The sequence below is a fragment of the Miscanthus floridulus genome, chromosome 8, assembly GCF_019320115.1.
Source record: "Miscanthus floridulus cultivar M001 chromosome 8, ASM1932011v1, whole genome shotgun sequence".
Classification (NCBI taxonomy): domain Eukaryota; kingdom Viridiplantae; phylum Streptophyta; class Magnoliopsida; order Poales; family Poaceae; genus Miscanthus; species Miscanthus floridulus.
In genome coordinates this window covers 226,205,086-226,277,174 of record NC_089587.1, presented here as the reverse complement: position 1 = coordinate 226,277,174, position 72,089 = coordinate 226,205,086, and the positions used below count along the sequence as shown (strand labels likewise).

Sequence of the window (72,089 nt, the reverse complement as noted above, 5' to 3'; positions counted from 1 at the left end):
AATTGGAAACCCATGAAACACCACTTTCATGGTATTGTGGAACGTGTCTAAGAAAACTTCATTATGGTTCGATATGGCATCATGGATAGATTTGTTCACAGCTTCCATGAAGAAACGCATGTCTTCAGCTTCATCTGCATCTATCTGCCCAAGCAACAGAACTCTCGGTAGTGGATATTTTTGAACAATTATATTATCACGTGTCTTGGTGTAGGACAACAAACACTTGTTCTAAAATTCTTTTATAGCTTTGCTAATGACATCTTTATCTCCATCAGATAGGTATTCATAAGGTACCATAAGGATGTCGCTGTTGTTGTAAGCCACCATGACGATTGTGGGGTCCCAATGAGCGTGCTAGAATGTGTGTCGGCACAAAAACATGCCGAGCACATGAGCAAGCCAGAAGGGTCTACTCGATGGAGATAGAGATCCACATGACTTCAACACAGGGATAATCGATCCTACGTATTCGTCCCGAGACATACGAGTCAATTTGACCCTACAATTGACAAGGAGAGAAAGTTTATCAGTAATTTAAGGTGGAACATGCCGGTCTATGCCCAGATAGTTCTAAGTGTGCCGCTTCGGGAGCAGCCATATGGGAAGAACGGTTAAATAGCTGATACGCACAGAAATCGGCTATTATGGACTATAAAGCTCGTGGGTAGGAATTGATTTTATGTTGATAGGTACAGTACACGTATATGTAAATAAGATCATCAGCTACGTGGATATTACCCGTATAAATCATTAAGCCAATGAATCTAACAAGAAAAGATATAATAAGCGAACAAATCGACTATCTAATACAAACGGATCTACAGACGCTCTGAATCTAATATGTTACCATCAATAGTGAGGTTCGACCGGATCGATGGCAGCTATGATGATAATAACAAACAAAAACCGAAGAATCCATAAAACCATCTACACTTCGATAGGCTTTCAGAAAGACATGCTATACGTGAAGACTCGATGAATCGACTAAAATAGCCAATTCAGGTGAAGAGAACTACAACGTGTGAATAATCGACTATTTCACATGGATAGACCTATGGACTCCTCAGACTCAACCTACTATCTCTAACAGTGGGGTTCGACCAGATCAATGTAGCCATGAAAAAGACAACAAATCAAACCTTTAAAGCACATAGATCTATTCACGCTTAACATAATCATGTAAACATGCTATAGGTGTTAATGCGCAAGCGATCGGTTATTTAGCCAATGTAGGCATAGCAAATAGTTAAGGTCACGCCTAATCAGGAACAAATCTACTAACTAGCATCCTCCAATCTACAGTGCTATCAGTGGGGATCGACCGGATCGTTATAGCCATAATAGTGAACCGTAGACCAGATTTAACTAACTAGCAAACCTCTCCAAGATCATACGTGCCTTAACCGCATACTATGCATGACCAAGATCGAAATAGAACAACCGATAAGACATAATCCGTTGCTCATTGTAAGGAGTATCGTGTTGTGACAAAGCAAATGACGGACCCAAAGGATATGAGGCCGATCTAAATCGATCTCGACCGAGCAGATTGATGTTGCTGCAAACTAATGACAATAAGAACATCAGCAAGATCAGTAACTTAATGAATCTACCAAAGATTGCCACTCTTAGGTAGAGCCGATAACTTGACCTTAATCTAGTTCGAGCAGTGGAGGTCGACCAGATCGATGCAACCGTACTTGAACTAGACAAGAGTCGATAATTAGCTTATACCAGAGTCACAGTGGAGGTTGACCGGATCGATGCAGTCGTACGAATAGAAGTATAAGCCATGACGGTACTTACAGACGCCGGAGGTCAGCCAAACCGATGTAGCCCTGCTCGCTGAAGAACTCACCGAGATCTACTCTACTCCTACTCCTAAGGGGTGGCCAGAGCCAAAAAAGTAAGTAACTTGCATTTGATTGATTGTGTGTCCTTTACAATAGCTGGGGTTAAATATTTATTCTCGGAACCTACGCATGAATCCTACTTAAGCACGACTCATTATAATCTTTGGCATAAGAGAAAATATTCCTAATTTAAGATAACTTGGACCCTAATCTTTCCCTTTTTATAGAGTCCAACATGTTTTTTCCCGATGCCAACCGTAGCTTTTATCGTTATCTGCTAGCACTATCTGTAGAGAGCCGATTCTAGTACTGCATTTGAATTAGCTGATACCGACCTTTATGCAATCGATTCCTCGATGACACGATCTTGGGGGCTTTCGAGTTCCTGCAATTCTTCTTCCCAAATTTTGGTGTAAACAGTAGTAGGTAGCTTGTAGTGATAGAGTTAGAGCGGAGCTCGCCTTAGAGTCCAGAAGAGTCTTCTAGTCTGGTATAGCTCCTTTGTAATCTTTTATTTAGCATTACTTTCTTTAGTACTTTACTTTGTTAAGTACTGTCAGTGTTTTATAAATCGGACTAGTAAACTTATACGATTGCCGCGCTGCTCTAGGAAGACAATGGTAGTGTGGTAGAACCACCCCAATTATATGGCTGACATGTGCCTGTCATTGTCTTAAAGACCTCTGACTCTGCACACGAAAGCCGGATAATTTAGGTAGTCTGTCGGGTGTCCTCGGGGAACCCCGCATCATCCATATTTTACAACTCATACAACATCAACATGGAGCTACCACAACATTACAACAATTGATATAACAATATCTTATATCAGAGTGTGGAAGGTTTACAATATTAGTTTACAAAACATGTTCAAGTCAAACTTAACTTAAGTTCCAAATTGTGAGTAGAATTGTGGAAGCGACTTAGGTAAAGCATCTAACGTAGAAGAGATGTCCAGATCATGTTGAACCCACTGACATGACCTCAACTAGCAGCACCAGTCAGAACCTACAACAGAGGTTTAACAAGCCCTGAGTACTTGAGGGTAATCAATAAGTCTTACCTGACTAAAAGAAAAGACTCCAAGGGTATGTAGGCTTTAAGGAAAGTTGGAAGCAAGAGTAACCTTTGCAGAAAAGCTTACTATGAGTGGATCCGTACTTTCAAGGTTTTAGCTTCATGTTAGTTATCAGTAGTATCTAGTTTGCACCTAATCTAGCTGAATCACTTCATTAGTCATCTCATCTCATCTTTTAACAGCTCATATCCATCAATACCATTATTTCATTGATTAACTACGATGTAGGTGCGAGGATCAAGTCTCCTGTTATCGTAGAGCAAATGACAATTCAAATCGATTAGGGCTAGCTAGGGTATCCTTACCACATGACATATGGAGGTCCTAGACCTACATATATCAACCTTCACTCAGATCCTCCAAAATGTGAATGGGTCTAGTGCTACCCGAGATCACAGTATTCCACCTCCCTACGTCGTTCGTCCATGATGGATTCACAAGATGTGTACACGCTACTCTCACCATGCTTCCACTCCCAGCACATAGTTGTCCTTTCTCATAATGGAATAGCTGAGGTATTAGGCTTACCAGAGTATGTGGCTAGTACTTACAAACATCTTGATCCAAGGGCCAACAACGATCGGTCCTTAACCGACACAGGCAGGGCACTACATCAAGACTCAAACTTGACGCAAGCAAAGAGTCCGCCCAGTCTCAGATTAAACATTATCATTATCATGGTATTCTCATGACCCATAAACAGAGCCAAGAAGAACCAAGGTAAAACCTATTTCTCGCGAATGATGAAACCATCATTCAACTTCTACCAAAGTCTGAGCATTACTAAGCATTAGAGGTATCGACCTATTCATACTAGCAGGGTATAACAAAGGATACCTGATTATCAAGGTAATCATGCAATAACGGTATTCGACCATCTTCTAATTACTTAATGCACATCTCACAAGACTTAAAGTGTAATAAAGATTTGAAAATACTAGAGAATGGTGATATGCATCAGGGCTTGCCTACGTTGTAGAGAAGGTTAGATTTCCCAGAACATCACATGGGTCAGATTTGGCACCAACACCACTGGTGGATGGACCTTCTCCAAAACTTGATCAACACGAGTCTTCTCACTCTCGTATGTACTACACGTAAGAAGTGATGCTTGCTTAATATGATGGAATGTATGCCATGATGCATGATGAAAGATGCACAAGTGCATAACAGAAGCTAAACAAAGTTAAGAAAGTTGAATACAACTTTCTTTCGTTAATGAACTAGGGTTATGGTCATAAAAGCATTTTAGTTAATTTCTATCAAGTTACTTAGTTGTCTATCATGAAAGAGATTACACTAACACGCTCCAACAAGTGATTAACATTCTTGTTAACTCCTGACCATTATAAAGAGCTTATAAAACTACACATTTAATTTAGCCATTTAATTATTGGACAGACAAGTAGATTACAATCAAATCATGAAAGCAACATTTATTATATTATACTAGTCAAGCAAGACAAGATATTTAACTAACATTACACCAAGATTAACCAAGAGGGCAAGCAAGGATCATTACTTGACCAAAACACATGCATCCACTAATTAGTTAATTGAGTAAACTATTTTATTTATTAATTAACAAGTTTATTATGAGCATAACATCAAAATGATTAAGTTGCCAAGGAACAACAAGGTGATTAGTGTTCCAAGGTCCACAATCAATATTCAAAATGCACCAAAGCCATTTTAGTATTTATAGAAACCATTTTGTTATTTTTATTAATCCATAAAAGGCATTTAAACACACTTAAATTAATTAACCAATTTATAATTATCAAAACAGTACTAAACTTTTTGTGAAGGTAGGTATTAGCATGTAAAGCATACACAAAAAGTTTCATGATGAAAACATAATTATTTTAGCCTATAAAAATCATGCAAGGTCCATTTATTTATTAATTAAAAGAAGTAATTTTTAAGCATAACAAAACTACTGATTATGGCTAATTCATATTTTTCCTAGGTAGAATACATGATAACAAGCATACACAAAACATTTCATAAATTTATTAGCTCTAAATATTTTTCTATGATTTATACAAGAAACTATACATTTAATCATTTCTGAAATTCAGAAATCATCAAAATTCTTTTGTTACCTAGCCCTTCTCTACCCACCGTTACTCATGTGCGAGGCCAGGGTCAAACCTGACCCTACCCACCCTTGACCGCGCGATGGCTGGCGGGTCAGCCTTGCATCTCGCCGGCGGCGAGCTCTCCGGCCACGCGAACCTATCTAGGGAGTCAGTTAACCGAATTAGGGTTTGGCTTGAGCTCTACGTCGGCCATGGAGGTGCGGCGTTGCTCAGCATGGCGGTGCGATGGAGCTCTGGCCGCTTGAGCCCCTAATCGGCCTAACTACTACATGAGATGGCTTCACGGAACTCACCTCAATGTGCAAGCGTGACAGTTGAAACGGAGATGGAGCAGGGATGGCTGGCGGCGGTGATGGTGTCCGCGGCGGCATGGGCTAGCGATGAGGTCATGCTCCGATGTGATCTGCATGGTAGTGATAAAACAAAAGGGCCAGTGAGCATCTCGGCAACAAAGGGAGTTCAAAACACTAAGGACGAGGGCAGGAGCTGCAGTGGAGAGGGCCGGCCACGGTGAGGTGCCCGTGGCGGCCATGGCGGCTCGTCACGACGGGAACAGTGAGCGCGGCTGGTAGCGGTGGAGAGAGGTGGCGCAAGCGGGGGCTTAGGCAAAGTGCAAGGATGAGACAATGCTGTGCGTGCGAGCAATTGGGTGAAGGGTGAGCGGGTGCGGTGAATTTCGTCGGCGAAGGGAGCTCGGTCAGTGGTGGAGCAAAGGAAGAGAAGAAGGAGATGGCGACCGGCGTGGCTTAAGACGGCGTGGGCGAGGCTTCTGGGCGAGCCAGTAGCTGCTTGACCATGACACGCAAGCAGCTGCATGTCTTGGCATGAGAGAATGGTGAGCAAGGGCATTGGGCGGTTAGCGGTGAGAAAAGGCAGCTTGCCTGCTATTGCCGGTGCACAGCAACGCCTGAATCCCAATCTTCTTCTCCTTCTTTCTCTAGATTTTGCACAGCAACAAGATCAACCCAAAGAACAAAACTTGAACATCTACAAGCCCTCTCCAACTTTGCTTAAGGAACCGATAGCAAAAACTCACTAGTTTTCAAGATCTAAGTTACCAAACATGAGCACTTTGAAACTGAAATAGACATTCAGTCTAGGGTTTTCAAATTCAATTTCTGATTAGCAAACTTTGGAAATTAATTTATGAGCAACCAAAAATCATTCATGACAACTAATTGCACATTATCAAAGCTCAACTATAGGACCAAGCAATGAAATAGAGGTTGACCAAATTTTACTTATGAAAATTCATTTATTAAATTAACCAAAACTTAAACTTTTAACTACTTTTCAGGCACTTAGTCTAAATGGCTAAGTGTGAAGGTTAGCTATTGAAGTCAATATTTGGACCACAAATTTAACATGTTTGATTTAGAAATCTCATCACTTTTTGATTTCACATGAAAGCACACACTTCACACTATAAAGTTCATTTTAACAAGATTTTATTTGTTTAAGCACATTCTCATATATAAATTCACAAAGAACCTTAATTGATATTGTTGACATTATTTCATGAAACATGTGAAACATCATAATTGCAACATAGACATGCAATAATTGAAACATAGCACATGCAACATATGAAACACCACATTTGCAACATAACAAACATCACTTATGCAACATATGAACACTAAAATTAAAACATGGAGTGCATTCTTAACAAGATGCTTGGTACTTATGCTTCATAATGCTCATGATCATGTTTTAACTGCTTCTTAACATCTGGGAAGTTACAATCATCCCCCCTTAAAGAAATCTTGTCCCAAGATTATGAAGTGACAAAAGTCAGGGTTTGAGTAATGGAAAAGGAAATGTGTCAAACACATTAACTTACAAGAAGTTCACAAAGCAACAAGGATTGGTTCGAGAATTATAACCGATATCAAAGGAAGATTGTAATTAACAAGATATTTAGGAAATTCAGGACACGAATTTCCCAAAAGAGATTTCAAGGAGAGCGAAAGCACGTTAATTATGGACTATAATGGTTCATGATCATAGACCCCGGGTTTATGATCATGCCAGCCAGGCGGAGCGGGCGAAGCTGGCTAGCAGCTTCGCGGCTGCTGCTACCGCCGCCGTGATGGCCACTGTAAACATGGAGGATATCCTCCACGATGGTGTCCAGGGGCCTTAGGTTGTACCTAGGGTCCTTTGATGAATGCAACCCTTCAGCTTATGTCCCGTGTTTCTTTTTCTTTCGCATGTCGGCTATTGATCGTGCGCATTTGAACGCCATGGTCGTGGCCTTGCTAGAGGATCGACCTACATAGTCTAGCTAGGTGCGGCTCTGTTTTTGTGACCTTAGTGTTGTAGGAGCGGTTTAGCGGCAGCACGCCTAGTGCCGTTCTCTTTTCTATAGGTCGTGATGATTTTTCGACGAGCATCGATGCGTAGTATGCCGCGGTTTAGCCCCCGCAAGTGAGCCGTGTTGTCAGGCATGTGCCGATTGACACTGGTCCCTTAGGGGCACATGCATCATTAGAGTGTCTCCTTGGCGCACACTTGTTAGGGTGTGTCATGATCTCTGGGTACAGAAAGGACTTATTGACGATTATGTACAAAATTTTCAGTGGGCTGGGAGCAGCCTTGATGCAAATACCAAGTGTCCATGCCACATGTCATGGCCTTCATTGCTCATGGTGTCTGATGCGGCAGGGCCTAGGGCTCAGGGCTTGATGAGTCTTGGAGCACACTGTGTTGCGATCCCTCTGGTGCTTTGTCGATCGTGCCATCATCGGGTCATGTCATCGCCTACCTCTCCATGCACCGCGGCTAGGGTCATAGAGTGCGGCCTTCACATGCTCCCCTATCGTGTAGGGAAGTCGAATTCGAGCTGAGCCCCCAAGAGCTGGCATGCGGCGGTCATGATGTCTTAATTCTCCCGCTCGTAGAGGTGGGTCTACTGAAGGTCGCCCCCTATGGTGATGACCCTGTAACAACCCAAAAATCCACACACCAAAAATCACAACTACAAAATTTTTTCTTAAAACCCCATGTCATGATGAGTGACATTGTAGGAGCCAACCCTAAGTGTTGCAATAGAAGTAACCCAACTGGACAATTTCATGAGCATGGCATGTCATTTGTTATCATGTTTATTTAAGTACTGACAAATGAAACATAGCATACATTGTCAACTCAAATAAGTGATTTGAAATTTTCATTTGTTTTATGTAATGTCTAACAACACCTTTAAAGAAATACACCATAAAGTAATTAATACTCAATCAAAGAATAAATGCTTAAAGAGAAAACTAATTCTATTTTTGTATAACAAAACTCCACCTAATTTTTGTTATAGAAAATAGCTAAATAAATTCCTAATACACACATATAAAAGAATGTTGTGGGCCTCACACCTAAAAACTCCAATGAATAAGGTGCACCAAATTGGAATTCAAATTTCAAAACCAAATTTGAATTCAAAACAAAGAAGAAGAAAAACAAAGTGGAAAAAGAAAAAGAAAGAAAGAAGCCTCACAGCAGCCCGGCCTGCTCAGCTTCGCGGCCCAGCCAGCCCAACCGTGCCCACCATTCCTCCCAGCGCGCGCGTGGCCCACGAGCTAGCCTAGCATGCCACGCACGCCCGCACGCCCTCCGCTTCGCCTGCTGTCGCTGCCTGCCGGGCCCGGCATGTTAGCCCTCCTGTTCATCTTCTCCACGCCATGCTCAACCGCCCGCGTGACTAAGGGCCGACAACGGTGGCAGGGGCGGGCCAGGGGGTCACGCCCGGGGCATGGCCTTGCTCCCCCATGCGCCGTGGTCACGCAACCCTGCGCCACCATTGGATGCGCCCAACACCTCTCGACCGCACGATGCCAGTCGCCATTGGAGGCATGGTGCTCGGCTATAAAGCCACGCCCGACACCTTAGCCTCTCCCTCAACCACAGCCGCCGCTTGGTGGCCCAGCAGCCGCACCGCATCGAGAGTAGAGGGCCGAGAAGGAGATCGTGAGAGGAGGATCAGAGCCCCCGCGTGCTGCCGAAGTCGCCGGAGCCGAGGGCGACACCGTCGTCGTCATCACGGTCGTGGGTCAGCACTGCATGGCTTCTGGAGCTACATGGCCACAACTCATCGCTGCACCGCCATCCCCTCTTCCACAACACCTACGGTGAGCCCCCGGTTCTTCCCCTGCTCACCGCCGGACCTTGCTACTCTGGCCATGGCGCTCCATACCGTGAGCGCGTAGGCCAAGGCCATCTCCAGTCTCTAGGCACACAAGCACAGCACACTCACATGCACGTCGCGACCACCTCCGAGCACTAGACCACCTGCCCGAGCACCAGACCACCGGCCAGAGCACTAGACCACCGTGGCCAGTACAGCTGGGAGCGCCTTGCGCCTCCCTGACTCGCCCGCCCTATTCGCTGGAGCCACGGGAAACTCATAAGCTCCGCCAAACATGCTCTTGTCCACCACCATAGCCTGACCACGCCACACCGACGAGCGCCGCCATGCCAAGCCGCCGACCACCGTGGCCGACGCTCTGAAAAGCCCTGTCCACCACCTAGATCCCACCCCCGTGTACGCCGAGGCTCGGCAGAGCTCTTCCCCTCCTCAATTGGGCACCAGCGCCTACGGCAAGGCTCGCCGACGAGGCACACCGCCGGTGGGAGCACGGCCATGGAAGAAACAGAGGAGGAGGGGCGAGTTGAGTAGCGCAGCCCTGCACTCGGTGCACATGAGCCGAGCCGAGGGAAAAGACGGTGGACTCGGTCCACCATGGACCCTGCCTTAGGTCCATGGACCGTGAACGTGGGTCCACCGTGAGCCAAGCTCACGCCCACAGCCTAGAAACGAAGCCCAGTAAAGGCCCAAGGTTGTGACGTGGCAGCACCACAGCATGCCACATGGCGGGCCAAGCCCGGCCCGAATCCAGCCCTATCCAGGCCCAGTTTGAACCCGGCCCGTATTGACCATTGACCGGTCAACATTGACCGTTGACCCAGCCCCACATGTCAGTGACACGGACACTCTAGACCCACATGTCAGATGCTGATGTCATGCTGACGTCACACGGGACCCACACGTCAGAAGCCAACACAGCGGGGGTGATGTCATGCTGACGTCACGATGACATCAGCTGCTGACATCAGCAGCCCTGGCCCCACACATCAGTGACCCTGACCGTTGACCGTAGATCGTTAACCATTGACTCGCCATTGACTAATGTTGACTTTGACCGGACCCACATGTCAGCGACCCAAGGGCCCTAGACCCACCTGTCGGAACTGGTGACGTTGATGACGTCATGCTGACGTCAGCTGGACCCCACCTGCCAGCTCAGAACCGAGACGCTGACATCATGCTGACGTCAGCATGCCACGTGGACCAGTCACAACATGACACGTGTCAGCCTAGGATTAATTCAGCCTTTTCCCATTTTTAGAAATGATTTAAACTTCGGAAAAATCATAACTAATTCATATGACCTCAGAAAAATACGAAACAAGGACCAAAATTCATCTAAAATCGAGCTCTACGCAATGAACCCATGTTTGAGTGCATTTGGCTCTTTTGAATTTTCATTGCTTCTTTGTGCTATTCTATAGACGTCGCTAACGCGACTATAATACGATCGTTGCAGACTCAGAGGAGAACCAGACAGATGAGGATCGTGAGTACCGTTAGGGGAACGGAGATGACTACACTAAAGGTGCCACATCCCACCCAATTTCGTAGCACCTATTACGCATTGCCAATATAGAACTGCTATTGCTTACTTTATAGTTGTAATCACACTGTGATAGGACTTGCATGGTAGTATGCTTTCTTGATGGCCTTTACCTTGACGCAACCTTACCCCTGCATACCCTGCTATTAGGCTAGACACACGCTTACTGCTATATATTTCATTACTTATACTTCTACTACGCTTATACTACATGCGTGGTGGAAACTGGTGTTATCTGGACTATGGGGAGAGTGCTGTGTGTGTGACTTGGGTGTGTGGAGGGTGAGGGTTGTGTCGACCAAGTTGGAGTATACGACGAGCCTGGGGCAAGTCTTGCCATGGGGTGCTACCTAGGCACCCCTAGAAATGGATACCTATGGTGGGTAAATGGTATATGAGGTGGTCCTAGGTGTGAACCTGTGATGGGAGGAGCCCGGGATGGAGGTGCTGTGGTGGCATGGTAAACAGAAACCCTAATGGAGACATTCTAGCTTGGTCATCCCTAAGGACTTACTAGTACTCAGATTCGCCAGGAAGCCTTACGTACCACTCGCCCTATATGGTACGGGACGGCCGGACTACTTGGTAGGATATTGCCACTACTGCTAGGTTGATAGCGGACAGTGTAAGGAGGTATGGGGCGTGGAGGATTTCCCCCACACCCTTCCAAGACTTCATGGAGACCTTGTGGACCCGGCTCATGACTCACTATTTCAGCCACCCCAGACTAGACTTGGGGTGTACTAGGGCTAAATGGTAGAGTTGCATTATCCTAGGCTAGCAAGCGGCCGGAATCAGCCCAGTTGACGACGGTCAGCGAGGAAGGCGGATCTTGTGGTTATGTAAAACCTCTGCAGAGTGTATGGTTGATCGATCGATACATGTGCCGACTTGTCGGCTATGGACCTTTCCTATGTTTCACTTAAACTAGATAGTGAGATGAGTCCATCTCTTCTTCCCCCATGAGAGTGTCAGTCGTAGCCAGGGGCTACGGGCCTTGAGACAGTGCCAAGAGGGAGTTGTCCTATCGACTCAGTGATGGTATGGTTATAGTATGGTGATGGTGTGGTGATGGGGGGTATATCGATCCTAGGATCGAAACCTGGCTCAGAAAAGGGAAAGGGGTGGATGGAGTGTGGGAATGGTGTTAAAACTTGACCAACTATTATTATATACTTGATATGCTACTGCATAGGAAGCCCCAGCCTTATAGGTTCCTTTGATTATGTCCAACTTGCATCCAATTTCCACAAAGCAATGCTCATAGGGTTGGGAGTGGCCAGTACGAATCGTACTGATAAATTTTGGCACATAGGTTCTGCTGAGGAGTATAGCTCCGAGGAGTTTGACGGATGAGGGGTTCGTGCCTACGCTCAAGTTTGGCGATCTTATCTTCAAGCTGTTCTGAATGAATGCTACTTTTGATTCTGCCAATGCGGCGATGTAATAATTTATGTATTTCCGCACTATTTGCACTCTGATATTATTGTTGTATGGATGTGATATTCGACTGGAATTTGGGTAATATGATCTACAATGATCTTATTACACTTCAACGCTATGGATTTCCCTTTGCGGAAATCAGGGTCGCTTCAGACCCCATGAGGGCCGGCATCTTGAGCTTCTGATAGGTGTAGTTGGGGACAGTCATGAACTTGGCATAGCATGGACGGCCTAGGATGGCGTGGTAGGCGCTAGGAAAGTCTGTTATCTCAAAGGTGAGCATCTCCGTGTGGAAGTTGGCTCGACCCCCAAACGTTACGGGTAAGTCGACTTGACCGAGAGGGATGGCTTGGAGCCCAGGTATGACTCTATGGAACAAAGCACCGGATGGTCGTATAGTTGACCATGAGAGCCCCGTGGTGTCATAGGTCTCAGCGTAGAGAAGGTTGAGGCCACTCCAGCCATCCAAGAGGGAAGATAGGTGGGTCTTGCTAATAATCGGGTCGACAATGAGGGGGAAGCGTCCTGATTGTGGAATGTGGTCGGGGTGATCCTTTCTATCGAAGGTGATCGCGATTTCTAACCATTTTAGGAAAGCCAGGGCGACTTCGCCCAGGGCGGCCGCGTTGACCTCCCTAGCTGTGAGCTTCTACCGATGCCTAGACTCGTATGCCATTGGTTCACTGAAGATCATGAGGCACCCTCTCATGCTAGGATACGCATCCCCCTTCTCTTCATTGTCAGCGGGTCTAGACGGCGTGCCCGTGTTAGTCATCTTGTAGTCGCCGCTGAAGTAGCGGTTGATGTGGCCGCACTTTTCGTGTGTGTGCTTGACTAGATAGCCATGATTGCGACACGGCATCTTGACTATCTTGTCGAAGCTAACATGGCTGAGCTTGCTAGTTTTATGCTTATGAACCCTATCGATGGCTTCGATGAACTTGCTATCGCAGTGCCTCCAACTATCCTTCTTGTCTTTTATTCACCGATTGCGGTCCTTAGCCTCATCTTTGGGTTTAGCTTGCACCTTGCCCTTGTGCTTGCAAAAGATTGCATGGACGGCCTCCTCACCAGAGGCATGACTTATGGTGAGGTTGAGCAACTCCTGCGTCGTTCATGGTTTGTAGTGCCTGAGCTCGTGGACAAGTGCTTTGTTGGTAGTGCCAGAGATGAACGCTCCGATCATGTCCACATCCATGATGTTGGGAAGCTCGTTGCACTGCTTGGAAAAGCAGCAGATGTACTCACGTAGATTTTCTCCCGACTTCTGCTTATAGGCCTTGAGATCCCAGGAATTCCTAGGGTGCACATACATGCCCTAAAAGTTTCCCACGAAGATGCGCTTGATGTCTGTCCATGAATGGATGTTGTTCATGGGGAGATGCTCGAGCCATGCTCGGGCACTTTCTGCAAGTTAGAGCAGCAAGTACTGTATGATGAAGAGGTCGTCGTTTGCCCCGCCTACTCGACAGGCGAGACAAAAGTCCTCTAGCCACACGGCGGAGTTGGTGTCCCCGGAATACTTGACAATGTTCAATGGTGTGTGGAAGCATGCCGGGAATGGCGTTTACTGGATTCTTTTTGCGAATGCCTATAGCCCACAGGCATCCAGGCTTGGGCTGCGTCGAGCGCCCCACACCCTAGGGTGTTGGCCATGGTTATCTAGGACACTATCACCATAGTGTAGCTTGTCTTTGCCCGCCTAGTTGGGCCCAGGGTGCCTAGCGCCTTGAGTTGGGCAAGCATTGTGATTTCTGATGTGATGGCTGCACGCTAGGGAGGGTTCCCGCCCGTGTGTTGTGTCGCTATCATCTAGTCAGAGCGTGTTTGGCGTGTGGTGCCCCTTTGGGCGCTGTGTGCTGATGAGATGTGCACAAAGCTGGCTATAGGGTGCTGCCTCTCTGTGGAGCTTTGGGCCTGCTGCTCCATCGTGGTTTCTAGCAGCTCCTACAGCTCCTGATGGATGCCTTTTCCCTCATCGGTAGAGGGTTAAGGGGCCATCCGCATGACCATGGTAGCTGCTATGATGTTCTGGCTAGCACGAGGGAAGACTAGTGTCTCCCTTCTACCCTATTGGATCTGGTCGTGAACATGGCGCACTCGTGCCCATGCCCCCTCAGCGTTGAGGTGTTGAGGGATAGGGCACATGTAGTCACTGTGTGCATCGGCCAGACCAGCTTCTCATGCCCTGGCTCACTCTAGGAGCTCCTAGTTGTACTCAGCCTATTCCCCGAGGGTGCGTGATATCAAGTAGGCATCATCCTCCATGTCCTCCGTCGGTGCTGCCCCATCCTCCGAGAGGTGTAGCATGTTGCATTCCCTCGGCGGAGGACAGCTTCCCTCGAAATTGGACTCGAAGTTCGTGTTCTCAGGGGTTGCCAACAAGAGGTCATAGAGGGACTTTGGGTCCTGCTCCATCATCCCCATGAACCTAGGGGAATCCGGCATCGTTGTGCGGCCATTACAGATGGCCAGCTCTCACTCGAAGAGAGCGATTACATCCCTCATCATGAAGGGCAGTGGAGTTTTTGTGTTCTAGAATTTGGCTTCTGGCGGCAAGGGCCCACCTTCGGAGAGTTGGGCAAAAGTGTTTGCCAACATGTAAAACACGCGTCGGTTTAACTCTGGCTCAGGGGTCACCCCAAGAGATGCATTGATCCTACATGCTAGCGCACCAAAGTTGATGATCGCACCTCCGGCTTGCCCCGGCCCATGATCAGGCATCGAGATGTGTGACGGAGCTACATTCTCTTTACTTAGCCATAGCTGACCCAGGTGGTCGACTATGAAGTCTAGGTCCCCAAAGCACAGAGCTTGACTAGGGATAAGACCATTAATGGGAGCTGGCCCATCAATATCGGTGAACTCAAGGCTTCCGAATCAGATGTGGCCATTGGGGGCCACGCTAAGAGCAAGGCCAATGTGAGTGCAAGGAGCCATCGCTTCCTTCTCAATAATCGAGAGTGCATGACTATCCCATACCTGGCGCACCAACTATCGATGTTTCGGAAACTAGACTAGTAAACTTATACGATTGCCGTGCTGCTCTAGGAAGACAATGGTAGCATCCAATAGACCCGAGGATTTATACTGATTTAGGCTAGAGCCCTACGTCTAGTCCTAGAGAAGATCGAGTGCGTGTTCCCCACTTGAATGCTCTAAAGTTCTTACAATGGGGGTGCAAGAATGGTGAAAGAGTTGGTAGAACCTATGTTAGACGAGGGGCAACCCGAAGAGAAGCTCCAGGAGCCCTACTGCTATGAATGGAATGGTAGAGGATGAAGAATGAGAATGTGTCCCGAGGTGGGAGCCCTGGCTGCCCTTATATAGAGTTCAGGGCCAGGGCTTGTTACAAAGAAGAGGTTCACCTAACCGAAGGGTCAAGAGCCTAAGGGAGGTCGTAGCTAACTTGGCTTGCAAGGTACATCATCTTCTAATGCTCTCCTAGGTGTGGCTATCATCATGGTCTTGTGGCCACATCATGGTAGGATCTAACATGGTGCTACTGTGCTGGTCGTGGCAGCACTATAGCCATGGTGATAGTTCATCAACTGTCCTACGCGATGTGGCATCCATCATGGTCTTCGTCATTGTCTCTAGGTTCCCCAAGGCATCGTACTCATAGTAGGAAGCCACCCTAGGTCATTGTTCACCTAGTCACTTCACGAGGCTGAGGGCCACGACCCTAATCATGGGGGTCGGGGCTTTCAACCAGCCTGGTTGGCTTCTGCACTAAGACCCTTGTCATGGCTCCCATTCCACCGCGGGTAGGACTGTATACCTACCTAGTTGGGCCATATCCGGTTGGCGGTCATCGTACCCATCGGTACCACCTCGAGATGGTGTTGTCTTGTCCGTGTAGTGTGGCACAGGGTTGGCGTCTGACCAGACTGAGGTGACCGCTATCACATTGATCTTTGCGGGGTCAGCGTGGCATGCTTGCCTTCATCAGAACGAGCACATCACATGGGGCTCGACCTCTCCCCGTCTCTCCTAGTGGTCATAACAGAGAAGAGGTCACATATTTGAGCATTTACGTGGCCAATGTTGGAGGAAGGGATCGTGATTGCCCTCGGCCTTAGCGCCTAGCCTACTTTGCTCTGCTTTTGCTGGGCCTCTGTTGTTTGGGCCTTTGCTAGCTGTTGTGTTGTGGGCCATGCAGCCTGCTAACTAATCGATGCCCTGAGACACCCCGGGGTCATGACCCCAACAAGTACTTTATTCGGTAATATAGCTCTGCTTAGTTCAAGTCCGGTCTTGCTCTTGTTTAACATTAGTGAGCCTAGGTGCTTGTTCTCTGGCATTAGCATCATAGTTATTTTATTGTTTAGTTTGTTCATCGTTAGTACTTGTTCTACCATCTGGTTAGGGTGCTTCGATCTTATTTCACCAAAGTTCAGATTGAAGCAGCGAGTTTATAGATTAAGCGTGGTGCTTATGCTATATCTTGCCTGTAGGTATGGCTAGATCCCTAGATAGATTGTGGTAGTTGGCATGTGCTGACAGCCCTATCCTTCCTTTGTATTCCACCACGTTGGGTCTAGTTATTAAAATGTAGGGCTCGTTGTGCTTTGTGCCTGATTAAATTCAGGGCAAGTACGCCCCTTGTACTAAGGACGTTCTCACTATCATTAATTTACCTTTGTTGCTTAAGATTACTTGCTCTACTCTTACACTCAGCTACACTACACTTCTAGCTACCTCTGCTTGTGTGACATTACCTTTTCCATCACCCATCAACCCCGCATTGCTGAACCCACTTACCTAGCCTACCTAACCATAGTTCCCAAACATGACCATCCACCTTGATTTGGGAAAATATAAATTCGACACTTGGTTCTCACCAAGCGAAGTGCTACACGATAGTTCTGTGCCCTTGCGGAATCTCCTTTCCTATATACACACATACGAACCATCAACAACCATCAATCCATCCCAATCAAAGAAACACAACTCCAAAGATCATCCACAAATGATTCAAGTTGATTTGGTGATCTATAGTATGGTTGGATGCTCACATAGATCTATGGACCCATATCTAGCATGTTGTGCTCCAATTACAACCAAACCTCATACACACATTGTGTACCCACGAAGGAGCCACCACACGAAGCAGGGAGGGCCCAGCCACCAGTGTCAGGTCAACTGACCTGGGCCATGTCGCCTGAACCTCCAAGAGTGTTCCACCAACTCTCCTTTGGATACATGCAAACTAGCACAATTCCACTCCATCTGAGCCGTGCAAGGGGTCGGTTTGATCCAAGGATTAGGAAGAACCTTCATTTGGATTCATGGGCCCACACTTCACCTAACTTCTCTCTATAAATAGGAGCTCTCACTCTCATTTATAATCATCACACACAACACTCAAGGGTGCCCCCTTCCTCATTTATCATAGTAGTAGTAGTGTAGTTGGGAGTTAGAGTGAGTACGTGTTTAGCATATTAGCCATCTTAATATTCAATGTGAAGCTCTTGTATCCTTAGCTTAGCCATCTTCTCTACTTTACTGTATAGCTGTCACATCGCAAAATTTTAGTTTTGGGATGTCACTAGAAAACACAAAAAAGAAACAATTTTTTTAATGTTTTGTAAAACTTTTAAACTTAGTTAAGTTGTTGACAATTTAGATAAAGTAAGATGTGAGTTTATAATTTTTTTGTAATTTAACTTAGGTGGTTGATGTATTCATGACTCTGTATGGTGTTTATGTATGTAAAATGAGTTTAAATATTTTCAAGGGCACTTAGGGTTTTATCAAGATCAAATCCTAGACAATATCATCTTAAGTGTTCAAAACCCTAAAACTCTATACTCCCAATACCCCATAGGTGATGATGGGACATAAAAGTTTGGTTAGAGTAGACAGTCGCGTGACGCGGCCACCACCACACCACTGTGGCACTATCCAGCGTCCACATCACTATCCACGAGAACCGCGCTACAATCAGCCACAGTCGATCGGCCACGGCAAACAATGGCATTCTTGTTGCTTGATGTCATGGCGGTCGACCCACCACCTCTGAAGCATGACTCTGATTCAGCATCACACGCTGGAGGAGGCGTGAACGCCCATCACGGGTCGATGGAGGTGGAGCACAAGAAGTTTTTGCTTGGTTGCCAGGAGATCCCCTCAATAGCATGTGCCGCATGCCATTTTGCCCCAAGGATGGCTGGGGCCCGGCAAGACATCACTAGAGGGCTATGCCTGCGTCTACAAGGGCATGCTCGATGGTGGAGTGCGCTTGCTGCTCCATGAATTGTACACAAAGATCCTTCGGCACTATAGCATCGCACCCAGCCAGCTCATGGCAAACGCCTGGCACGACCTGGCTGGCTTTGTCCTTTTATGCGAACCCTAAGATCCTCGTTTGTAAACTTAGGTTGTACGTACAATTGATATGTTCTTCAAAAAGCGCCCTATAGTCATATTAATTCCATAATATCCTTGTGATTTGAATCTCTTTTAAATTGTGGGCGCTGGTGGTGGAGGAGGTTTGTGTGTGTTTCAAAAGGATAGTTTCCCATTTGGATTGGATTGGACTATTGGAGGGGCAGGGCCCAAGTGGCATCGGCTGGTTGGGCACTTCTGTCACTCTCACTCGATGTGGGACTAGCATGGAAACCTAACTATGTTTATTGGTTTTTTTATTTTCAATACATGGAAAACATGTCATCTTGCCTCAGTACTCGTTTTATCTGAAAGTGGAAGTGAAGAAGCACACTTGGTTCTATACTTTTATATTATAATATCATACTAGAAAATACTAGTAAAAGAGAAGTAGAAAAAAACTTGGTATTATTTTATACTAGAAAATAATAGTAAAAGAGAAGTAGAAAAAACTTGGTATAGTAGAACAGAAGTAGAAAAAAAGAGAGAAAATAATCTATAGGATTTGGATTGGTGCACCAAAATGAGATGAGAAGATGGCAGGGGTGGATGCACGAGTGGCGTAACTAGAGTAAACTGGCAGCACACCATGACAACAACAACAGCCTCAACATATGGAGAATTAAGCCACCCACAAACTCCACCATGACAACGACACCTCGCTGTCGATGGGAACGTCGCCTACCACTGAATGCATAAACTCCACCATGACAACAGCAGCAACCTAGGGTTGGTGGCACACCATGACAACAACACAAAAATCTACAGGATTTGGATTGGTGCACCAAAATGAGATGAGAAGATGGCAGGGGTGGGTGCACGAGTGGCGTAACTAGTGTCAATTGGCAACACACCATGACAACAACAGTGCCTCAACATATGGAGAATCAAGCCAGCCACAAACTCCACCATGACAATAACACCTCGCCGTCGACAGGAACATCGTCTACCACTGAATGTACAAACTCCACCATGACAACGACAACGGCCTAGGGTTGGCAGCACACCATGACAACAACATCTCGCTGTCGGCGGGAACGTCACCTACCACTAAATGCACAACGCGGATAAATCCTTGAAAAATCGCTTCTATGGGGAGTCGAGCCCAGAAACTGAGGTGATAATGAGACTCTTGTAATCACTAAGCTACAGGTCATTTCGCATTCCACATCAATAATTGTTATTGCAAATAGGATGAGTGCCAATATAGTCGGCATGCCACCAGCCCACCACTGAGCTATCATCAGTAGAGAACAGACTTTCGGTTCAGCACATTAGTCTCGGTTAGAATTGGGCCCAGCACTAATGTAAGCATTAGTCCTAGGTCCAAATTTCTTGTGTGTTGAAGGACCCCCCAGGTTGGTAACAACCAACCGGACTAAAGGGCCGTGACTCTATAGTCCCGGATGGTGTTATCAACCCGAACTAAAGATCCTCAGACAAGTTAGTTCAAAAGAAAAGCATCCCATTTGAAGTCACATGTGTTGCAGGGCCGGCCCTGAGGGGGCAAGAGGGGCGGCCGCTCCAGGCCCCTAAAGCCAATGGGCCCCTCAAGTATGTACTGTTATATAGATAATTAGTAGCTGGCCCAAAAATGAAACTATCGAAGACTAAACTAGGCCACACGTCCGCACAGAGACAGAATTCATGCAAATTAGAATCTAATCAGTTCACACAGAATTGATGGCATGAGTAGCGACGCCGCTACAATTTTTCTAAATTAATTTCTAAATACAAAATCCGTCTATCCATCAGGTTACAGTATTATTATTAGTATGTGATGTGAAGACTGATCGTGTAAATGTCGAACTAGTAGTTACTAGTATTATTATTATTCAAGTTGGCTATAGTGTTGAGTGAAAGAACCTTTTTAAAATTAAAATTGTTAAAAATTGTTGGAGATCTACAATATTTCTCTGTTTTAAGAGAGGTTAAATAGTTCGGGGAAGGAATTTTTAGATGAGATCAATATTGATGTCATCGTCAGCGACTTTGCAACAAACGTTAGAAGATAATTTTAAGACAATTTAATGTGTACCGTTTTATGTTTTTAGTATTTTGATATCATAGGGCCCCGAGTGTTTAGTCTGGCTTCAGGTCACGAAATCCTCACGACCGGCACTGATGTGCTTTGTAGGTGGGGTGGAAAAGTACATGTGAGGAAATGCATAAGGTCTTGGGTTCAAATCCCACAAGAGACGGGGATGGGATACATTATTTTTTTAATGCTTTAGTCCCGGATTACCGACCGAGACTGAGTTCAATTTTCTATTAGTGTATAAACGGGTCGGGCTGTACCAGGCCTGTTTAAGAGTGGGCCCTATGGGCAGACAAGTGAAGCTGTGAAGCCATATATATATATTTTTAAGAAAACAACAAGTCAAGCCATAAGACGAAGCACTTTTCTCCTAGCTATAAAATCCAAGCGCAAGCTTACAAAGAGCTGCTTTCAGAACAAGTCCAGCTGCAGGCCAAGCCGAACAACTTGATTGATTTCACGTTGCTAAAAAAAACTTGATTGATTTCACTATAATATAAACAAGTCCATTTTTTATTTGCAAAATAAAAAACTCCTTGAAATCTTGAATTCACTGCAAAAGAAGTAGGAACAACAACAGTTTAGGGCTTGAGGCCGGCAGAATGACGAGAAGAAGCATTAACAAGAGTAACACACAAATCAATGTACACTAAGCTCCCCATTATCATACTCACCGTCTTGCGCGCGTTTCTTTGTCGTGTTTGACCATATATCATATGCGCCATTTGCATCGCATTCGCATCTGATGACCAGATAGACTAGATCCTCGGCCGGCCGGCCCAAAGCAGCAAGTAGCTTCTGCTTGCTCGTGTCGTCGTCTCCACGACGGCAGAGCGAGAGGTAGCAGCCTCAGAGATTATTACCAAGCCTAGCTAGGTAGCTAAACCCTACCTTGCTCCGGACTCTACTGTCTACTCTGACAACCTGATCATCACAAGCACATGGAGTTGGGGCCAGAGAGGAAGGACGACGAGGGTGCAGCTGCACGGGCGTCGCCATCGTCGTCGTCCCCGAGCTGCGAGGCCGACGACGACAAGGATCTGCCGAAGCAGCAGCAGCGGGACATCGGCGGCGGCGGCGGCGACGACGACGACGACGACGAGGGAACAAGGCAGCCGTACAGGTGCACTTTCTGCAGGAGGGGTTTCCCGACGGCGCAGGCGCTCGGCGGCCACATGAACGTCCACCGTCGGCACAGGGGCAGACCAGCAGCAGTGTCCGCCGGCGCCGCAGCGGGAAGCAGCGCCCCCAGTGTCTACGACTACGACCAGCAGCCGTGCTCGACGATGACGACGTCGACGACGCCCGTTCTGGCGTTCGCTCGACAGGCTTCGACTCAGCCGGCGGCTGGCGGTGTGGCCGCGTTGCAAGCCCAACGGAAGCCGCACGAGCTGCTGCCTCTGTTCGGCCGCGGTGACTGCTGCGCTGCCGGCCGTGGCAGTGGCGCGGCCGCCGGAGATGTACGAGAAGATCGCTACTTCGCCATCGCCGAGGAGGGGGATGGAGGGGAGGTGCTGGACTTGGAGCTCAGGCTTGGAGGTGCAGGATCATGACCTCACGATCGAGTATTCAGCTCATCCACCGGGCCTTGTAAGAGAAAAGCTCAAGTGACGTGACTCCCCTCCGCCTGCCCCTGGCGGCCACCCCCTGCCACCGCCGCCGGCGCCCGCCTCCCCCTCCCCTCCCCTCCCCTCGGCCCCCCTCCCCTCCCCTGCCCAGCCGCGTGCGGGGGATGGCACGTGCGAGGCCGCCGAGCCATTCCCGCCGCCGGCGGAGCCGGATCCGGCACCCACAGCCCCCCCACGACCAGATACGGCGGCCAAGGCCCCATCCCCGCCTCTGGGTGCCTCTCCACCTCCACGGGCTGCTCCCTAGCGCTGTGGCCCACCGCCGCCGCCGGCTGCATCTCCTGCACCCCGTGAATTTGGGCAGCAGCGGATCCTGGGCCCGCCGGTGGATCCGGCGCCCTGCTCCGCCTCCAGCGACCATGGCTCGCCCATCTCTCCCGACGCCGCACCCTTCTACCCCAGTGGTGCCTCGGAGGGCTGCTCCAAGTTCCACCGGTGGGCGGACGATGGCTTTCACGACGACTACGACGATGAGCCCACGCCGATGGCCTCACCAACTCCCTACCTCGACGCGGTCCGTAGGCCGTCGCGCGGGGACCTTCTCCGGTCAGGGAGCCGGTGTCGTCCCAGGCTCCCGCTCCAGGGGGCAGTCCTGGCGGTGGTCGCACGCTCGCTAGGCGCTCCTTGCGGTCTCGTCACAGGAGGCAGCAGCGTGATCCCCGCGGTGCTCCTTCCCGTGGGGAGAGGATTGCGGGTGGCTCTGGCATGGCCCGGCATGTGCCGACTCACCTGAGACTCGGAAAGCGAGTCCCCGAAACCCACCGGCACCGCTTCTCTGCGCCCGATGCGGATCTTGGGTGCCGCAAGCACAGGCACAGGCGCAAGGGAAGGCATCACCGGCCCAGTCGATCCGGCGCGAACGAGGCTTCCGTGCATGGGCGTCGTCGACCAAGGCGTGCGAGGCCGAACGTCGGTCCTGGGACTCATCGCTCCGTTCCGGCGATGGAGACCCAGGTTGTGGACCGGATTTTGGTGCACCAGCGGCTGGGTCCTCGCCGCAGGTCCACTGCACCTGACGCCGATGTGCCAACATGTTAGGCCCAGCGCCCGGCACACCCCACCGTCTCCTCGTCGCACCCACCGCGCAGGGCATCTCCGGCGGATGCGGTGGGGTTACTGCATAGCCAGCTTGGCCCCTACCGAAGGGCCTCCTCGCCGGATCGTGATGGGTGGCAAGAGGTGTTTGGCGTCTCAAGCTCGTAGTACCATCGTCAGGTTCAGCAGGTCGTTGCCAATGACCTTCGGGGCTGGTGTCATCGACGTCGCCGCCTCCAAGACGCGCTACGCGATAGGTGCCTCAACTGCCTGTCATACACCCACAGGGTTGCCACCTGCCGTCTGCCGCCGAGGTGCTTGCACTGCCATGAGTTACAGCACCTGGCCAGGGACTGCAAGCAGCCTCGTGCTCGGCCAGTGGACGGTGGTGGCCAGCGGCGGAGGCCTCCTATAGCTGCTGGTATACGTGGCCGGCCACGACCGCTTGCCCGGGACCTTACCCCGGCCACCCGCCAACGGTGGTCCGGTGGAGGCAGGGTACAGCCGCGCCTGCGTTGTCTGCTCCAGCGTCTAGTCGGCCGAAGGCGACTACGGCGGCGGTGAACGAGGCGGCGGTGGACGAGACGCCGGACACAGCCGGTGCTACACAACACCGACATCCACGGCGACGGTGTAGCCGACCGCGGCAAGGCCACCGGCAACGCTGCGGCGCCAGGAAACCACTGCACCAGCAGCTGTGCTACCAGGGAGGGTCACTGTGACCCCACCGGCAGCTCCGTTGCTCGGACGACGGACCATGGTGCTTCAAGTGGCACTGGTGAGACCGTGCCGGACAACGTCGTTACTGCCAGCTGCGGCCAGCGACACCAACGACGAAGGCGTCTAGGGAGGTTGGCACGGGCCACTCCAACAGCGCCGGGCGAAGCTTCTACCTGCTGCTGCTGCCTGCTTTCCTGAGCCAGACCCGCTGGTCTTGGAGCCCTGCGTGGCGCGGGGCCTCCCGCGTGGGTTGACCCGATGCTGGAGGAGCTCACCGCCTCACTCGTCGCGACCCAGCCAGCGGGACCAACAACGTCTTGCTGCCCCACTACTCCGGCGGGCGCCTCCCTAACGACGGTTTCGCCACCGTTGTCGCCTGAGCTAGAGATGCCGCAAGTTACGCCACCTAGGATGGGACAGCACGGCGTTGCGGATCAGGCGGCCGTTTCTGCGCCAACGCGGGTTGGCCATCCTGGCGCCGACAACGCGGCGCCACCCGTATCGAGGGCCCAGTCCCTGTCGGCACAATTGGAGGTGCGGGTATGCATCCCGCTCGACACCCCGTTGCTCAGCACGCCGAGGCTGAGAAGGTCCAAGACACCTTCAAGGGTGGTGCGCCGGAGTGGGAGGCTGGCAGCTACGACCAAGGCCTCCAACCCGACTCTCCAAGCACAAAATGTGCTCAAGCAAAAGTCGGGGATCGCAGATAGGCCGTAGGGTCCGGACCCTGTGGCTTTGGACAGTCTCAAGGCCCTCTTCGCTGCGCCGTTGTCACCCTCCAAAATAGAGGCCCTTCAGGCGCTCTTCGCTCCAGGCTTCGATCCGGTTGCCATGGAGCTGAACCTCACTGGCTTCGAGGACGACGCTCTTTACCCGTTTAGCTGCTGAGCTCAGGGTCTCCGGGGGGCTTGATCCTTCACTTGGTCGGCTAAGTTTTTTCTCATGTAAATCACAACTGTGTGATCTCTGTCAGTCTTTGGCTCGGTAATAAAAAATTACCGTTCTAGCTTTAATTTGTAAAACTCTACTTCTGCTTAATGAAAACCGTGCCTATGGCACGTTCGAGAAAAAAAAAGTGTATGTATATATATGCACGTGGTTCTCAACTTCTCATTACTGGCTTATATTACAGGCATTTCTTTCTAGCTAATCAAGCTAACTGCCCCTCAGTGCTTAGTTGATTACTTTTTTTTGCACGAATTATGTACAAGAGATCGAAACAATGGAGTGATTTTAGATCGATCAGTTAAGGGATTAATTATTGAAAGAACCACAGACGATTTCTTGGCAGGATTTGTGAATGCGTGCTTTAAAATGAGCAATTTGCATTGATCCATAGGAAATTTTTATTAGTTTTGCTAATACATGCATTCACGATACGTATCAATACTGAAGATTAGTCGGCGCTTCTGAACTAGTAAGCTCTTTCCTAATTCTTCAGGTTGTAGTTTGTTTGGATTTATATATTTCTCATGTTCCATGACCGCAGAAATAAATGATATTCTTGTGTTTCAGTGCAAAATGATCGACCTGCGTATCTGAAATTTTGTGCCAGTTTACATGACTAACTACATTAGGGAATATATGCAAGTTGCCGAAAATTTGTAAGGAGAGGTTAATGGCTAGCTACCAATATGTGATTAGTATTAGTTATATTCTAAAACCTTTTTTCGATAAAGGAAGTTCTTATTAACTTTTCAAGACATCACATTCAGATGATACAGAGTATTGAAAAAGAACTTGACATAAAGCACAAAACCATGCACACTCTACAAGGCTAGATCGCCACCGATACACCCTAAGAAAAAAATAATAAAACAACTATTTTCCATTGTTTTTTTCTTCCTGTAAATTTAAGGGAAAGCAAATTAAAGGCTCATCAATGGATCGTTATATATTTCTCTTTTCAGTGCTCAATAATGTTCATAAGCATGTTCTCTTGCTACTTACACATTAACTGATCGATGAGAAGCATGTATTATGAGGGAACTGTTTATGAAATCTACTAGCAGTGTGGAGTCACACATTTTTAATCTAGGATACTTCAGAGTATTTAAACCGACTCTGAACCATATGCCAGTAGGAAAAAAAAAGGTTCAGAGATTCAGAGCATAGAAGATCGAACTGCTTCATCTATAAACATTATATTCACGATTCATATATTATACATATTATTTCCTATAGGTTAGCTATGAAGACAATATACCCCCCATGCATCCAGTTAATTATGATGATTCATCTGAAATTGCAATTCTGATCACCAATATGGTGTCACAACAGCCAAGATTTCTTTTTCCCGGTGATGAGTTGATGACATGTTCGATCTTTTAACCAACTGATCAAACAACTCAAATATTGCCCCTGACAAAAAGTTCTACATCACCTCAAACCGTTCAAATTCAGGAAGGGACAGGAATCCACATATACTATGACATGAGCTCATCAGTAGCCTCAGCCAAGATTTATACCATATCCTTACATGCTGACAAATGTCCGATTTCAGAGGATCTGGGGACCTTTTCTGGCCAGTCAAGTGGATTTATAAAATAGCAGAGTTAGTATGTTAGTTTCAAACATTCAAAGATGTTGTACCAGTTCTCTGGAAAAGGTTGTTGAACCTACTGCATTTGTCCTTGTAGTTGAAAAGTTGTTTGTTTGTGGCCTCAATGATGAACCATATATTCCATTATATTCCTAGGAGTACAATTGTATAGATTAATTTATCCTGCAGCCGGCTTCAGCACATAGTACAATGGTACCATGGGCTTGCGCTTCAGATTAGTTGTGGACTAAAAAATCATGTAGATTTCCAACAAGCTAACTATCTACCGTGTGAATCCTCTACAAGTGAAAAATCCTCTTCAATCCCCATGATTTAGGGATGAAACGAACAAGGCTTAGCTGAATGTATGGCCTGTACTGTAGTCTTATTGCACAAGAATTTCACTAGAACGAGGTCAATTTCACAGGAAAAAAAAAAGTAGGATTAAGAAAAAAAATTCCTTGTTGCAAACAAGGCTTTAGAGTGGAGTACACAGTAGCAAAAGGCATAGGAATTCAGAAACAGCACACCAGCAGTCAAAAGACTGAAGCAAGATCCTGATGCTTCTGCACCTATCTCTTGTCCACTTGAAAAAAACACATCTTCTTCTTCAGGTGAGCGGTGGGCCCCACATGCCCGATTTAAGTGCATTGTACCTGGACTGACCAGCTTGTCAACTTTCCTCAGGCAACGGATTATGGGCTGGGCTGGCTGCCGGGGCTGTGCAGGGTTCTGGGTTGGTGACGCAATGGGATTATGGGAAGGAAAATACTCCTTGCATCAGTGTCATGTCATGTGATGGATGACTATCATCGATCCGATAACGCGGCCCTCGTGCTTACCTACCTGCCAAATCCGTCGTCGTCACCACCTCGATCCATTCCATGCCCACTTCTCAACTCGAGATTCATGTCTCCTCTGCTCAGTGCTCGCGTCTCATCTCATGCTCATGCTACACCTCTCAAGTCAACGATGCATACAATCTCTGAAACTACTACGTGCTGTGCAGCGAACCAACCGTTTGCGGTTCGTCTCAACACATACAAGCACTCTCTAAAACGTAGGATTCACGAAGGAATTTTATAGAACTGTAAAGTTGAAGGATTTTCCCCCCTATGTAGACCTTTGAAACGAATGATTGGCCATACTTAAATCCCACAAAATTCTTACGAAGTGGCTTCGTTCATAGAAATTTTGGAGGAAATCTGACCTGAGGTTTAACATAGAAATTTTTCTCTCTGTCTATCTTTCTCTTCTAATTCATGTGTTTCTCCTATGTTGTATCAAATGCTGTAGGATTGCAATTTCCAATTTCTATAGGATTGCAATTAACAAACAACTCCAATCCTGCGTTTTTTTTTTCTATTTCCGTGTTTTAGATATCCTACGATTCCATAGAAACCCTTGTACCGCCAGCAGGTTACCAGCAGCAATAAGGGGAATGAATGGGTCATTCTTCCATTCCTAAAAGGTAGTGGTAAATACAATTGTGGAACTCCTTCCATTAGATCCTTACAACCAGGTTAGTTAACTTACAAAACTTCAGCCTTATTGCCACTACTGGCCATTACATACCACCACCCAAGTTTCTATGAAGGACAGACCGGCGCAATTCCCATCTGAAAGACTCACAATGGCGCATCCGCTTTTGCCATTTCACTACCATTTGCCATCCTCCAGCAACTGTGCTGCAAGACACCAGAAACCCTCGACAGCCATCGCATTCCGATAGCCTGTAAATTTTTTTCTTCTGCTATGCTTGACAGTGGGGTCGTATTCATTGTCAGTCATGGTAGCGCCATGTTTGGCTACTTCAGAGTTCAGAGCTCTTGGCTGGCAGCAAAGGAACCCGCCAGTAGTTGTAAGTATCATGTGTTCTGAAGAATCCTCGTGAGCTCTTCTTTCACTTCCTGCAGAACAAGCGGCTTCTTCAGGACACCGTTGATCCCTGACTGCGCGCACTTCTCCCACACGTTCTGCTCCGATGTCATGGCCATCACCAGGGGCCAGTGGAAGCTCCTGTACTGCCTGATCCTCGAGGCAGCATCCAGGGGATTAATCGTTGACATCTCCAGGTTAACCATGACGAGCTGGAACGAGGCAGAGGAAGGGCCGACCGAGTTCATGAACCCTGAGCCTGAGGGCAGCGAGGATACAGTGCAGCCTAGCCTCTCCAAGAGCTTCCGCGCCACGACTAGGTTGATCTCATCGTCGTCGATGAGCAGAACCTTCAGCCCAGCTATTTGGTTCGATGGCGATGGGTATTGCAGATCAAATGACCCTCCGAGGCTGGAGCTCGCCAGCGATGGTTGAAGCTGGAATCTCAGGACCAGGGTCATGCTCTCTGGGAGTCCTTGCCCGTCAAGAATTGCCCAGATGTTCCCTTGCATCATCTGTTGAGAGAGAGCATCACAAGGCAAAAATATTAGTGACTGAACACAAATGTCTCTAAGCTTCCTGCCTGCACAAAATGCAAAGGACACGCAAACTGGTTTCAGAGTACCTGCACAAGCTTCCTGCACATGCTGAAGCTGAGCCTGAGATCAAACCCTTCGGTCCTAGGCCTCCGCAAGAACTGTGCAAGTGAGCTTGATGAGTCAGCATTCTGCTGCCTCTTCACTCCAATCACAAACTTGACCGATGAGTGTCCACCGGAGTAGCTTGGCCTCCATGGATCCCACCTCTGGTCCTCCATCGGCTCATCATCAGCACGCACCCGGAACGTGACGTTCCCCGCATCGAAGCGACCAATCAGATTGCCAACCATGTGCAACAAGACATGGAAAATCCTCCGCTCGTCTCCAATGACAAGGTCCGGCAGCACGTTCTCGACGTGCACCGCGAAGCCAAACCCCCTGAAGTAACAGAGACACCGTGCAACGCAGGCGGCATCCCTGATCATGGAGTGCAGGTGGAATGGCCGCGTCTCCAGTGGAAAGCGCTCCTGGTTGGTGGCGGACATCTCCATGAGATCGTTGATGAGCATCGAGACGACGGTTGCGGTCCGCGCCATAGTATCGACGACGAGCTTCTGCTCGGACGTCAGGCCCTCCTCCTGCACCACGGACACCAGTCCCTGGATGGAGTGGATGGGCCTCCGCATTCCCTGGCTCATGACGTGCTGGAACGCGTCCCTGGCCTCGTTCGCCATGAGAGCGTCCCGCCTCGCCTGCAGCAGCTCTCGGTTCTGCTCGGCCAGCCTGTCACGCATCGCCTGCGACTCCTCGAGCAGCGAGGCGTGCGACAGCGCGACAGCCACCTGATCGGCGACCACCTCGACGATCTCCAGCTCGTGCGGCGCCCAGTTCCTGTCGCTGGGCGGCACCAGAACTAGCACCGCGTAGCTCGTCTTAATTACCTCGGGCGTTCCACCCTTGAAGTCGGCGACCTTGAGCATCGGCATCCGAATCGCGGCCACCGTGCCAGTCCCCTCCTTGCCGCCGCCGCTGGCCGACCCAAGGACCGAGTCCGGCGGCAGCAGCTTGACCCCGTCGGTGCCCTTGACCTCGAGGACGTCCGCGTCGTCCGCGGCGACGACTGCCTCGCCGTCGTCGTCGCTGCCCCGGCGGAGCTCGTGGGTGAGGCACATTCCGGACTTGTCCTCGGAGGGCATCCAGACGGCGCAGTTGTTGAGCGCGAGCACCCTGGAGAGCTCGATGAGCGTGGTGTAGAGTACGGTGTGGCGGTCGAGCGAGCGGCGGATCTCCTGGGTGAGCATGCGGACGTGCCAGCTGGCCTCCTCCTGGCGCTTCATGAGCACCACCTCGCGGTCGAGCTCGAGGGCCTTGATCCAGAGCAGGCTCTCGCGGACCTTGACGCGCAGCAGCTGCGGGATGAGCGTGAGCAGCGTGATGGCGGTGAGGAAGGAGACGAGCGCCGTGAGGAACTTGGCGGCGGTAAGGAGCAGCACGACCATGAACGGGTGGGGCTCGTAGGTGAAGGCCGCCAGCAGGTGGGTGAGGCCGCAGAGCACGATGAAGGCGCCGAACTGCACCAGCACCCACCGGAACGGGAGCAGGTGGCGGAGCCCCGCGACGAAGTAGAGGATCTCGAGCGGGATGGAGAAGTAGGCCGCCGCGATGAGCAGGTCGCTCACCTTCTGCCACTTGAAGATGTTGTCGAGGCTCCAGAACCCTCCTCCTCCTCCTCCTCCTCCGCCACCGCCGCCGTCGCAGCCGCAATGCGCGTACCCCATCTCGCCGGCGGCGGGGGCGGGGGCGGCGGCGGCGGCGAGCGCCAAGAGGAGGAGCCAGCGCATCCGCATGGCGATGAGGGAAGAGGAGAAATGGAGTCTCCGTCTGGATGAGCATCCGGATCTCGGGCGAAGCATCGTCTGGTGGGTCCAGTTCAGCTGCGCCGCTGCTGCTGATGCAAACAAGGACGACCAAATTGGCAAGTTGCCGTGGAGAAACGAGAAAAAGATTGCAACTTTCGCGTAGTCTAGCATTTGGGGAGCGCACCATGTGGTTAGCGCTGCCGATTTATAATGACGTTGGTGGCATTGCGGCTGCGTCCAAGAGGAAGGAAAGCGAGCAGGAGCTTAGCGCCACCTTGGTTGGTCCGAAATGGCGGCGACTCCGGGCCGGGCAAGAAAAAGGCCACGGCTTGGGGACCTCTACCGCACTAGCACCATCTGTATGTACCTGCAGCAGAGCAAAGCAAAGAAAGGAGAAGGATCAGATACCATTTCGACGAGAGATTTTTCAGGACTCCCAGGCGGGTGCCGTGGGATTCCCATTCCCTGGAAAGATAGATGGAAACCATTTTTGAATCCTCCCTGATTGAACGAACTTGCCTGGAAAAGTTCAGGACTCTGTGTGCGTCCCTCTGCAGCAATCAGAAACGGATCGAATTGTTCCCAACTGAAAGCTGTTGTTCTGTATCAGCAGCACTAATTCAACGAATCAAATTGCAAAGAAGAAAAAAAGGGGCGCTTGTTGTTGCGACGCTCGGGAGCAGGTGATGCTTGCGACGCTGGAGAGCAGGGGAGGGCCGCACCCAGATCTGATTAGCGAGGAGGGGCAGACGGAGGAGAGCAACAAGAGCAATCAAGTGGAAACGGATGGATGGATGGGTGGATCGACCCAACCGAGCAGCAACCAACGGGCCAGAGGGGATGCAACTGCAGTCTGCAGCTGCTGCAGAGCAGAGGAAACGGGTGGGGTGAGGAGGAAGAAGACGGCGAGGAGCAACCGAGGATGGGAGGTAAAATATGGAGAAAAGCCAAAAGCTTGTCGGCGTAGGAGCACGCACGAGATCGTGCGTCTCTCGCTGTCGCTCGGACTTGTCGGGTCAGGCGGCTCACAGTCACAGCAGCTGAGACTTCGGCATTTCAACCGTCCTCCAAAACTTCTCCTAAACTGGTTTCGCACTTTTATCGTCCCCGTCAATGATTTCACTCGTTGTTATTATAAAATTGGTGTAACCCACTAAAATACACTTTAGATAGTTTTAATTTGTGGAAAAAAAAGAAAGCACATCCTTCCGGTTCTACCCCTTCCTACTTTCTCACCGCATGCCTCGTGGGTCTGCTCCGTGAAGGGGGGCAGACAGAGGAAAGGAGGCGACTCCGACGAGCGAAGTACGGTTGCGGACATGGCGGACAAGCCGAGCCGTGAGCTGGTCCTCTGCGCCGCCGGCCACGCCGCGGTGCTCGCTCCCCCGCAGCCGCGGGGAGCCACCTCGATGCGTTCGCCTCTCGCGCCTCCTGCGGCCTCCTCACCCTCCGCCCCCGCCATCCAAGCGTCGCCGCCGCCCCAGGCCATACAAGCGCCGCGACGGGTGCCGTGAGCCGGCCGTGGGAGGGCCGTGCAGCACCCACGGGAAGTGCTGCAAGCCAACCGCGGGAGGGCCTTGGCGGCGTCGAACCAGCCCAGGCTCCCGGAGACCCGGACCTGAAGCAGAGGAACACCACCGACGCCCGTGGCTGCATGTCGAACCACGGACGCACGCCGACGCAGTCCACGAGGGGCTCCAAGGCCGCGAGGTGGTTGAACCGGATGCCAATGCCCGACACCGCACGCGCCGGACGTGCGCGTCCACCTCGGATGCCGACTCTGGTGTCGACGGCTGCACGACGAGGACGGTCACCGTGAACTCTCGGCCGAGGTGATCGTCTCCGCCGTCAGTGCCGTGGCCGACCAGGCGGTTCCCGGCTTCGATGAGCGACCTGAGGTGGCCGGAGCCGAGCGCAGGGAGGAGCAGCACGTTGAGGCTCATCGTTCCACCCTCCTGTCCTGACAAAAAGCTTGACGGCTGCTTGCGCACAGGCGCGCGGCAGCTCGAACAGCCCGGCCCGACGGCGACTCGCACAGCGCCGCTCGTGGGTCTGCTCCTTGCGCAACCTCCTCCACCGGCGTCGTGCCCTCCACCCTCCGCCCCCGGCGCCGGCAGCGGCCCCGCTCCCCGCCCCACAGCGCCCGTCACGAAGACCGACCTCCTGCTTTTCATGCTGCTCGTCCAGGCCTCCTCCCTGCTGCGTCTCGTTGGCGGTGTGCGGAGCAGCGCTGCAAGCATACGCGGCTGGACACGGCATGCGGTGAGAAAGTAGGCAGGGGTAGAACCGGAAGGAGGTGCCTTCTTTTTATCACGAATTGGAACTACCCGAAGTGTATTTCAGCGGGTTACGTCGGTTTCATAATGACAAACGAGCGAAACCACTTTGCGGGATGGTAAAAATACGAAACCAGTTTTCGACGATGGGTGAAATGCCAAAGTCTCCGGCAACTCCTGCGGCTGGAGTGCTGGACTCGAACAGGGAACAGGGAACAGGGAAGAAGGAAGAAGCACCAACCAGCAACCACAAAGCAAAGCAGCAGGTCGTGGTAGCTGACTGGACGAGTGAGTGAGAGACTGAAGAGAGGCTCCTCCTCCGTCCCAGCTGTCAGTGAGGGGAGGGTGACATGAGGATCACCTGGTCACGGGTGCTGTTGCTTGTGCTGCCCTGCTTGTGCTGCCCTTTCCCTTGCCACTTTTTACCTTTTTCCTTTCCGTTGCGTTTCCTCCTCTCCTTGGTCTTGGATGGAATGGAACAAAAGGAGAAGAACTGCGGCCAAAATATCTTCTCGGTTGTTTTTAGGGTTAATGGGATCTGTACCATTATAACTTTGTCGTTTCTAAAGAACATTATTACTATTTGCCTATTTTGAAGCATATTATTATAATTCTTCGTTTCCCACAAATATGCCACTGAATACGTATGGACATAGTCTGGGCCCAGCTGCAAGCGTATACGAAGACGTATACTTCATCTCCCCTGTCACTGACACGCGGGCCCCACATGTCATCTTCTTCTTTCCCATCTCCTCGTCACCTTCCTCCTGCTCCCACCTTCCGTCCATGGCTGTCATGAGATGCTGCCATGGCGCTCCAGCGACCGTGGAGGGCTAGCGGACGACGGAGGAGGTCGAGGGTGGCCCTGCAAACACACCGAGGGTGCCCTCGCCGGTGAGAGCGGATCAGGTGAGGCCGGCATCGGTGAGGATGGCCCAAGGTCCGCCGGCGTCCGTGGGAGACGAGGTTTCCAGCTCAGGTTAGCCACGAGATGTAACGAGATGGCCTCCTCATGCGCTTGCGAAGCCGATGAAAGCAGCGGAAGGGCGCAAGATGGCTTGTGCGAGGAGATTGATGAGCTCGGGTCGACCCCGGCAATGGCGGCGGCGGTGCTTGGTGGAGGCGCTGGAGCAAGGAGGGCTTGTGCTGCTGCTGCTGCTGCTGCTCGCGGCTTGGAGATGCCCATCTCCCCGAGCGTGGCCATCACCTCCTCCCCGAGGCCGAGCTCCTCGAAGCTCTCGGCGGCCTCGACCCTCTTCCCCTTCCCCTGCTGCGAGCTTCGCTCCACGGCCCTCGAGGCGGGCCTCGGGACGCCAAGGGACGAGGCGTCCTTGAGGTGGCGGAGGCGGAGGCACTCGAGGAGGAGCTCGTGCCGCTGAGGGGGAGCGGGAGTGGAGGTGGGGCCGAGGGTGGGGGCGACGGTGGAGAGGGCGGCGCGGAGGAGGCGGAGCCGGAAAGGGGACGGGCGGGAGAGGAGATGGCAGCGACCCGCGGCGGCGGCTCCGGCCATCGCCATGGGCGACCCGTGGCGGCCTGGCGCTCGGGATGGAGAGAGAGAACCGAAGAGAGAGATTCAGAGAAGAGGAGGAAGAAGATGACATATGGGGCCCGCGTGTCAGTGACAGGAGAGATGAAGTATACGTCTTCGTATACGCCTACAGCTGGGCCCAGGCTGTGTCCATACGTATTCGGTGGCATATTTGTGGAAAACGAAGAATTGTAATGGCATGCTTCAAAATAGACGAATAGTAATGGCGTTTTTCAGAAACGACAAAGTTATAATGACACAGATCCAATTAACCCTTGTTTTTACGGCAGACGCGCACCACTAATCATAGCGGCTAAACCGTGTTTAGATCTCCTCAGGAATATAAAAATATAAGGTAAAAAATGAAAAAAGATCCAAACACTTGTATCATGCAATACAATTATATCCGCCCTGACATTAAAAAAAATTATATCGACCCTAGACCACTGTTCTTTGCATCGCCTCTGCCTTATTGCCAGCCGCCCTCCACCTCGTCGGCTGCCACCCCTGGATCCATGCCTCCACACCCTTAGTCGAACAAGGGATGAGAGAGAGAGAGAGAGGTGATTTTAACCAAAACCCACCTTCACAAGGAAGAGGTAATCCTATTGGTAATGATGGGACTCGCCTCCTCCACCTCCGCGCGCCGCCTCTCCTGCGCCCACTCCGGCCTCCGTGCCTGCTCCGGCTAGGGTTCCGGCGGCGGTGGAGGACGAGGGAGGAGCAGTCAGGCACCAGCGCAGGAGGACGGATGGGGACAGGAAGAGCGTGGGGAAGAAGAAGTAGGCGCGTAGGCGTCGGCGTCCGTCCAGATGTCCGGGCACTAACAGCGTCGTAATCCTATCTAAGCTAGCTTGGAAAGAACCAAACATGATCAAGACAAGCTACACTTCACTGGTATAAATAAACCAAAAGAAGAAATAAATGGATGGACGTGGATGGGCTTGGTTCCCTTTGCTACGCTGCAAATGGCAATGGGAGGCGGCAATGGTCATGGCAATCCTCTGAACCTGCAATTAGCAGCTGGCAGGGGCATCTGACTTGTCCTTTCCGTCGATGGTACGTACGTGTACGAGTCCGTCCGTCTTCGATTTGCCGTCCAAACCAACCCCAAAGCAAAAGCAGGCGAGTGTGATGACTGATGAGGCTGAGGCAGGGGGAGGAGAACCTGGACATGGACATTATGCATGCATTGCATCCAGTCCGGTCCACCGTATCTGTCCTTTTCTCATCCTGCTATGCTTTCTGCGACCAAGGGGACAGGTAGTAAACGCTGCGCGTACTAGGTACGTAACATGTGTCGGTGCTGTATGCCTGTATGTACGTACACAATACCGTATAAAGCTAGTAGTTGTCACTCTTTTTTTTTCCTTGTCCAGGTTTGTGAACCCACTCGCATTTTAGCAGTTAGCAGCTAAAATTAGAACATGGATATCAAACAGACTTGATAATAGAATCTTTAACTAGTATTGGCAAAAGAGTTCCTAGCCACGGTACCCCAGCTCTGAATTAAGTGGTTTTGGTATTTTTTAGATACATAGGTATTGCTGTATAAATAGATATACGCTTTGTCTAGGTACATAAACAACTTAAAATTTGAAATGAAGAGATTAGTTTATTAGTTAGTGGAGGTGTTAATACTTTATATACACCTCAAACTACCTATCAATCATCTATTAGCTGGCGGATTCAAATATCTCCTACTAATAATTCGCCAGGTGATAGTACTCCATCCTCCATCCATTCCAAATTGTACTTACAATTTCGAATGGAGTAAGTAGCCTTTTCTATATCTATATACATACTTTATATCTAAATCTATCTGTATAACTAATATAGCATTAACAAGACAAGTGATTCTTCTGCCTGTCCTTTTACTTTTCATGATATCCTCATGCCCCTTATTGCCTCATATATAACTCAGACTCATGATCTGTGCTCATATGAGTTAGAATAACATGCATTCAACTACATACAAAGCCCGATCCCAAGATGCGTCAAGAGACGGTATATAGTTCAATTCCAAAATATATTGGAACAAAAACGATGATTGTTGAATAAATTCTAAAATGCAAATTGTCCGGCTGACTACAACAAGTAGTACCTTCCGTGCCAATATCGACGCACGTAGATTTACTGATTACTTAATTACTTCATCCGTCCTAGTATATACTCCCTTCATGTTCCTAAAGATAGTTGTTTTGAGATTATCTTAAGTCAAATATTTTGAACTTTGACTATAAATAATTTTTTTAGGTTGAGTTTGAAAATGTGAAAGTGATGTAAGTATATTCATCTCAAAATATAGTTTTATAAAAGTATATATTGACTATATTTTATACCAAAAAATAGTGGTCAAAGTTATTTTTTGAAGACCGTGTCAATATCCAAAACGACTTTCTTTAGGGACATAGAGGGAGGGAGTAAGGTGTAACCACCTTTTATTCAAGTCCAATAATATAATGCATGCTCTCTATTAACACGTGATACAGTAATACCAGTGTTGAGAGATAATTAAATATGTTTCTTGGTCTTTGAATTAGAGGTGGTTGCGCTTTATATAATAGGATGCAATGAGTAGTTATTAGTGCTTGTGAATCTAAACAGGACCTACATAATACGCTAAACCATGACTAGCACGTACGACAGTCCACAGTACGTATTCCGCTCCCTTCCACTTGGCAAGATTCATGAACGCACGTACGTGCTCCACGCGTGTATATACCGCTGCCGAAATGTACGGTAGCGTTCCATGCTCACACTGGTCGTTGTTGTTATCCATTACCTACATATGGTTCCATATCGTTGTCGTTGCAATTTCTTAGCTCTCACCACTGCAGCAACGTTTTTTTTTTTTGAGCGGCTCATAATCTTTTGTAGGAGTGGTTTGGCCAGTCACTTCTACCCAACCGTCTCTACAAATCATATATTTATAGTAGCGGTTCTCAGGCCGCCCGGCGGTAGTACCAGCCGCCTCTATAATACCTGTTGCGTAGTCTATCCTCCACTGTATGAATTCGGGCTTCACGGTATGCACTTCGACCCTAGTGTAGTCCGGCGGTATCTTATTATTGCAGTGTAAGCCACCGGAAGGATGTGCCACACCCGTTGCCACCTCCATCACAGTGTTTTGCCGATCACTGAGAAACATCAAGGTGCAACTAGTTGGTTCCCGCATGCGATCGACGAGGGTTGTGGCTGCAGTGGAACCTTGGCTACTAGTAACTTTCGGAGGGCTGCCAACTAATGCCAGTTCTCCCGGCGGCATCACTAATATCCATGGCTCCGTAGACAGTCCTTGCTCCTCCAACGCCTTCGCAACTAGAGCCTTCAATTAGAGCTCAAGATTAGTCTTTCGGTCTCTGCCATGTTTCTTATACATGTGCTTGTCCTCTTCGAATCCTTGCTTTCAGGTTGTCCTTTTCCATAGCCTCCTGGTATGGCATGTGTGCTCCTTGCTTCCCAATCCAAGGCTAAGCTCGCCACTCTCTCTGGAAGGATTGAATGAGCCCTTCTCCTTGCCTTCAGCATATTTCAGTATCCTTGATACTGCCTCTTGGGTCTCCGGCTTATCAAACTTAAGATTACCGTCGGATGATTCTGTACTCCTCGCATATATCCAATTCTTTGAGCGTACCTTCAAATTTGTCACATCGATATTTCCAGCAGTTGTGGCCTCTTCGTTCATCTTTCTAAGCTGCTCTTTCTTGGCATAGTAGCCATCGGGGCCTAGATGATGGTGGTGTTTGTTCCTCTTCGCCAGCTCGCGAGTGTTACGGGCACTGAGCTCCAATGCCTCTGGTGAAGTCTTTTGAGCCACGATCTCCTCCCATTGACTAGGAGTTATTTTGCCGAACTCGTTGAAGGAAGTTAACCCCTTTTGGATATACTTCGTGTTGAGCTCCGACCTCCAACGTCGGAATGACTCTCCCATCATCCTGAAAGCATTTTTTTACCAGTTCGTGCTTACCCTCCGAAAATCTAAAATTGAGCTTCAGCTGCCTATCCCATAGTGCATTCTTTATGCTCTCTGGTACCTCTTTTCAGTTAGGGATTGCTGGGTTCAATTTATCTCTTACTAGGGCCTCGATCATATTACGGAATCGTCCTCTTAATTCCTTCGGCTCAAGGATCTCCCCTACTGGCCCGGCATCCGTTATCACATAACATGCCTTATATGGATATAAATTTCCTTTTCTATTTCCTCATTTCCTTTTAGGCTTGGTAGTCATGGTTGTGTCTTAAGGTTGTGGAGCAGAGGCATCGTGATCCGTCTCTGTGGCTGTTGCCTCTGCTCTCCTTTCCTCTACTCTGTCTTGTCCAGCGAGATGTCACGGATGTCGATGTTGTCTTTTTCGAGTTTTAGGAGGGACCTGTATATACGATAGGTCAAAGTGTTAGCAGAGGTAACACAACCAAAGCTTTAGCAAAATTTACAAGCTAAGGCTTTTTCCCTACCTCCTCGTTCGGTTCAAAATCCTTGTCCAAATCTTCCTCCGTTGGCCTCCTTCTGGCTTCACGTGGGAAAGGATCCTCGGGAATTACATATCCCTCTTTTGAGTCCTCCTCATCATCATCATCATCAACTTCTTTGCCTTCAGCAGCCTCTCCTGCTCTTCCTTCTGCTCTCCCTTCCTCCTCGTCACACTGCTCCTGAGTAAGCAACACTTCTAGATCCTTTTCTACCTCGTTATCGAACTGTTCCTAAGTAAGCTGATCCTCTAGTGCTTGCTTCTCATAGGTTGGCTGCTCATCATGCTCGGGGCATCGGGCTACACTGTCTAGTGTCCATGACATTATTTCGTGCTTTTGTGGCAGAACCGCCCAAAATAGCGTACTTATAGAGGCGCTCGTTTCCACCAGACACTAAGCACCCCGAAAGCGAGCTACAGCGAGCGGTGTCCGTCGAGCACACCCCGAGGAAGAACCCAAAAGATCCACATTTTTCCCAAGGATCCAATAATGAGAACGAGTTACAATACAAGTCCATTTCATACATCTGAGTTTCTTAAAAAGTACATTATTACAATACCAAATACCATAGTGCGGAATGATAAACAGCGGAATTTAAAAATAACATCTAGCGGTAGGGGCGAGGATTATGTCTGAGCCCAACAGAAGGATCCTCCACACAGCGGTACTCTTCAAGCATTACCTGAAACAGGGGTAGATAACCCTGAGTACACAATGTACTCGCAAGACTTACCCGACTAGTGGGAATACTTTCCCGACTCCAAGGGATATGATAGGCTTTATGGGTTGCTGGTTTTCTTTAGCAGAAAGCATTACTAATAGTGAGTCTTTATTTATGTATTATTATTATCAGTCATATTAAATTTTCATCTAGCCAAGCTATATAAGCACTTGTTCTACTTTCAAGCAAGAGTTGAGCAATCAGTTCTGTTGCTTCTCCTTTTCCACTTTCAGTTCTTACTACGGTGCTAAATCGCAGACAAGTCGTACCGGATCGCCCGGCGATTCGTGAATCAATATGCCCAGCTGGGTGCCCCGAAACACATGCCCCGCTTGTACCCCAGGCACAAGCAAGACTGACTCGTCACTTTCCTATCCCAGGTGTCCAGGTCCCCGTCCAAACTTGGACTTCAAGCCCCCACATCCTGAGTCCCGGACTCCGTGTGGTGCAAGGACCTCCACCATCCTCGCCTCCAATCAGTCGGTCCGAAAAGAGCCAGATCCACGACAAGAGAGCAACAAGTCTTCCCTGCGCCCATACCCAAGTATGCGCTCAGGACAATAAATCTGTGACTTGCCTAGAGTCATATGCAACGATCGGTCCTTAATCGACGCGAACAGGGACAAAGTGTAACCGAGCTATGCCCTATTGGCCACAGGACACAACCCTTTACACCCACTAATACCCAAACCATTTCCTTGTCCGGTCACCATTTACCTTTCCATCATTTTATCATGATTGTCCATATTTTATTACCTATTTGCGAGTAACGGTAGGTCACTCATGCTACCGATATCCTGAGCATAGCAGCTACTCGACCTGTACTAGTAGGACTCATGGGTAGATATATTTATGCAGATAGTTTCCATAAAATGCCTATAACTTAAATGCACATTATATATATATATATATATATATATATATTTATTTATTTATTTATTTATATTCAGCGATCATAAAAATGGGTTATGCACCGGGGCTTGCCTTGTGCAGGCACCGGGTCAGCAGGGTCAGCACCAACAGGCTCCTGGGCTTCCTCCTATGCGAAGATCTCCTCCTCGTACTCCTTGATCACCTCGTCGTACTCCGACTCGCCGACGGGCACGAAGTCTACCAGTTCGTGATCTACATGAAATGATAATGTAATGTTTAATAATATAACAATAGCAGCTCTTAAAATAGAAGTACATCGATTTAACTACTAAGCTAGTGCTATCGACCATGGTGCTAAATTATCTATTGCTATTGACAACAAGTATCAAGTAAGGCATTCATCATTATTCCAGCAACTATCGATATTTTCACTCCTAACGCCGATTTACGCTAGACACCAATAAACAAGGGTAATAGCTACTTTATTTAACAATAACTGCTAATGCTACAAAATTTACAGCAAGCACATAACATCCTCGGGAACCTACTATAAAATTTTCAAAGCTAAAACTATTACCGATTTGCCACAAGAATTCCTACAAATATTAATCTACATAACGCTAAGCTTTCTAATTAGAATTTATGAGCCTATCATCATAACAGCTAACTGTGAACTAACTAAACTAACAGATGGATGTCATTTTTATGAACCTAACAAATTTGGTTTCACTATTTTTGGACATCTATAGAATTTACTACAAATTACCAAAGTTCAGCTAAAATCTTTATTGAATAAACACTTGCAATTTACTAGAAATTGAAACAAATGCATTCACAGCGCGGCCCACTCAGTTTGGCTCGACCCAGCAAGGCGGGTGCGTGGACGCGGGCGTGGCCCAGCGTGGAGCGCAGCCCAGCGCGGAGCGGGCGCAACGGCAGGCGCGGGCGCTGGCGCGATGCGGGCAGGCCGGCGCGGCCCAGCATGGCAGCGTAGGCCGTGGGCGAGCGCGAGGGCGGGCTGGCCCAGCAGGCGGCGAGCGGGCGTGCGCGCGGACGCCAGCACGCGGTGCGAATGCGCGGACGTGAGCGCGGCAGCTCGGCCCAGCGCTGGCAGCGGCTTGCGCAGTGTGGCCCAGCGCGAACCGGGCTAACGCTGCAAGACCGTGGTGCCGCGAGCAGGAGCGCAGGCGCTAGCGTCAGCAGGCCCAAGCGTATTTCTAATGTATTCCAGGCTTTATTTTCCTATAAGAAAGCGTCCACTAAACATGAGTGAACGCCAGGATGAACGTCATGCTGACCTCAACACGCTAATAATAGCAGTAAGCACCGTCGGCTATCTGATCTCTCTCGCGCGTGGTTCGCCGGCCCGGAGGAAGAACTTACGCAGTGGAACTTTGAATGAGGTGGGCAGAGCGATTACGCCAGTGGAGAAGCTACTAGGGCAGGAAAGCGGCCACACGGGGGGCAATGACTCGTGGCTTGCGTGTGGCGCGACACCGTCCTGCGGTCTTAACGGTACCCGATGGAGCGACGATTGGAATGGAAGAACCTATGGCGCTGTACCTGAGCGCGATGGAGGCGGTTGTCGTAGCTAGTGCCCAGCGGCGTTGAGCAAGTGACGAATTTGATTAAAGTGTTGTGGTCACATCGAATTGAAGGAAGGAGGTCCCGCCGGCCAAAACGACAGCGGAGACAGGGGAGTCATGGTGGCTTGGCTTGGCACAGCCACGGTCGTCAATGCAAGGTACATGTGCGCATGACGACGGGGAATAGTGAGGCGTGCCTAGGCGACTGTCTGCATGGCCGACCCGTAAGGCGATGAAGCTCAAGCCTGCATCACCGCGGACAGCGCCGGACAAGAAACCAGAGCGCGACATGACGCCGAAGTGACGATGGCAGCAGGCGGTCGTCCCACGCGAGTGCAGCCGCGGCGAGTCGACGGGACCAGTGCCGAGCGCGGCGATGGGTGGCGTGTAGCGTGGCCAAGGTACCGCGCGACGCGATGGCGAGGCAGAGCTGAAAGGACCCGTGCGCATTGCGCTTGCATGCAGTGGCATGCAGCCGAGTCAGAAGTGGTGACCGCGGCCAGCGCAGCATTGTTCGAAATAGGTGACGTGCACGGTTTTTAAAGTGGTCGCAAAACTTTCTCCGCAGGTCCAAACGCCAAACCAATTCTTTTAGACGCAAGAGGGTATGTAGGACTACCGACTCATGCCACCACACCATGCTACTTCTTAAACCGATTTCTCTACAAAAATTACCAAAAGTGGCTTCATCGACCCATTTTTAAATTTACGCGGAATGATGTAACTCTGAATGGTTTCGTGTCGAATTCCAATTCCGACCTACTAGATGTACTAGCTAGATATCCTCATCCTCGATCGCACCATCGTCGACTATGAAGCATGTACTACAAATTTTATTAATGCTCGCATAAACGTTCTACAACATTTTTATTCGATAAAAATTTGCTTAGCATACTAACGATGTAAAGCGACATGAAATGTAACATTTGTTTCGTGTTTCGGATAAATGTTTCAAGTGTCGTATATTGATTTATACTTCAACTTACACACATGTACAAACAAGCATGATGCTTATGCGATGTTTAGCAAACCAGTGTAATGTAACACCGAGGGTGTTACAAATCTACCCCCTAAACAAAATCTTGACCCGAGATTTCATGTGCCTAGTGTGAGAAAGAGATAGGAAATACATTTCAACGCAGCAACTAACTATCAGAACCAGAGAGGAGGTGGGGGTAATGCTTTAGTATGTAGCTCTCCTGTTCCCCGCCTCCGAATGAATTTTCCATTGCACCTTGAAAAATTTATCATACTATTCCTGGTCACTCTCTCCTTCTCATCCAAGATTTTCACAGGATGCTCAACATAAGACAGATCAGGTTGGAGTGGAAGTCCTTCAATTTCCATAGCTTCCTCAGGAACCCGCATGCATTTCTTCAATTGTGATATGTGAAACACATTATGAACCGCTGAGAGAATTTCAGGAAGCTGGAGACGATAAGCAACGGGGCCATACGGCTACAACACCTTGTATGGACCCACATACCGAGGGGCTAACTTGCCATGGACACCAAACCGATGCACCCCTCTCATAGGGGATACTTTGAGATACACATAATCCCTAGCTACAAACTCCAAGGGCCTTCTTCGCTTGTCTGCCTAAGCCTTTTATCGGCTCTGAGATGCCTTCAAGTGGCTGCGAATAATACTTACTTTCTCTCGAGCCTCCTTTATGAAATTAGGCCTGAAGTACCCACGGTCTCCTACTTCAACCTAGTTCAGTGGCGTTCTACACTTCTGCCCATATAAAGCTTCAAATGGTGCCATGCGGATACTCTCTTGGTAGCTGTTATTATATGAAAATTTAGCTAACTTCAAACACTTATCCCACTTCTCAGGAAAAGAAATGGTGCAAGCCCTCAATATATCCTCGAACACCTAGTTCACCCTTTTAGTTTGACCATCAGTTTGTGGGTGGTATGCTGAGCTTCTGAGAAGACGAGTACCCAGACATTCCTGGAGTTGCTCCCAGAAACAAGAGACAAAGGCCGACCCTCTATCATTGATGATAGTAAGAGGAACTCCATGTAGGGTCACAATCTGATCAAAGTATATCTCTGCATACTTCCTGGCAGTGTATTTAGTATCCATTGGAAGAAAGTGGGCAGACTTGGTAAGACGGTCCACAATTACCCAAATAGAATCAAAGCCCGTGGAGGTATGGGGTAAACCCATAATGAAATCTAGGGAAATATCCTCCCATTTCCAAACAGGAATGGGCAAGGGCTACAGATATCTAGGAGCATGCATATGATCTGCCTTGACTCTATCGCAAGTGTCACACTCCGCAACAAACTAGGTGATATCTTGCTTCATGTAAGACCACCAGTACAATTGGCGTAGATCATGGTACATCTTGTTGCTGCCAGGATGGATAGATGGCTTTGAATGATGGGCTTCATTCAAAATCTTTCTTTTCAGCTCTTCATTAGATGGAACCACCAATCTATCCTTGTATCTCATGACCCCCTGCTCATCAATGCTAAAATGAGGGCCATGCCCTTTAGCCATCAACTTCCTGATGTGAGGAATCTCTTCGGGGTCTTCCTTCTGTTCCCGAATAATCTGCTCCAGCAATTCCGAGGTCAATGCAATATGAGCTAGCACCTCTATGTGGTTGAGAGACAAGGGTATTTCCTCAACCTGATGTGACTTATGGCTCATAGCATCTACTACAACATTGGCCTTTCCTATGTGATAATGGACTTCCAAATTATAAACCTTTATTAACTCTAACCATCTCCTTTGCCTCATGTTCAGCTCAGACTGAGTGAAAATATACTTGAGGCTCTTGTGGTCTGTAAAGATATGAACTTTATTGCCCAATAGATAATGCCTCCAAATCTTCAGAGCATGGACCACAGCAGCCAGCTCTAAGTCATGAGTGGGGTAATTCACCTCATGCTTCTTCAGTTGGCGCGAAGCATAAGCTATCACACACCCATCTTGTATCAGCACACACCCCAACCCCGTCTTCGAGGCATCACAGTATACATCAAAGGGCCTATCAATATCTAGTTGAGCCAGCACAAGAGCAGTGGTCAGAAAAGTCTTCAGAGATTGAAAAGCTTCTTCACAAGCTGGGCTCCAATCAAACTTAGCTTCTTTCTAGAGCAGCTTGGTCATGGGCTGGGCTATCTTGGATAAATCAGGAATGAAACACCGATAGTATCTAGCTAGACCAAGGAACTGACGGATCTTGTGCATAGACTTAGGAGACTTCCTAATCCAATAAATCTTGCACCTTGCTGGGATCTATAAAAACGCCTTCAGGTGTCAACACATGCCCCAAAAACTACACTCGATCTAACCAAAACTCGCACTTGCTGAATTTAGCATACAGCTTGTGCTCCCTTAGTCGAGTTAGTACTATCCGGAGGTGTCGGGCATGCTCTTCATCATTCTTGGAATAGATCAGGATGTCATCAATGAAAACCACCACAAACTTATCCAAGCTCCGGCATGAAAACTGAATTCATCAGGTACATGAAGAAGGCAGGAGCATTGGTAAGACCAAAAGACATCACCTAGGTACTCATACAGCCCATACCTAGTAGCAAAAGTTGTCTTTGATATATCATGTGGCCTGATCTTGATCTGATGATAGCCCGGTCGGAGATCTATCTTTGAGAACACCTTGGCACCAGCTAACTAATCAAACAAAGTATCTATGCGGGGCAAGGGATACTTGTTTTTAATTGTTACTGCATTAAGAGGGTGGTAATCCACACACATCCGCAAGGTACCATCATTCTTCTTCACAAAAATAACTGGGCAACCCCATGGTGAAGAACTCGGGTGGATGAAACCTTTGTCCATCAATTCTTCCAGTTGCTTCTTCATTTCTGTTATTTCTCTTGGAGCCATGCGGTACGGGCGTCTGGAGATAGGGGTAGTACCAGGCTCAAGCTCAATGGAGAATTCTACCTCTCTGTCTGGTGGCAACCCTGGAAGATCTTTAGGGAAAACATCTGAGAACTCACAAACCATAGGGATGGAGGTAAGATCAGGAGAGGCCTTAGCATGGGCAGCAACAGATAAGACTGGATCTAAGGGTACAATAAAAGACATCCTATCCTCAAAAGAAGGAAGCCGTAACTCCACACTTCTCCTCTACATATCCAATACTACCCCATACACCCGCAACCAGTTCATTCCAAGAATAGCATCAATGCCTTGCCCAGGCATTATCATGAACTGTAGATGGTAAGTGTGGGTGGCTAATACCAAACTTACTGTATCCATATGGGTATTGATGAACATTTGTGAACCCATAGTGCGGATCTTATAGGCATACGGTATAGCCATAAGTGATAAGTTGTACCGCTCTACAAACCCCATGCTCATAAAGGAATGTGATGCACCAGAATCGAACAACACCAAAGCTAGATGGGAGTCGATGGTAAACATACCAGCCATAACTGCCTCCTACTGCACAACCTGTTGAGCATCCGTGAAGTGCACCTAGCCGAATCTGCTAGGCACCTTCTTCTTGATGATGGTCCTCTTGATAAGCCTAGAATTTGCGGACGGCTGAGATGACTGAACTGGCTGATGTTGGGGACACTCCCTAGCATAGTGGCCATCTTTGCCACACTTGAAACAAGCACCAGGCTTGTTCCCAAACCCCTGACAAGGTGGGACCTACTATCCCTAAGACTACTGAGGCTGCACCTGCTGTGGAGGTGCACGGTACTGAGTAGAGGGAGTCTACGACGTCTGCTGGGGTGGCCAGAATGGAGGCCCGCTGGATGGTTGATAGGGCCCCCACCGGACAACCTATATCTTCTATGTGTGAGGGTGGCTGGAGGATCTAGCTACCACCCGCTTCCTCTTCCAATCAGCCTGAGATGCCCGTTGAAAACCCTCAATAGCAATGGCGGCGTTCATAAGAGCCCCAAAGGTCTGATAGTTAGCCATGTAGAGCTTTTCCTAGAGGAGGGGAGCTCGACCACGAAAGAAGCGTTCCCTCTTTCTGTCATCAGTATCCACCTGACTGCTAGCATACTAAGCCAAGTGATTAAACTGGGTCACATATTCCATCACTGTCCTGTTCCCCTGGCGTAGCTCTAGGAACTCAGTCACCTTCTGGTTGATGACACCAGCAGGGATAAAGAACTCTCGGAACATGGTATAGAACTCTTGCCAGGTTGCCGGATGATCCAGCTGCTCCGTGGCCTGGAAGGTTTCCCACCAAGCACCTGCGGGCCCCAAAAGTTGCTGCGCCGCAAAGTACACCTTCTGCTCGTCGATCACTCCGAGCAGCCGAAATTTCTACTCTAGAGTGCGAAACCAGTGCTCCGCCTCCAGGGGCTCATCAGACAGGGTGAACGTGGGTGGCTGAGTCTTGAGGAAGTCCTGGTAAGAGGACAATCCCTTAGGACAACGGGCACCACCCCCGTTCCCACCGTGACCCTCGTGGCCTCCGCAGGCGAGGCCCACGATAGCCTGTGCCATAATGTCCATGGCACGAGCTGTTTCTTGGCGAGCAGCAGCTAACTCCCGGCGAGCAGCCAACAGCTCCACCATTATCTCTGCGGGAGTCAACGGCAGAGGTGGTGGCGGTGGCGGGAAAGGATGAGGAGCCAGAAGTGGAACCTCCTGACCTCCCCCGTTGCCATGCTCATTGGCCTGACCACTGTCACCCTGGCCCTCGTGAGCCACCCCAGAACTGGTGCTCCCACATCCAGACCTTAGATTCATCTATAAGAGAGATGAACCATCCATTAGAACACCTTCTCGGATCAAGAGCAAGGAATTAGGGGGAAAAGACAACACATTTATTAAAGCATTCATTTGGTTAGTCCTACTAATTTACTACTCACTTATACGTGAAGGGGGATTTTAGTTCAAGTAAGATGCTATTATCATGATGCATGCTTCGATCTATACGTTCACTCAAGCCGAAATATAGCGGCATTCGTAAAATTTTCGGCACATCGCACACTCACTTTCCGTATACTAATCGATTTCTTACGCAACGTAAGTCAGTGTACCTACAGAAAATTGATTAGATAAAACCAGTGCCGCTATCCTAGGTAGACCATATAGCTAGGGCTTATACTTATGTAACTTAACTTAATCGCATCCTACTTTTTGCAAAACTTTTGTTGGTCAAATTTTTAGTTTTGGAAAAGAGTGATGAACTTGTGATCATTATTGGCTCTGGTACCAACTATGGTAGAACCACCCGAAATAGCGTACTTACGGAGGCGCTCGTCTTCCACTAGACACTAAGCACCCCAAAAGTGAGCTACAACGAGCGGTGTCCGTCGGGCACACCCCGAGGGAGAACCCAAAAGATCCACATTTTTCCTAAGGATCCAATAATGAGAACGAGTTACAATACAAGTCCATTTTATACATCTGAGTTTCTTAAAAAGTACATTATTACAATACCAAATACCAGAGTACAGAATGATAAACAGTAGAATTTAAAAATAACATCTAGCGGTAGGGGTGAGGATTCCGTCTGAGCCCACCAGAAGGATCCTCCACACAGCGGTACTCTTCAAGCATTACCTACAACAGGGGTAGATAACCCTGAGTACACAATGTACTCGCAAGACTTACCCGACTAGTGGAAATACTTTCCTAACTCCAAGGGATATGATAGGCTTTATGGGTTGCTGGTTTTCTTTAGCAGAAAGCAATACTAATAGTGAGTCTTTATTTATGTATTATTATTATCAGTCGTATTAAGTTTTCATCTAGCCAAGCTATATAAGCACCTATTCTACTTTCAAGCAAGAGTTGAGCAATCAGTTATGTTGCTTCTCCTTTTCCACTTCCAGTTCTTACTACGGTGCTAAACCACAGACAAGCCGTACCGGATCACTCGGTGATTCGCGAATCAATGTGCCTAGCTGGGTGCCCGGAAACACACGCCCCGCTTATATGCCAGGCACAAGCAAGACCGACTCGTCACTTTCCTGTCCCGGGTGTCTAGGTCCCCGTCCAAACTTGGACTCCAAGCCCCCACATCCTGAGTCCTAGACTTCGTGTGGTGCAAGGACTTCCACCATCCCCGCCTCCAATCAGTTGGTCTAGAAAGAGCCGGATCCGCGACAAGAGAGCAACAAGTCTTCCCTACGCCCATACCAAGTATGCGCTCGGGATAATAAATCTGTGACTTGCCTAGAGTCATATGCAACGTTCGGTCCATAATCAACATGGACAGGGACAAAGTGTAACCGAGCTATGCCCTGTTGGCCGCAAGACACAACCCTTTACACCCACCAATACCCAAACATTTTCCCTGCCCGGTCACCATTTACCTTTCCATCATTTTATCATGATTGTCCATATTTTATTACCTATTTGCGAGTAACGGCAGGTCACTCACGCTACCGATATCCTCAGCATAGCAGCTACTCGACCTATACTAGTTGGACTCATGGGTAGGTATATTTATGCAGGTAGTTTCCATAAAATGCCTATAACTTAAATGCACATCATATATATATATATATATATATATATATATATATATATATATATATATATATATATATATATATATATATTCAGTGATCATAAAAATATGGGTTATGCACCGGGGCTTGCCTTGGGCAGGCGCCGGGTCAGTAGGGTCAGCACCAACAGGCTCTTGGGCTTCCTCCTGTGCGAAGATCTCCTCCTCGTACTCCTCGATCACCTCGTCGTACTTCGGCTCGCTGACGGGCATGAAGTCTACCAGTTCATGATCTACATGAAATGATGATGCAATGTTTAATAATATAACAACAATAGCTCTTAAAATAGAAGTACATCGATTTAACTACTAAGCTAGTGCTATCGACCACAGTGCTAAATTATCTATTGCTATCGACAACAAGTATCAAGTAAGGCATTCATCGTTATTCCAGCAACTATCGGTATTTTCACTCCTAACGCCGATTTACGCTATATACCAATAAACAAGGGTAATAGCTACTTTATTTAACAACACCTTCTAATGCTACAAAATTTACAGTGAGCACATAACATCCTCGGGAACCTACTGTAAAATTTTCAAAGCTAAAACTATTACCGATTTGCCATAAGAATTCCTACAAATATTAATCTACATAACGCTAAGCTTTGTAATTAGATTTTATGAGCCTATCATCATAACAGCTAACTGTGAACTAACTACACTAACAGATAGATGGCATTTTTGTGAACCTAACAAACTTGGTTTCACTATTTTTGGACATCTATAGAATTTACTACAAATTACCAAAGTTCAGCTAAAATCTTTATTGAATAAACACTTGCAATTTACTGGAAATTGAAACAAATGCATTCACAGCGCGGCCCACTCGGTTTGGCTCGGCCCAGCAAGGCGGGCACGTGGACGCGGGCGTGGCCCAGCGCGGAGCGGGCGCAGCGTGGCACGGCAGTCCGACGTGGCCCAGCAGCGGCAGGCGCGGGCGCTGGCACTGGCGCGATGCGGGCAAGCCAGCGCGGCCCAGCGCGGCAGCGCAGGTCGCGGGCGAGCACAAGGGTGGGCTAGCCCAGCAGGCGGCGAGTGGGCGCGCGTGCGCGGATGCTAGCACGCGGCATGAACGCGCGAACGTGAGCGCGGTAGCGCTGGCGTGGCCCAACACGAACGCAAACACTACAAGCGTGCTGACGCAAGCAGGAGCGCAGGCACTAGCGTCAGCAAGCCCAAGCGTATTTCTAATGTATTCTGGGCTTTATTTTCCTATAAGAAAGCGGCCCTAAAACACTAGTGATGCCAGGATGACGTCATGCTGACCTCAACAAGCTAATAACAGCAGTACGCACCGTCGGCTACTGCTTGCTCTGCTCGCACGTGGTTTGCCGGCCGCGGAGAAGACGCTCTATGCAGTGGAACTTCGAATGAGGTGGGCAGAGCGATACGCAGCTGGAGGAGAAGCTAGCAGGGCAGTGAATCGCCATGGGGTGCTATGACTCGATGGCTTGCTCGTGGCACGCACACGTCTAGTCTTAAGGACCCGACGGAGCGGCAATTGGAATGGAAGCACTATGCGGCTATACCTGGAGCGCAATGGAGGCGGTTGCGTAGCCAGCTGCCCACTGATGAGCAGAGCGACGAACTTGATTAAGTGATGCTGGTCACACGGCGAATGAAGGAAGGAGGTCCCGCCGCCAAAACAGCGGAGGGGACAGGGGTTTGCGGCACAACGCCACGGTCGTCAACGCAAATACCAACCACACGACGAAGGACAGCGAGGTGTGCTCCAGGGACTGTCCGCACGGCCGACCCGCAAACGAGAAGCTCGGGCCTGCGTCACGGACGCACGGACAAGGAAAACCAGGAGCGACGCGACGCCAAGTGACAGTGGCAGCAGGCGGTCGTCCCCGCGAGTGCAGCCGCGGCGAGTCAACGGGACCAGCGCCGGGCGCGGCGATGGGTGGCGTGTACGCGACCAAGGTACCGCGCGACGCGACGGCGAGGCAGAGCTGATAGGACCCGTGCGCAGTGCGCTTGCGTGCGGTGGCAGCAGCGAGGTCAAGCAGTGGTGACCGCGGCCAGCGCAGCAATTGTTCGAAATAGGTGACGTGCACAGTTTTTAAAGCAGCCGCAAAACTTTCTCCGAAGGTCCAAACGCCAAACCAATTCTTTTAGACGCAAGAGGGTACGTAGGACTATCGACTCATGCCACGACACCATACTACTTCTTAAACCGATTTCTCTACAAAAATTACCAAAAGTGGCTTCGTCGACCCATTTTTAAATTTACGCGGAATGATGTAACTCTAATTGGTTTCGCGTCGAATTCCAATTCCGACCTACTAGATGTACTAGCTAGATATCCTCGTCCTCGACCGCACCATCATCAACTACGAAGCACGTACTACAAATTTTATTAAAGCTCGCATAAATGTTCTACAACATTTTTATCCGATAAAAATTTGCTTAGCATACTAACGATGTAAAGCGACATGAAATGTAACATTTGTTTCGTGTTTCGGATAAACGTTTCAAGTGTCGTATATTGATTTATACTTCAACTTACACACATATACAAACAAGCATGATGCTTATGCGATGTTTAGCAAAATAGTGCAATGTAACACCGAGGGTGTTACAGCTTTATTTTAATAGATACAAGAAAGTGTGCTTTAGGTACGCGAGAAGGTATAAGAAATCAAAAAGGTCTATAAACCAAAGTAGTCCTATAAAACAATAATATATATAAAAACGAGAAGTAGCAGTAGTAGAGGCCTCAGAAACATATCAATCATCATCTGATCTTGAACTTGGAGCATCAATGCATCATAATAGAGAAGAGAGGAGAAGGTAATGTAGGGGCGGCTGCTAATGATGTCAAGTTCCTTACAAGTTCTTGATCATCAGCTCATATTTCATATAATGTATGGACTTAGATAATTTCATCATCTGCTAAACAAAGGAGAGGAGATGAGAGGGGAGATTTGGCAAAAAAAAGCAACAGCTGCTTAACAAACATAGAGAGGAAAAGGTGTAAAAAAGCAGTTGCTGCTTCCCAAACATAGATGATAGGAGTTGACAGCTGCCACATGGTTGGATGACCCCTATAGATTAAAATCTGGTAACTTAGATGTAGAGGAGGAGTAGAGAAGTGTAGCAGCCAGTAGTTAAGAGCAGCAGCCACTTAGTAGTATAGGGAAGTGAGTAGAGTAGCAGCCAGCAGCTAGGGAAGAGAGTAGAGTAGCAGCCAGCTAGTAGTAGTAGGAGTAGCTAGCAGTAGCAAGTAGAGTAGTTGTAGTTTAGTAGCAAGTAGAGTAGTAGTAGTTCAGTAGAGTAGAGTTAGAAGACCGTAAAAGAGGTACAGACATAGTACAGAGTCAAAAAATGAGAGAGAAGAGTAAAAAAATTAGTAAGCAGCAGCAGTAGTTAAGTAGAGTCAACAGAGTAAGGTAGAGACATAACAGCAACAGTAGTTAAGTAGAGTCCAAAAATTCAGTAAGTAGTGGGCAAGCAAGCACAGCAAGCAGCCACCACCTCAGGCATTTTTAATTTGCAGAGAGTAGAAAAATAAGAGAAGAGCAGCAGGAACATGACTTAGTAGTACAGAGTAGAGAGAAGAGTAATAGTAGTAGTAGTTCACAAGCTGCATAAGCCCACAATAGGAGAGGAGAGCATCACAGGCAGCAGTAGTATTTGCTCAATTCAAAATATTTGAGATAGAGAGTGCTAACATGTGCTCAATTCAGTAGAGTAGAGTAGTAGTAGTAGTTTAGTAGAGTAGTAGTAGTAGTTCATTACAGTAGGCAAGTGAATACACATGCATGCAAACTGCTACAATGAGATGTAGTAGTAGTTCAGTAGAGTAGTAGTAGTAGTTCAGTAGAGTAGTAGTAGCCAGCAGCTAGCAGTATCAACACACATGCATGCAAACTGCTACAACCAATATAGCTTAGGCAAGTGAAATCAACTAATAAATAAATAAAACTACTTGCAACCTAAAAAAATGACCAAAATTCGTGCAAATGACAAAGTTCAGAACCTAAGCTAACTGCATGGGCTTGCTGCCACCACCGAACAAAGGAGGAACAAGCTGAGTGCCTGCACCTTAATTAGCTAATGGGAATCCCTGAACTTTGTTTGACTAATGACAATGACCAGCAGGAGCAAATAGCTTAACTAGTAACCAAACACCTTATTACAAGTACTGGTGTACCACACATTCATTTAGATTTTAGAGCCTATATTAACAAACAAAAGACATTAATGGGCCCATTATATTTTTAACAACATGGGTCTACATTTCAATCAATGAAGAAAAGGCGTTAATTGCTTAACCAATCAGACTCATAGCAACCTTCTGGACACATAACCGAACATTCTAAGAGGAAACTGAAGGGTTTTGTCTTCTATTTTTAAGCAGCAAATTGTGGATATTGATAGGAAGAGATAAAAATATAGAGACAACAGTTCTTCTAAACATCATTAATGCATTGCTTCTAAATATGATTCGTAGTGGTTAGTAACATTCAAAGTCATATCAATACAACGATGAAAATGCTAACATAGGTTGTATTGATTTTATTTATCATACAAACTATCGAATGATAAACTTACAGCGGATATTCATCTCATAAATATATGAAAGCGTGAAAAGTTTAATAGCTCTAGCTAACCAGTTCCAAAACAAGATAAGTAGACTCTTTCATAACTATAGTATGTTATGTTCCATTAATTAATACTCATATTTCACCCTGCTCTTGCAATTAAATACATCAAGACTAGAGAAGGCAAAATTAGAACTCACTTGACCAAATTAAGCGTTCAATCAGCTAGTTTAGCTTATTCATTCAAACTTAAAAGGCTATCTTGGTGCATTTTCACAGTGTGATAAAATTTTAGACAGCATGGAACTGCTGTTGCTAATAAACCTATTTGGTCTCTGAGAACCTAACTATAAAAGTTTCATGCAACTGATCGTGACACAGTAGCTAGGGTTAGGTGTTCCTAGTTAAGTACACCACTTTGAATAACCAAGTCCAATTAAAAGAGCTCTCCTTCAGCATAATTTTAGATAAAATAAAGTATCTTCCCAGTGGACCAAACCTTCTACAATCAAAATCAACTTTATGAAGTAGTTAACATCTGCTATAGACATTTCTCACAACCAAACTATCAAATTTTATTTAAAACGGTGCAAAATTTCTCTTTTGGCAAGAAAAATGATTCAAATGCTTAGTCTAGTTATATAGTGACCACTAGACTGTAAAAACTTTCATTTAGTTAATATCTATGTTGAAATGTATGTTATCTAGCTAGTAGAAATAATAGATGTTATGAGATGATGTTAAATCCATATGATATATTGATATAAACATGGATGCTTATCAAGACACAACCAAAAGATAATAACACTTGAGTCATCTAATGATAGAGATTGTCACAATCAAAAACCAGCATACTAATCAAGGTTCATAAAGCATAAATCTTGCTGTTGTTCGTTCCATTGCATAAATGCATAGAAAAATCATCTCCAGCTTGATGCAGCTCATCTCTAAGCATAATCAATTCATCATTATTAGTATCTCCTGCACTCTAAGCTATGGATTGATAGGCTATATATATCTGCCATGTTGTCTTTGTTTAGAGGAGCAATGTCTGGCATCTTTATCATCTTGTAATGCTAGCTGTTCAGTGAATGGGATGCAAAGGTGGTAGCCACCTAATTGTCCCCAATTGGCACATAAACTAGATTTGACAGTACACATAGAAGCACACACATAACACATGCATCAATCATCAGAAAAACAAGATCCTACAAAAACTAAGTCACCAGTCTTAGTCGATCTATATCTATAGGACTCGAGAAAAGCAACAATAACAAGGGCATTTCCGCTTGCATTGGAACCAAACACCACACCGAATTTGCTTTTAAGTAAATAAATAAACTATCATAGAGCCAACAAGGTTGATTAACACAAAAGCCTAATTAACTCAAGGTGGATCCGAATTACCTGTCAGGTGTAGGGGAAGCTATGGAGGAGTGCGGACACCGGTGGAGGTGCGTGGACGCCGGAGAGCACAGGAAGGAGTGTGAACGCTGGTGGAGGTGCACGGACACCGGAGAGCACGGGAAGGAGTGCGGACGCTGGTGGAGGTGCACGGAGGCCGCCAGCCGTTGGAGGTGTGGACGCTAGCGAAGGACTGCGGACGCCGGAGAGCTCAGGCACCATGGCCGCTCGCCGCGGGAGGGAGCATGGACGCCGACGCACCTAGGCCACGGGAAGGATGGGAGTAGGCCCGTGGCACCTCAAGGTCAGAAACCCTAGCGCCGCTGACCGTGGGCTCTAAAACCCTAGCCGCTGTGGAGATGGGGCGCGCGGGTGCGGGGAGGGGGCGCGGGCCTCGAGAAAGGTTCAGGGGTGCGGAGAGGGGACGCGGGCGTCGGGACAGGTCCGGGAGGCGGCGTCGGTGGGGTGCTGGGGAAAAAGTGGGCAGCCTAACGGCTTCGGAGGAAGAAGAGAGCGCCCAACAGGTTAATACCCGTGTGCCCTTGTATTTATACTCAGGACGATTTCAAGGGGCGATTCCTGATCCAGCCGCCCCTACAAATGCATTTGTAGGGGCGGTTCCTGATCCAGCCCCCCTAAAAATGCATTTGTAGGTGCGGTTCCTGATCCAACCGCCCCACAAATATTTTCTATTTTTTTAAATTATTAATTCTGTATTTTTTATATCACAAAAATACAAAGTAATATAAAAACAATTGTATATATGCACAAATATAATATTTTGTATTATTCTATATATGCAGAAATATATATAAACAATTGTAGTCAAAACAATATAGAAAACAAAAAAAATTAAAAAATTGAATTTTAAAACTTTGACTACAATTTTATGACATTAAATGAAATAAAATGAAAATATTGTAAACATAAAAGCTGTATAACTCATCAACATGTACAACTTTTATTTTGGCCATCTTGTCATGTGACTTTGTTTGAAAGATTCAAAATTTGAAATTCAAACAATTTCAACTTGAAACATTATTTTGAAAGAGTAAATGATTTCAGATGAAAAACTCATGAATTCCAAAGTTGTAGAACTCATCAATATATACAACTTTTATTTTGATCATATTTTCATTTGACCAAATTTGAACAGTTGAAATTTTGAATTTCAATAAATGGCAACCTCAAACAAGATTTTGAAACCTTAAATGATTTCAACAATAGAAGTCGTGAACATAAAAGTTGTTGAACTCATCACTATCTACAACTTTTATTTTGGTCACTTCTTCATGTGACGAAGTATTAGTAAACATTGTTCATAAATTCACATATAACTCATAGTTTCATGAACTATACGAGAAACATGTTGATTTATTAACAATATTTACTATCACTTTATCAGATGAAGAAATAATCAAAATAAAAGTTGTAGATCTTGATGAGTTATACAACTTTGGTATTCATCACTTTTTCAGCTGAAATCATTTAATGGTTGAAAATGTCGTTCGAATTTATCATTTTTTTAATTTGAAAATTTGAAGTACTCAAACTTTGCCAAATGAAAAGAATGACCAAATCAACACACTAACTTGATAGGGCAAGATTTTAGAAAATTTTAGGAAAAAAACCATCACATTTGGGGTTAGTATGAGGGAGAAAGACTAGTTACAAATTTTACCCAGAGATTAAAAAGAAAAATCATAACTATTCATGATGATCAATGATGAACAAGTGTGATTTCTTTTTTTAATATGTGGCTGAAACTTGTAACTAGTTTTCTCCCTCATACTAACTCCAAATGTGATGGTTTTTTCCTAAAATTTTCTAAAATCATGCTCTATCATTTTAGTCTAGTCATCTATCTTTGTCACTAATTTTGAACAATTCAAATTTTGAATTTCAGAAAATGACATCTTCAAACCTGATTTTCAAACACTAAATAATTTCAGCTGTAAAGGTGATGAATATAAAAGTTGTATAACTCGTCAAGATCTCCTACTTTTATTTTGGTCATTTCTTCATTTCATAAATTGTTAAGTGATTTCATAAAGTTTTAATAGTAATAGAGTGGATGTTCAAATAGATTCATCTGGATGTTGCAAAGGGTAGCCTCACACACACACATAAATGTAGTCTCACACACATACAAAAATATATAGTCTTACACACATATATAAATATATAGTCTCACACGCATGCATAAATAAAGTCTTACAAACACACACTTACACAAACACTCCACGTTCAACAACTAGCTAGCCCGCTATAACGACTTTCCCCTTGACACCTTTTTGTTCCCATGGCAATATATCTTTAGGTAGGTTCTTTTCCACAACACTGATCTTCTTAGGAAAGTCTATGAATAGCGACTTCTAATCGTAGTTATTGTAAGCTTCAACATCGTCCACGCCATCAACTCCAATAATGTGATGTTTCCTGGAGGCAACCACGTGCTTTGTCTTCTTCTTCAGGGGGAGGTTACTTTATGGGTCAGACATATAGAAAACTTGTGCAACATGTGAAGCGAGCACCCAAGGGTCATCTTGGTAGCCTAGATTCTCGAGGTCTAGGACTCTCAATCTGATCTCGTTCAGTTGGTGTTGTTTGATCCAGTGACATCGAAACAGGGCCACCGTTATATCCCTTCCATAGTCAAGTTCCCATATCTCTTTAATGATGCCAAAGTATTGGATCTTTCATCCCAATCCATCGAGAGCCTCTATTCGAACGCCGTTGTTTTAGTTCACATATTTACTATCCTTTGCGTGGGTATAGTACGTATACCCATTGATGTCATAAGTATTCCAAGATGTGGGGGTATTAACCCCTATACCCTTATGGCTAAGCTTGGGCTGGCCCAGATCGGTGAGTCCGGTCCACCAAAAGACGACGCGTGGCCCAGCCAACCTGTTCGGAGTCCTGCACAAGGAGTCAAGGCAGATTTGGCGATTAGGCAAGATCCTAGTTGGTTAGAATAGGAATCCTTATCCGGCCACATATGGCAATTGTAACTGGCTAGGATTAGTTTCCGGATCTGTAACCCTATCCCTCGGACTATATAAGGTGGGTAGGGGACCCCTCTAAAAAATATCTCTCATTGACATACAACAATACAAATCAGACGCAGGACGTAGGTATTACGCCTTCTTGGCGGCCGAACCTGGATAAAACCTCGTGTCTGTCTTGCATCACTGTCTTGTTTGTGGCTTGCGCATCTGTCTGCCGACAATCTACTACCTTGGGCATACCCCTAGGTAGACTGCCGACCATATTTTGTCGACAGTGGCGCGCCAGGTAGAGGGTGTGCGTACTGCTCTCCAAGCAAACAAGATGGTCATCATCTCCGGCTCCATGGCTACGCCGAACGGCCTCACGTTCACCGTTGGCCAGATCACCTGGACCACCGGCTCTGATGACTTCATCGCCATGACCCCGGAGGAGGCATGGATTCAGTCTGCGCTGACCACTGCTTCACCTGCATCGGCTACGGCTCTGACCATGATGGGTACGGCTCTGACCACGATGGGTCTGGCTTCGACCATGGTACATCTGGCTCTGACCACGCCTGCATCACCTTCAACCATGCCAACAACTCGTCATCCGCTTCCCTGCTACAATGGAAAGCAGATCGATAACACTGACCTGCTCGACTCCATCGATCGGGTCGGCACCAAACTCGCTGAAACCCTAGCTCTGGTAAGTACGATTCAAAGTCAACCTAATGAGTAGGTAACCGCTCCCCACAACAGATCTACCCGACCAGCTCAGACCAGTCGTCCTGCACGACTTGGTACAGATCTCGTGGTCACATCTACTCTTGAAGGGTGCTATGCTCGTCGCCGACCAGCCTTCGCGATGGGTCTCCGGCTCTCCGAGTACGGAGCCTCGATGGAGAACCACCAGGTCTAGCCCTACGGCCTACGAAACACTGCCTCTAGCTACGCCTACAACCTACAACGCTGCTTGGATCTGTGTTTTATGCACCGACCTCGGCCGAAGCCACGCAACTTCGTCAACATGATCCGGATTGAAGATTATCAAGAAGGATCTGTCCACATAGTCCAAGAGGGCGACTCTAGCTCCTCGTCTAGCACCGTATCTAATGCATCTGTCCACACCGAGCTTCAGCATCATGAAGATGAAGGCATCAAGTATGATCTGGATATCCTAGACCATGCCCTGGGGTTCTCACAATTCCCGTCTTTCCCGCCAAGACGAGGGGATTTCATCCATGTTGTCAGCAATGACGAACCGCTAGTAGTTGGTGAAATAGAACAAGAAAAGACTGCATGCGAAGCATGCAATATTGACCAGTTTAATCACTGACAAATCGAAGCCGAAGCAGACCAGGAGGCACGACGCATAAGGGTCCAGCCACGTGACCTCAACGATGCTTTCGACAGGGTGGGGGACAAATGGGTCTTTAGGACTCCAAGTGCCAACATAGCCGTCACCATGGCGACAATGCAACGGCTACCCAACACCGTAGAAACCCAAGCAGTTCGCGATGAAATACAAGCCTATCTGATGGCTGCTATGGCCCAGACCGCGGAGATTGTAAACCAAGCTCGGGCCCCATCCATCTCAGTCGAGTCAAGCCACAGCCACCAGCACCCAAGTCGCTCACAGCCACTCAACCAACGTGGCTCACGCAACAACGACCCATCGGACAACCGTCAAGGTGGAAACAGTGGCCATGATGGTGGCTAGGATGACAACCGCCGTTGGGACGACAACCGCTGCGACATCCAGGATGATAACCACCGGGACAACCGCGACAATCGCCGCAATAACCACGGTCGCAGGGCTAATCTAGATGGCAATTGAGATCGCCGCGATGGCAATAACGATCTCCGCCATTACCTTGGTGGACGCGATCTATGCGCTCGCATCAACCAGAGAGCCGACGATCGAGCATCCCATGAAAGTTATCGCCGTATGGAATATGACACTGCCCACGGCCTGCCGGGTTTGAAGCAGTTTACTCCACACCTTCGCCAAGTCATATGGCCCAAGAATTTCAAGCTTGAGAAACTTTAGAAGTACGATGGCAAGGAAAATCCCAAATTATGGGTCATGCTCTACGAGACTGCGTGCAGATCAGCCATGGCTGACGAGCACGTCATGTCTAACTATTTCCCAGTCGCTGTTGGCCATGTGGGTCACCAATGGCTGGTCAGCTTACCGGCGAACTACTTCGACTCTTGGTAGGAGCTCAAGCAAGCCTTCATCGACAACTTCATTGCTACTTGTGAACAACCAGGCAATAAATACGATCTGCAATGGATTCGAGATCGAAAAGATGAGCCACTGCGCGAGTACGTCTGGCGTTTCTCGGAGATGCGCATCAAGGTCCCATCAATCTCCGACAACGAGGCAATCGAGGCTTTCATCACTGGCCTCCGCTTCCACGATGCCCTAAGGGACAAGCTCCTCCACAAGAGACCTGAATCGGTCACAGTGCTCCTAGCCATCGCTAAGAAATATGCGGACACCGACGACGCTAAGAAGATAATTATTGAAGAAGCAGCAAGGGTTCCACGCTCCGACCACCCCCCACACCATGATGACTACCGCGGCAACCATGGTCGGAACGACAATTTTGACCACCGCAACCAGTGCAACGACTCCTGCGACCACCGCGACCAACGTAATCAGCGACGTAACCGCCGTGACGATTACAGGAGCAAGCGTGCTCGGGAAGACGACGGCGAGGTCAACACCGTTAAAAAGGGTGGCGAACATCGTAACCATGAAGACAACTACGCCAAAGCATTGAAAGGGCCCTGCCAGCTCCATCCTAAGTCAAACCATACCATGGAGAATTGTTGCGTCCTCAAGTCTATCTACACGCGTCAACAGGCTCCGGATACGTCTGACAAGCCCAACGACGCAGGGGAACAGCATAACGAGGATAACGACGATGACGATGCAGACCCTCGTCACAAGTACGTCAAGCCAACCGATCGCGTGCACACCATCATCAGAGGCAAAGTGTCCATCGAGACCAAACGAGAACGCAAGCTACTCGCCCGCGCTTGCTTGAACGTGGCCAACACCAACAATCTCCTCACCGATCCACAGCTCCCTCCATGGTCTCACCGCGAAATCTCCTTCAGCAGAAAGGACCAATGGGCCGTAATACCTGAGCCAGGGCATTTTCGCCTTGTCCTCGATTCTTGTATCAACAAGGTTCAGTTCGACAGAGTGCTGATCGACGACAGCAGCTCCATCGATATACTGTTCAAGAACAGTCTGCCTGCCCTGAAGATAGCTCAGGCAGACCTCAAGCCGTACAAGGCACAGTTCTGGGGTGTTCTCCCTAGATAGAGCTCTACACCTCTCGGGCAGATCATGCTACCTGTGCAGTTTGGGACCCTGGACCACTTCCGCACTGACTACGTCAACTTCGTGGTCGCCGACTTCGATGGCACCTACCATGCTATTCTTGGTTGACCGTCACTCACCAAGTTCATGGCCATACCTCATTACAGGTATCTGGTGCTCAAGATGCCTACCAAGAAAGGAGTTCTAACCCTTCAAGGCAATGTGTACGCAGCTTATACCTGTGAAGATGATAGTTTCAAAATAGCAGAGGCTCACGACCTCTCTATTCGCATGGCCGAGACCATGCTCGACGCCAAGAAGACCTCAATCAACCACTAGGAGATCCCGGAGCTCGAGGCTCCATGCAAGAACATCAAGTCCAAGGAGCACAAGGTGATCCAGCTGGTCGACGGTGATCCTAGGAAAACGGCCCTTATCGGGGCCAACTTGGATCCCAAATAGGAAGATACACTCATCAGGTTCTTGAGGAGCAATGTGGATGTGTTCGCATGGAAACCTGCTGACATGCCCGGTGTACCTCGGAACTTGATCGAGCACTCCTTGAATGTTAACGGCAAGGCCAAACCTATCAAGCAGAAGCTATGATGGTTCGCTCGCGATAAAAAGGAGGTAATTAGGGTAGAAGTTACACGGCTTTTGGCAGCCGGATTTATCAAAGAAGTGTATCATCCGGAGTGGTTAGCCAACCCGATTCTTGTACGCAAAAAGAATAATGAATGGAGAATGTGCATTGATTACACTGATCTCAACAAACACTGCCCTAAGGACCCCTTCGGCTTACCCTCGCATAGACGAGGTCGTAGATTCAACCGCCGGTTGTGAGCTCCTTTCCTTTCTCGATTGCTACTCTGGTTATCACCAGATCGCTCTAAAAAAGGATGACTAGATCAAGACATCTTTTATCACGCGCTTCGGTGCCTACTGCTACACGACCATGTCGTTCGGGCTCAAAAACACCGGGGCTACCTACCAACACGCTATACAAGCTTGCCTCAGAGAAGAGATAAAAGATGACCTCGTCGAGGCTTATATTGATGATATAGTTGTCAAAACCAAGGAAGCTCATACCCTTGTTGACAACCTGGAACGCACCTTTGCAGCCCTTAATACATTCCAGTGGAAGTTAAACCCAAAGAAGTGCATCTTTGGTGTTCCTTCTGGCATACTACTCGGCAACATCGTCAGTCACGACGGCATATGCCCTAACCCAGAGAAAGTCAAAGCTGTCTTGGACATGAAGCCGCCCAAAAAGGTGAAGGATGTTCAGAAGCTTACCGGATGCATGGCCGCCCTCAGCCGTTTCATATCAAGATTAGGCGAAAAAGGATTACCGTTCTTTAAACTACTCAAAGCATCCAAAAAGTTTGAGTGGTCGGAGGAAGCAGACGCTGCCTTCACACAGCTGAAACAATACCTTACGTCACCTCCGGTCCTCACTGCTCCAAGAGAAGACGAAATACTCCTGCTATACATTGTGGCTACTAATCGAGTGGTCTCCACGGCCATGGTGGTCGAGCGAGATGAGCCCTGCCATGTCTACAAGGTACAGCAACCAATCTATTTCATCAGCAAGGTACTTAATGAGTCCAAGACCAGGTACCCATAGATTCAGAAGTTGATCTATGCCATACTGATAACATCCCGAAAGTTGAAACACTACTTCGACGGATACCGTGTGGTGGTCATGACTGAGTACCCTCTGTGAGATATCAATAGCAACAAGGATGCGAATGGGCGCATCGTTAAATGGGCAATGGAGCTATTCCCCTTCTCCTTGGAATTTGCAAGCCGTACTACAATCAAGTCTCAGGCACTTGTCGATTTCATCGTCGAGTGGACAGACTTAAGCACGCCTGCCTCTCTGGGATCTGACGAGTATTGGACGATGTACTTCGATGGCTCTCTCAACATTAACGGTGCGGGAGCAGGAGTCCTTTTCGTGTCACCATCCAAGGAGCAGCTCCGGTACGTCCTCAGGATTTATTTCCCAGCATCTAATAATGCCGCCGAGTACGAAGCATGCCTACATGGTTTGCGCATTGCGGTTGAGCTTGGCGTCAAACGTCTCTACGTCTACGGAGACTTTGCTCTGGTCATCAACCAACTCAACAAGGACTAGGACACGACCAGCGAAAAGATGGATGCATACTGCAAATCGATCAGAAAGCTGGAAGGCAGGTTCTATGGCATCGAGTACATACACGTGGTCCGGGACAAGAATCAAGCAGCGGATGCACTGTTAAAGTTAGGATCATCCCGAGCCAAAATCCCACATGGCGTATTTGTCCAAGACCTGCTCACGCCTTCCATCGAAGAGGAAGATTCCATGGCAAACAAGCCTCCAGACCAGCAGTTGGTGGCTACAGTTTCGGCGTCAAGCACCGCCGAGCCGCCTCCGACCACTCACGAGCCCGACTGGAGAATACCTTTCATCAAGTACCTAACAGATGATAGCGGTTACACTGATCAGACAGAAAACGAGCGCCTAATGCGTCGCAGTAAGCAGTACCTGCTCGTCGATGGCAAGCTATGGCGCAACAACGCAAAGGAGGAAATCTTGATGAAGTGTATAACCTAGGAGGATGGCGAGCATCTCCTGGACCAAATCCACTCTGGCTCCTGCGGTAACCACGCGGCCTCAAGAATGTTGGTCGGTAAGGCTTTCCGAGCAGGGTTCTATTGGCCATCAGCAGTAGCCGACGTAGAGAAGCTAGTCCGCCACTGTGAGGGTTGTCAATTCTTTGCCAAGAGAATCCACGTACCAGCACATGAGATCCGGACAATACCAGCCTCTTGGCCCTTCGCATGCTAGGGACTGGATATGATCGGGCCCTTCAAACCGTCTCTAGGGAAATTTACATGCGTCTTTGTGCTGATCGATAAATTTTCTAAGTGGATAGAATACATGCCTCTGGTACAGGCATCCTTAGAAAAGGCTATCACGTTCCTCGACTAGGTCATCCACTGTTTCGGCATACCCAACAGCATCATCACTGATCTAGGTACTCAGTTCACCAAGAACGCTTTTTGGGACTTCTGCGATGAAAGGAGCATAGTAGTAAAATACGTCTCGGTGGCGCACCCTAGAGCTAATAGACAAGTCGAGTGGGCCAATGGCATGATCTTAGACGCATTGAAGAAAAGGATGTACAGAGAAAATGACAAAGCTCCTGGAAGATGGCTCAAAGAGTTACCAGCCGTGGTCTAGGGCCTCAGAACTCAGCCCAGTCGTAACACCGGCGTCTCACCGTACTTTATGGTTTACGGTGCTGAGGCAGTCCTTCCAGTTGATATAGCTTTTAGATCAGCACGGGTAGAGAACTTTGACGAAGGAAGGGTCAATGAAGTACGGGAACTAGAAGTGAATAGTGCAGAAGAGAGGCGGCTCGATTCTTATGTACGTATGGCCAAATACCTTGCTGTTCTGCGCAGGTACTACAACAAGAACGTTAAAGAGCAGTTTTTCGTGGTCGGGGACCTGGTCCTGAAGTGGAAGACGAACTAGGCTGGTGTCCATAAACTCGCAACCCCATGGGAGGGTCCCTTCATGATCAAGGAAGTCACACGACCAACGTCTTACAGGTTAGCTCACCTGGACGGTACTGACGTACCAAATTCATGGCACATCAACAAGCTTAGACATTTCTATGCTTAACTACTAAGATATGTACTCCTCTTGTACCTTCGATTTACTTCAATAAAGCTATTATGATTTCTCCGACCACTCTAATGTGTCACTTCGAATTTTATGGTTATTCTAACTTAGCCTATAAAAGCCGGCCACCACTCCTACGGTTTTTGGAGTAGGCCCTATCTCCGGTTCCTCCCAACACGTGCATGGGATCCGCTCTCTACGTTACGGGTGATCGGCAGGTCCCCCTTGGTTTGACTTGTCCACATCTACGTGTGCACAGGTCATGCACCTCACACTCCGACCACATGGCAAACTAGGGCCACACAAACTTTTCGGGATGATGTGTCGAGCAAAATGGTACAACTAAATAGAACGTTAACATGTTCTCACTTAGTTACACCAACATAAGTTTCAAGCTTAAAAACGTTTTATACAAAGCAAACAAGCTTATAATGATATACAGTTACGTTATTACAAGCTTGCCTGAAGATGCCCAAGTTTACAATAACACAACTATGCCCTCCTACAGCTCTAAGCCTATTACATTGGCTGGTCGGGGTGCGCGGCACCTACTACTCGCTGCTTCCGATATCCTACTCGGGTCTCGGGGACTCTTGTGCTAGTCGAGCTAAAGGGGATGGCCCTGCCGATGCCTGGCTGGTCGAGACCAGGCGTCCCCTGTACAGGTGCTGTCCCACCTCCACACAGGTTAATGTCGCCAATTATCTTTGATGACAGGTCCAGGTGGGCCATTCAAAGCTCCTCCGCCTTGTCTGGGTCTACCTCCTTTGGGTATCCAGCCTCCAGGCGCTTGAGGTCGATCAGGGGGTAGTGGGCACACACCATGCTTAGCACATGGGCACCCGTGTACTCACCCGCCTCCTTCACGAACTCTTGGAACCATCCCCATGCTTGTCTGCATCTTTCGACCAGTCTGAGCTGGGGCGTCCTTGGCTCTTCCTCTGTGAGCGCTGGGTTGATAAGGTCGAGGACGGGCAAAATGCCAGTTGCCACTTCCTGGCACCGGTTCTTCCATGTGTCCCGATCCTCGGTGGCCTCGAGGCATCGTGCTTTCCAGCCGTCACGCTCTTTGATCACGGCTTCTAGATGCCTCTTGGCATTGACTTTTAAAACTGCACACCGTACAAGACATCAAATGTAATGGCACGACAAGATAAGGCGGGCAATAGAATGAGAAAGGTGGTCTGGAATACTTACTTTTCAGTTCCTCCTTCATTTTGGTGGTGTGGTCCTAGAGTTGAGACTGGTTGCGTGCCAGTTTCACGTTGTCCTCCTTCAGACGACCACACTCTATGGTCACACGGCTATTCTCCTCTTGGAGGTGGGTTACTTCAGCTTCTAAGCCTGCATTACAACTGTCACTACCAACAACGCAACAAAATGTGTCATACACTTGCTGTGATAAAATGACAACTTACTTGTTTTTTCCCGCTCTTTGTTATTGAGCTGGCCGACCAGGTTCTGGTTTTGTGCCTCTCGCTCTGTCCTCTCCTGGTCGGCGGCTTCAAGTTGGCGACACAAGCATTCCACCTCGGCCGCCAGTTCTCTATTGTTCACCGTGATTCCCTCAATCTGGTCGAAGCACCTCTTTCGGGAAAATGAAATGCCTATTTTCTATTGCGCCAGATGCAAATTCTTGGTGGTTGGCACATTGGAGCAAGGGTGGAGAAGATAGAAGTGAGAACAGAGCTGATGCCAGCGTCGGTCCAGTGACCGGACGCTGAATCCAGAAGCATCGGACGCTGACTGCCTACGTCCGGTCGTGTTGACTGTCGGTACAATGGCTAGGGTTTACCACCGGACGCTGGCTATGTCCGGTCGAGGTGGACCGGATGCGTCCGGTCGAGGAAAACCAGGTTTCAACCCTTACTGTACTCGACCGGACGCTGAGGTTCCAGCGTCCGGTCAGTTTTAACCGGACGCATCCGGTCGTGGTCGGTACCTTACTGGAAATGACCGGACGCTAGGGGTTCAGCGTCCGATCAGTTGAAGCTGCTGCGTCCAGTCAGCGTCATAGCCGTTGGAATCTAACGAATGGCGTTTGAAGGCGATGACACATGGTGTCCATCTGTGGACCAGACGCTGAACCCAGGGTTCGGTCAGTATGACCGGAGCGTCCGGTCAGAGCGCGTTTTGCCCAGTGAAGGGGTATAACGGCTCTATTTGATTGGGGCTCTATTTATAGCCCCATGGCCGGCTCAAGGGACAACTCTTGCACATTTTCATTGACATAGCAACCTTGTGAGCCTAGCCAAAGGACTCCCACTCATCTACATCATTGATTCATCATCATAGTGAGATTGGGAGTAATCCAAGGGCATTGCTTGAGTGATTGCATCTAGAGGCACTTAGTGATCATGTTTCGCTACGGATTTCGCTTGTTACTCTTGGTGGTTGCCGCCACCTAGATGGCTTGGAGCAGCGAGGATCGTCGAGCGGAGGTGGTGATTGTCTCTGGCTCCGATCGTGGTGATTGTGAGGGGTTCTTGACCTTTCCCCAGCAAAGCGCCAAAAGGTACTCTAGTGGATTGCTCGTGGCTTGTGTGATCCTCATCTTGTGTTGGTTGTGCGGCACCCTATTGAGGGTTTGGCGTGTGAAGCCAATTAGCGCGTGAACCCCCAAGTGAGTGAATCGCCACAACGAGGACTAGCTTGCCGGCAAGCAAGTGAACCTCGGTAAAAAATCATTATGTTCATCATTGATTCCGAGGTGATTGGTCATCATTGTTATTCATCTTCGTGATTGATTGGTTCATTCATCTACACGGCGGTATAACCCTCTTGATCACTCTCTTTACTTTACCGCAAACTAGTTGACAAGCTCTTTAGTGTAGCTAGTTGTGAGAGCTTGCATGCTTGGTTGGTGTGGCTCTTTAGTTAGCCTTTGAGAGCACACTAACATAGGGTAGTGTCATTGCTCTTGTGTGAATTGACACTATCTAAACTAGAATTGTGGTAGGTGGCTTGCATTTTGAGTAGGCTAGCGCAACACTCGCTTCGCCTCATAATTGTCTAACCATTTGGTTAAGTGTTGTTGTAGAAATTTTTATTAGGCTATTCACCCCCCCTCTAGCCATTAGGACCTTTTAGCAGGGTTAGTGCTCGGAGCACTTGTACTTTGCTCGGCTATCTTCTCAACCAGTTGCTCGGGGACTGACGTCTGGCCGCTCGTTTGCTGAGGTTCCGATGGAATTTCTTCTACAGGTTCCTCCACAACCAGCTGCTGAGCAGTTCTTTCTGCCAGTACTGGTGAAGCCGTGCCACACCCGGCTAGCTGGTCGGGATTTTCGGTGGACGCCGACCTGATATACCAGAGAAAAGTTCAGAAGACAATAGTATTCAATACAAATTATAAGCTTACATCAAAGTTACAGACACTTACAGCTTGGAAGCACGGAATGATGTGGCGAAGGAGCATCTCTTCGATCGCGCCTGCTCCACGTGCTCGGCGGGATACACCGGGTCTTTTTCCATGACCGGTACCGGTGCCGGGGTTTGGTGCTCGACACTTCCCCCGCTTGTCCTCTATGTTGCAGTGGTCGGTGATGCAATCACTGCTGGCACAGAGGAGCCACCCTGCTCCGTCGACCCCATTTATCTCCTCCTCTTTCGAGGGACGAGTCGGAATATGTCCACATCCTCTGTTTCGTCGTCTAAAAGGGGGAAGATGGCCTAGCGACGTTTGTTGGCAGTCGACCGCTTGCCAGCAGCTCTAGCCGATGCATCCTCCCCAACCCCGAGTATCGCCCAGTCGACGTCTTCGGTCCTGGCATCGGTCTGGGCGGTTGGGCCGGCAATTTGCGGCCAATCCACACCGGGGGGCGGCGACATGAACACTGCTGCCCAGTCATGACCATTACTCTGGGAAACATAAAGGAGACAACAGTCAATTTCTTGTTACAACATAATTCTACAGGTAGAAGGAAGCATCATTTACCTTTGGGGGAGGTCAGGCCAGCTTGAAGGCGTGCTCGATGTCGTTTAACCTGACATAATTGGGATCGGCTAGGTTGAATAGCTCCCCAATCCTGGCCTTTATTCTATCTTGTCGAGCGCCTCTTTTCTGGTCCTCGTCGGATCTGCGCTCCCCTGGTACTCGAAGCCAGGATGTACCCTCTTCTGGCAGGGCTGGATCCTTCGGCTGATGAAGTTCCCAACCATGCTTGGACCATCTAGCTTTCCCCACGGGATCACCCTGAGCAGTTCTGCGATCTGCTCCAAGTGCTCAGGCTTCTCCGACCAGCTATTCTTCTTCTCTGAAATCAACCCCACGTTGCACAGGGTGATTGTGTTCGACTCTTCGCGGATGTAGAACCACTTCTTGTACCATTCGTCCAGCGAGGTGTTCCAGGGGCAGTGTAAGTACTAGGCCTTCATACCGTCACGCAGATTGAGGTAGACACCTCCAGCTATCTTTGAGCCGCCGCTCCCTTTCTTCCGCAGACAAAACAGATGGCGAAAGAGGTTGAAATGGGGCTGGAAGCCACCATAGGCCTCGCAAAGATGGATGAAGGTGGAGACAAGAAGAATCGAGTTGGAATGCAGATTGCAAATCCCAATCTCATAATACAAGCAGAGACCCTGAAGGAAAGGGTGCACTAGAACCCCAAAACCCCGCTTGAAGAAATCCTCGAAAACCACAATCTCACCTGGTTGTGGATCAGGGAAGCTTTCTCCTTCCGGCGCACGCCATCCCGCGAGTACCTTGTTGTGGAGCACTCCCATGGCGACGAGGTCTTCGATGGTCTGCTCATTGCTCCTTGACTTCCACCACTCCTTCGCCATGACTCCGCCTTTCTTCTAGGCGTCTCTGTTCGCCATTAATCTGTCCTTACAAAGGGGATGGATGTGGTGGCGGGGGGATTGGTGATGATTTTCGAAGGAATAGGGTTCGGCAAGAGGAAGAAGAAGGTTGCGGCGGCGAATGACAATGGGGATCGGTAAAAAGTAACTTACCAGTTCTATATTATAAATAACCAAGAGCTCCGTTGTTTTGTCCACCTGAGATTCTTGGGAGACGTGCACACGCAGCGCAGACAGTTGTTTTCACAACCTCGAGATCTACGCCAATAAACACGCCCCTTCGTTACCAGTGTACGCGCCTCTTCGTTGATAATGTGAGAGGGCCCACACTGACGCACCTTCATACAGGTGCCAAGCGACTGTTTGCCAGAAAGAGAAAGAAGGCATAGTGACGTGTTATATCCGTCTGCTTTTTTGACCAAACGTGGCAGATTAGACTTGACAGAGTAAGGAGATAAATAAATACACCAAATAATAATACAAGCAGTGTTCTTTTTCCTTTCGCTGCATGTCTTGTGCTCAATGATGGACCAGACCACTACCGTGCTCGGGGACTGCCTAGACCACTGCCGTGCTCGAGGACCGCCCAGACCACTGCCATGCTCGGGGACTGCTTCGACCGCTGCCGTGTTCGGGGACTGTCCTGACCACTGCTCGGAGATTGCTTTCCTCGGCTACATGTGATTTGTACTCACATACAGTTGAGAGACATTTATTTAGACCTTGCTACAAGGCTCATACTTCGCCTTCCAGCAAGCTCGGGGACTACATCGGTACGATGCACCTACCGGTGCATCTCGTATTGCTTGTACGACAATTGGGTTCTCAACTTAACTGGGAATTCTTTTTAGACCTTGGCACCACGTGCCTACATCACCTACTACCAGGCTCGGGGACTAAGTGGGCACACTTCACCTTGTGGTGAATGTGTTTATTTAATCGACCCTTATGCTTTAACTGATTGTAAGGATTACTATTGTGCTCGGGGACTGTCCCGACCACTGCTCAGAGATTGCTTTCCTCGACTACATGTGATTTATACTCACATACAATTGAGAGACATTTATTTAGACCTTGCTACAAGGCTCCTACTTTTCCTTCCAGCAAGCTCAGGGACTACATCGGTACGATGCACCTGCCGGTGCATCTCGTATTGCTTGTACGACAATTGGGTTCTCAACTTAATTGGGAATTCTTTTTAGACCCTGGCACCACGTGCCTACGTCACCTACTACCAGGCTCAGGGACTAAGTGGGCACACTTCACCTTGCGGTGAATATGTTTGTTTTTCGACCCCTATGCCTCTGATGATCAAGGACGCTACGCTTCAAGACGCACTTACATTTCTGTTCAGAAATACAAGTGGGCACACTTCCCAGGATAGAAATCTTTTTCTTTTTTCTTAAGAGCACCATACATCCTCCGGACAACCTACTTCTCCGGTGACAACGGTGGTCAGAGGTGTCAAGGACTCAAGCCTTACTTGTCGGAGAAGGTTAAAATGGCGTGTCGCAGCATAATACATGGTGCTCGGGGACTAGCTGTGGGGGTATTAACCCCTATACCCTTACATGGTGCTCGGGGACGAAATATGGTC

At 48.3% G+C, this 72,089-nt stretch overlaps 2 protein-coding genes across 5 annotated transcripts; one reads left to right on the top strand and one right to left on the bottom strand.

Moving 5' to 3' along the window:
* The first annotated feature begins 21,535 nt into the window (after positions 1-21,535).
* LOC136470743 (transcriptional regulator SUPERMAN-like) lies at positions 21,536-22,147 on the top strand. Its single transcript, XM_066468481.1, has one exon. The coding sequence runs from the start codon at positions 21,536-21,538 to the stop codon at positions 22,145-22,147; it is 612 nt and encodes a 203-aa protein (XP_066324578.1).
* Positions 22,148-27,881: 5,734 nt separating this feature from the next.
* Positions 27,882-31,761, bottom strand: LOC136475213 (ethylene receptor 3-like). 4 transcript variants are annotated; one of them, XM_066472765.1, is made up of 4 exons: positions 31,315-31,759; positions 30,980-31,162; positions 29,023-30,884; positions 27,883-28,912 (listed from the first exon to the last, which is right to left on the bottom strand). In XM_066472765.1, exons 3-4 carry the CDS (start codon positions 30,847-30,849, stop codon positions 28,388-28,390), a joined length of 2,352 nt encoding a protein of 783 aa, XP_066328862.1. In that variant the 5' UTR covers positions 30,850-30,884; positions 30,980-31,162; positions 31,315-31,759; the 3' UTR covers positions 27,883-28,387. The 4 variants fall into 4 exon arrangements, with proteins under 4 accessions (XP_066328860.1, XP_066328862.1, XP_066328861.1 ...); XM_066472764.1 differs by having other exon boundaries at positions 29,023-30,881; XM_066472766.1 differs by having other exon boundaries at positions 29,023-30,881; positions 31,070-31,162.
* Between the last annotated feature and the right edge of the window lie 40,328 nt (positions 31,762-72,089).

What these genes read in the sequence shown, in the direction of transcription:
- LOC136475213 (XM_066472763.1), bottom strand. Translation starts at nt 30,966, where the DNA reads ATGCTAGACTACGCGAAAGTTGCAATCTTTTTCTCGTTTCTCCACGGC. An exon ending in TGTGCAGGAAGCTTGTGCAG is followed by an intron (nt 28,913 to 29,022) that starts GTACTCTGAAAC and finishes CTCTCTCAACAG; the next exon opens with ATGATGCAAGGGAACATCTG.
- LOC136470743 (XM_066468481.1), top strand. Translation starts at nt 21,536, where the DNA reads ATGGAGTTGGGGCCAGAGAGGAAGGACGACGAGGGTGCAGCTGCACGG.